At 37.7% G+C, this 55,769-nt stretch overlaps 1 protein-coding gene across 2 annotated transcripts; it reads right to left on the bottom strand.

The window, feature by feature from the left end:
- Window positions 1-10,011: 10,011 nt before the first annotated feature.
- On the bottom strand, window positions 10,012-36,351 carry LOC149841181 (1-phosphatidylinositol-3-phosphate 5-kinase FAB1B-like). 2 transcript variants are annotated; one of them, XM_090003640.1, is made up of 11 exons: window positions 34,435-36,351; window positions 33,461-34,285; window positions 33,155-33,308; window positions 32,738-33,082; window positions 14,936-15,883; window positions 14,524-14,855; window positions 14,298-14,421; window positions 13,437-13,607; window positions 11,764-13,338; window positions 11,171-11,437; window positions 10,012-10,600 (listed from the first exon to the last, which is right to left on the bottom strand). In XM_090003640.1, the coding sequence occupies exons 1-11, from the start codon at window positions 35,046-35,048 to the stop codon at window positions 10,277-10,279; spliced, it is 5,679 nt and encodes a 1,892-aa protein (XP_089859766.1). In that variant the 5' UTR covers window positions 35,049-36,351; the 3' UTR covers window positions 10,012-10,276. The 2 variants fall into 2 exon arrangements, with proteins under 2 accessions (XP_089859766.1, XP_089859765.1); XM_090003639.1 differs by having other exon boundaries at window positions 33,461-34,291; window positions 34,435-36,328.
- Window positions 36,352-55,769: the final 19,418 nt, after the last annotated feature.

A 55,769-nucleotide genomic window follows, 5' to 3' on the forward strand; every position in this document is an offset into this window, starting at 1 on the left:
TGATGTCTTCTTCTAAGCACAATGATTTTGAAAATGAAACATATGATGAACCAATTTCTATGGTATGACTCTTCTGCTTACATGCATATTCACTAAATTGCGTGGGACAAGGTTGCAGGCGAAAAGATGGAAGGGGGATTGGGGATTAAATCCTTGCGTGATCACAACTTATCTTATTTGGCCAAGCAGGGTTGGGTGGTACTACAGGAAGAACCTTCACCATTCCAATAAATTCTTATCCTATATTCAGGTTATGAAATTGTGCCAAATGGTGGTCTGAGAACATGTTTTAAGGATTTTCCATAATCAAGACCACCCAATCATGTGGAGATGGCACAATCAGGGTAATTGGTCTCCTCCCCCGCTTCAGTGGTGCAAGGTCAATATTTATAGCTGGTTCAGAACACAATGGCAGATTGGATATTCGATTCATGATCATCAAAAGGTCATTTTTTAGGGGCAGATGCTAGATAATGGTAGGCGTGGATCAAGGTGGTGGATCATACATCAGACTCTCAGAGCATTGTTATTGATTCTTCTCGAAAGGATGTGGTGCACCTTATCAATAAAAGGTTGGACAATGCTCTCAGAGTCCTTTCGAGAAGGATGTGGTCCTAAAGATGAAGCAATGTATGAGTTAATTTATCGATTGTTTCGGTTTAACAATGTCAGGGTATGTTTTACTCATAAAGATATGAACAGGTTGGCCCAACTCCTTGATAGATTGGCTATTTGGAACTCTGACCCTCATTGGTCAAACATGCGTCCTGAGTGGACTCCTCATATGTAAGTTGTTGATATCTGATTAATAAACAGGTAGGGGTCTCACCTAACCCCAACTTTCTCTCTTTCAAAAAAAAGAAGAAAGAAACTATTTATTTAAAATATTATATGCTAACAAAATAGATGCTTAATAACTATTCTAAATAATGTCAAAATTTATATCCATGCCCACCAAACATTTAAAGTTGAAACAAAAAACCAATAATATATCATATTCAAAATGCATCAAATTCAATGGGTTCTCGAGTATTATTTTGGGATTCACTTCGATCTTACAATTTTCAAGATAAAAGGGCAGTAGAAAATTTATGAAAAAATAGATTAAAAGTTAGATTACTAAAATGCAATGCATATTAATTATAAGTTTATCAACATCTTTAAATGTTTAGTTGAATAATATTTTACCAATTAGAAGCTTTAAGATGGATTGGGTATGAAGTAGGTTGGGTTCAAATATATAATCGGTTCACGTACAAAGTGGGTTCAGGTACATAATCAGGCCGGTTCAGTTTAAAAATATAGAGAACCATTTGGGTTCAAATATATAATTGGGTCGAGCCCCTTTGGGTTCGAGTTTTCATTTATAATACCCAAGACCTGAATTGTTTTCACTATAGGTCTATATTTTGGACTTGACCCAAACCCACAGGTCCACCAATATAGGATTCAAGTCGGGTATAATTGGTTTGGGACATCGGATCAAGTCAGGTATACCAAACCCAGTTACACCCCTAGCCACATTATATATTGCAGAAAAATTGGCTATTTTATCCACATATATTTCTTTAGTTATTTGGTTGCCAAAAGTATCTCAAACAATTTCTTGCCCCGTCTCTCCCGCGGCAAATTGTAGTGTATTTGTTTTCATAATTAGCCTCAACCTTTTGACAAATGCTCTAAATGCCCTAACTGCACACAATTGAACATGGCTGCAACACAACTCTTGACTTGATCTTTGCATATTTTGTAAGGTCAAAATTCCTTGACTTGATGTTTGGTTGCATCTCATGTGATGGGAGAATCAAATGTGATTCGTAGTCATATGATTTCAAATCACATATTCCACCATGTGATTTGGAATCACTAGATTCACTTAAGGGCATGTTTGGTAACCCTTCATGAGATTCAGAATCTCATGCAAATGAGGGAATCAATTTCATTTGTAGAACTAACCAAACATCAAAAAATGAAAACAAAAAGCTAAATATGATTTGAGATAACATTTAATTGGATCTCATACGATCTCAAATCACAAGGTGGAATGTGCAATTTGAAATCACATGGCTCCAAGTCACATCACATTTCATTGCTCATTTGCATGAGATCCAAGTCACATGTTTAGTTAGCTGCATAATTGAGATTCATTCTCTCGTTTACATGAGATTCTGAATCACATTTGTATGCAACCAAACATGTGTAGTACAAAACCTCACTTTGAGGTTTTATTTCTTGGTTGTCACTCATCATGCTTGTTGGGTATTTTATATGACCTTGCATAACTTTTTAATGAAATTCATTTAAATATGGCTATGATTATGCATGTTAGATATTTTATAATGCTTTTCATAACTTGTAATAAAATCTATGAATATTCAAATATGACCATGATTATGTTCATGTACTCTTGTTCTAGTATTACATGCAACTATAACTTATGTAAGATCTTATCATGGTTTTATCAATTTTGGTTGTAGGATGAGCTCATCTAAAAACTTCTATAAATTGTATCAATTTGAACATGAACTTTGGATGCACTACCTTTGATGTTTCATAAATCAGGTTATGGGTATATGCCTGAGTGAGTTGGGGTGATATAGTGTATCTTATTATTTTTCTTTAGTAGGGCTCCTTGAAGATGAGGCCTTCAAGAGATAGGCCTACTCACAGTGCTAGTATGGGAAAATCACTCGATAATTGACAGAGACCGTAGAGCATGCACCTGACATTGTCTCTCTTCTAATTATTAAATGACAATGATTGATAACCACACTCTTTAGTAGCCATCGATATATGATTGGCTACGTGAACTTTGGTATTATATAATCATTGTATCATATATTGGTACCATATATCTATGTACTAAGTAAACAAAGTTTTTCTGATGCTCATAATGATAATTAACATGAACACATTATATTAATGCGAAACATTAATACATCTACTGATTAGATAAGCTTATAATGATCTATTTAGATAAGCTTAGATATTTTAATTTATTATTTATGATCAAATATACTAATTTAGAATATTAATTTGATTATAAATATTTCATTTGCATATTTAATTTGACATGTCATATGAATCATGTATAAAAGTGTATAACTTATCTTGTTATTATAATTATTTAAAAAAAAAATAAGATGTGATTGTTTCTCGTGAAACAAAGTAATGCAATTCTATATTTAATTGCAAATACTCAATTAATAATATTTTTTATAGTATTTAAATTTCATAAAGTTCATATGTTATTTTTTAAATCCCGACCTACTATGTTTTCCAACAATGCGTGAATGTGTTTCTATAATTTTGTTGTATTGTTTTTTTTTTTTTTTAACCATTTAAAAATAGAATTCACCTTATATACAGCCTCATTGCATTGCATGCCGGTTCATCTTGACATTTCTTTTTTTAAAAGGCAAGCTGGGGTTGGACAGACTGATGTGGGTGGTAAGAGGGATTTGAACCAGTTTGATACAGGACCCAGCTTACCACACCACATGGTATACCACCTAGTTGGTTCATCTTGACATTTCTTGAGATCTAGAGAAATGCTCAAATAAATGGACACTGGAATGTTTCCAACGACTTAACATGTCAGAAGTAAATAGGTTGGCATGAGTAAGCTGGGGTTAGGCGGGCCCTCTACCAGAAGTTAACAGCCGCCGCATGTGACCAGAGGGATTCGATCCTGCGCCTTCAGCTTGACACAAAACACGGCTTACCACGTGGGATACCAATGGCGTTATGTACTTTTAACGAAAAAAAAAAAGCTTAAGCAGCTTAGAGGCAAACCTTCTCTTAAATCGGTGTTATTCATTCTTAATCTAACCTTTTCAGTCTGCATGCAAGGTATTCATGAGAGATGTACACGTTTTTCATTTTAGCTGACAAATGTACCTGATTTTATATATTTTAATTAAAACAAAGAAAATATTTATTAAATCTTATCAAACATTATTTACATTCCATAAGTGACAATTTAAGCCCTTGATCTTTTCAATTATTGCTTAAAATTAGACTCTCTCACATCTATATCTTATTCTCTGTCTTGTTTATTATATTTTCAGTGTTTTTAATTAGATGCATTTAACACCTCTTTTGCTATCTTTTTGCTTTATGTTGTCCATTCAAATTAATTCTTTTAGGGGTGTTCTTTCTTTTCCCTTTTTGTCATCTAACTTGTGTTTGTTATTGTCTATATGAGAAAGGAAAACCATATCTTTTTTACTTCTAAACTCCAACTTAACCACCCCAACAAGAGGCTTCACATTAACATAGGCCCAACTGGTGGGCTGAGCTGGCTGGAGCGTTAGGCGCTGACATGGCTGCTGCTGGCGCGTGTAGGTGCGTGCATTTTTTTTTTGAAAGGCAAGCTGGGGTTAGGCAGACCCCACCAGTTATTATTCAAGGTTTGAACCTGCAACGTCCCACCACAAGGAGACATGCACTGACAGCTCCTAGTCCCACCACAAGGAGACATGCTTTACACAAAGGCTATACGCCATATAGGCATGTTTTTCAAAACATGAAAAATTGACAACTCACAATGCATTTAAAACTTTACAATACAAAGTATTGTGTATAGTCAATTTTTAGTGCTTTCAAAAATGCATCTAAACACCAAAAATTCATATTCCAAAATATATCACTCACTAAATGAATGATAAAAATCAAATATGTGAAAAACTCGATCATTAGAGAAGGAATGCCATAGATTATAATTGGTTGTAGACTTTGGACTTTCATTTGGTTGGACAGTCTCCCTTTCCTATATATAAAGGGTTAATATTGACTATTAATGAAGGTGCAAAATTAATGAGTAGAAATCACTCTTTTTTTTCATAGATCAAATGTTAATGTTGTGATCTACATGGTTAGTTTAGTAGAAAACTTGTTTTAAATCATGTGATTATCACAACTAATTAGGTTTTTAAAGGGATCCAAAAATCAATGGTCCACAATGTACCAAAATTTTATAATTCAAAAGATTACATTTTTACATTTTTACATCAGAAAAGCACAATCCAAGACGGGATCCTTAGCAAACAAACCATGCTGATCTACGTTGCACCTATGATCTCTAGCTCATTGGATCCATACAGTCATTAGTAGCCAATATTTACCCTATATATAATGAATGCAATTATTAGTCTCAAGGCCATGAAAATTGCCTCAAAACCAGACAGGAATACGACCTGCTATGTCAACATTATGCACAACCTAGTAAAAAGTACTATGTTTTTTTATTTTTTTATTTTACAAATGTTATTTGATGGTTTGTTTAGTAAAAAACATGCTCTGGATCATGTGATTGTGCGTTGCAGGTAGACTTTTCAAGTATTTTAAACAGTCAATAGCTCACAATGCATTCAAATTTCACAACAAAGAAAACTTGTTTGTACATTGAAATGACACTATCCAAGATACAATCTTTAACAAACAAACCACGTCGAATGCATCTACCAAGCGAAATTGACTACACAAAGCCTGAAAACCATGTTTTCTAACTAGATAGTATGGTACGTACAGAGGCCTAGCTGGGGGGGGGGGGGGGGTGGGCAGTTAATTTTTTTTTTTTTTAAAAGCCCAGCCCAGCCCTGACTGCAGCAAATAGTTTGATTTGTCCATATGAAATAGATTTGTCCACTATCACACCATTTTTTTTTTTTGCTACACCCCTGTTTGCCCCCCCCCCCCCCCCGCATGAATCCTAGCTAGCCACTGGGTACGTAGACAGTCAAAAATACTCTCTCTATATGTATATACTCCACAAATATGTTATAAGTAAAACTCAATCCGCATGCAGTTTTTAGGAATTTTGATCGTACAGATGGAATTATCATGGTTCATTTATTTTAAAACAAAATTTGAACTAATATATAATAATAATAATATTAATAATAATAATATTAATAATAATAATAATAATAATAATAATAATAATAATAATAATAATAATAATAATAATAATAATAATAATAATAATAATAATAATAACAAAGGAACCTCACCGAGAACCAGGTCACTTAATGAGCCCGCCTCCTGTGAGGAAAAATTCCAGGTTGAGGACAAGACCACCCAGCCTTATGTGCCCCAACCATGATAAAGCAACTGCAGCTTCAAATAGTTCAGATTGCACCCAAAATACTACAATAGCAAAGGCATTTTTGTGTCCAAAATGGACCATGCCAAACCCAGGATCCGACCTACTTGAAAAGATGTTTGAACAGGTGAGATTCCACTCACTGATACAGCATCTACATCCACACCAGAATTTTACATCTAGTCTTGTATTTCACCAACTCTCTCTCTTTCTCTCTGTACAAACGAGGCGCTTGTCTTTGGTTAAGTAGACCTCCCTATTGCCATCTTAAAATTCTCTTTCAACATTCAATTAACAAATAGATTTATCAAATTTTCCCTTAGGCGCGTTTGCCTGTAATGGAAGACGCTGCCGCGGCACCTTCTTCGCCGGAAAATGAATAGGACCCCCCCCCCCCCCCAACTGTCTTCATGGAAAGGGGGGTCCAGTGTGTAAAATGGGGGTGCAAACATGCCCTAAATGTAGGGATGAAAATGGGTCGGATCCAGTTTGGGCGTTTTGTGATTTTTAGCTCTTCTAGATTCGGATCCTACTCCCCCATGTATTTAGATGTTCCGAATCCGATCTGTTTGCATTCCTAGCTAAAAGTGGTAATAGTATACTGAGTGCCTTCATACGTGGGGGAGCACCTACATGGCTACATCTCATTTTCCTACTTTAAAAGTACACAAACGTTTAAAAATGAGGGCCACTATTGTAATTGTATGATGATACTTGATAATGCAGGCATAATCTACTAGCCAACGCCAACTAAGAAGAGAGACACACCCCTCCACAGTAACAAGATAAGTATTTAATAATGACTTTATCAATGATTCTCGCAACAACTACGGTTAGTTTATTATTATTCACAAGGAATCAGATTACTTATTTTATTCTGTAAATGCTCTTATTCTCATTAAACAATGTCTATGAGAAGTACAGATCTATATCATATGCACACTTCCATTACGAATGTAGCTCTGAAAAAACAACCCATCTGCCAAACCTTCTTTCTACCCCCCACCCACTATTCTTTCCTCCTCCCTCTCACCCTCCTCCCTCCAATTTATTCCCTTTCATGGTCATTTCCATAGAGGCTTCACTAATGGCCTCTAGCTTCTGTAATCCCCGCATTCTACCCATCAACAGTCATGCCAGCAAAATTGTAAATAGAATCTCCATGATTCAAACCAAACATCTCCCAACCACCAGAATTCACTCCCTCAAGCTTAAATCAACCACGAAAAACAAGGTTCATGTCTGCAACTTTTGTCCTAGTTTCTGGTCAATTATAGAATCCGTTCGATCTCCCACCTCAGAAACAATGCATCAGAATTTTCATCTGTTTTTTGAATCTGAAACTGAATGATAAAACGCTTCTTTGGCTAAACTTGACTGGTGCAGATATATGAAGATCATGAGACAGGGATCGTCTGCTACAGAGGTGAGGATGGGGAGGTGATCTGTGAAGGGCTCGACGAAGGGCCTCGGCATCAACCCCCGGCGACAAAAACGTTTATCGAACACAGGTTGGTTATAAAGTCAAGAACTGTTTAGAATTCAAGCTCTGCCACTAAAATGATGGTCTGATAGATGAATGGTACAATGATCATATGTTCACTCTCTGCCTTTGTCCTAACAGCAGGGAAATTCAGATCCTCGAGCTTCTCAGACAAAGCCAGATTCAACTAGTTGAAGGGGTTGATTTCCTCTGTATTGGAAAGTGTACCGCTGTGCATGAGGGGGATCAAGAATGTAATGCTGCTAATAACTTCTGTTAAAGTACTGCCAACAAGAAGCTGACAGCAAGTAGGTCACGCAAAAATTGAAAACTGCTCCGTTTGAATTTACAGGATCAGAAATGTGCAGAGTTTAAAAATCATTTCACCAATTTAGGAATCTATTTTGCAATAAAAAATGCCAGTGAATGCAATCTTATAGCATGATAGACTGCTGAAACTGTTCTAATTTTCAGGATTGGGACTTGATCATGGTTTGAAAATCATGTCACCTTAATATCAGCCTCTCGCTTGCAATAGAAGCTGCCCTTGGATGCAATCTCACATTACGTAAACACATTGCAACCTGTTTGTTTGAATTTGATTTGTTTGTAAGTTTCAATTTGCCGAAATCCTCCCCATGTCCAAAATTTCGATTCTCATCCATAGTTCTTCTTTCTCTGACCTCCCCTATGAGTGAGGCTATTGGAAGGGGACAGGCAGGCACCAGAGAAGCGTCGCTGGGGGCATCATAAGGGAGGTTAGATATGCTCGTGATGTTTCTTCATTTCTTCCCGGGGCTTAGATATGATCTAGTCCAGTTCTTGACTAATTGAGCGAGAACTCGGGCTGCAAATGCAAAGCCAGGGTCAAGTACCCACATAATGGAAGGCTGAGTACCTGATGACTTCTCTATGACCTTTTTCTTTTTTTTACCCAATAAAGAACACTGCTAGAATGCTTCATTTTCCAGACACTATTTTCTGTAGCAGCACCATGCGCCGGTGACAACTAGCTGCATCACCATGAGCCATATGCAAGAACCTCTTCGGAACACCCATATTTGACCGAACGTGGCTATGTTTTTTATTTAACTCAAGGCAATCACTGCCCATGAAGGCCCGAGACACCTGGCTAAGCAGGTCGGCTTAAGGCACTTTTAGTTGAAGAATGTTGCGAGTTCGACACACAGGGTGTGCATCCCTCACTCTAAGGGGGCGTTTGTGTGTCAGAAATTGTGAGGTTTTCACGGGCCCCACCATGACAACGCAAACATAGGATTTTTTTCCTCATGGCAAGAGCTCCAAAATCAACGAGAGCACCCCCCTTTCAGCGGGAGGGGTGACCCAATTTTGCTTCCACGGAATGATAGTTTTCTTCTTGTTCTTTGCTATAACGCCCATTCTGGGAGGGGATTACTCTAACATGTAAGTCACATCTGAAAGGTCAGATGTGCAAAAAAAATAAAAAAAAATTATTTTTTCATTAGGAAGTTCCTTACAGGCGATGGTAGCAAACATCACCCCAATAGTAACAAATAGTGCCTCCACAGGTTGACATCCGACCCCATCTAAGCAATCCGCCAAAAGCAACCAAAACATTCCTTGGTGAATGTGTGTGCATCCAGCATGGTTGATCAATGATCAAGGGCGACCAGACTATTTAAAGAGAAACCTTGAAGTTGGATCAAGGGAGACTTGAGCAGAGCTGCTTTCTAGGTGAGCTCAAAAGAACAGGTGAGCGTGTAGCCGGTGCTGCAACGCATCAAGCTGGGCATTGAGAAAAAGCCATATGAAAAACTGCAGCTTACATTTTCCCAAACAAATCTAGAAAAAATAGTAAGAGGAAGCCTTCAAATTATGACAAGCATACAGTTTGACATAGATCTGCCAAATCGTTCAAGACACCCGGAACTCCAGTCTGTGATGAAGAAATAATTAATAGCAAACCGTAGCAAAGTTCTCTCAGATGAGAAACACAATTTAAATTGATGCTGCAAGAGAAACATTATGACCATGTCGCTTGTTGCTAACATCAGGTTGCAATACAAAAGAAACGTTGTTAACGTTCCTCCAACGTGAAAATGGACAGGTTCATGAATTTCACATCCAACAACCATAGACAAAGTATGACCATCTATATTTTTTATCCAACAAACACCCTAGGGAGTCTTCAATGAAAAACTCAAACTCCTTATACAAGATTCACTATAGAGAGTGAAGCGCATCGCAAAGTTGCTGGCTGTGACAAACGTGCAAAGGCAAGACATACACCATAGCAACCAAGTTCTGCATCTCCAAATAATGAAGGCTGCTGATCTTAAATTTCAAGCCAAGTTAAAAGAAGAAATTAATGTCAAAGGCTCAATTGAACAAATCGGAGTTAAGATAAACGTACATTGCACATACCAAATACATGTGAAAGTGGTGCTGAAATAAGCATATTCTCTAATATACTATAAATAGATGACAACAATATTTGTACAAATCTTGATGGGGCGAACTCCCAATGAGGTCATCTAAAACGAAAATTTCATGGCAAAGAGCCTTCTTCTGCATCTTTAATGAATCACTTGCAGATCTAAAAATACAAGCACCCCTACCATTCAAAATTTTTTTACAGAAAAGAACATATAGAAGGTTTCCAACTTACAATTTACATATACAAGGAGGCAGTGTGGCACCGTATGTCACTCGAGTGAGAGATTCTGCAAGCTTTCTTCACAAAGATTGGATTGAGATACACTGGGGATCATGGAAGGTGGGGACCATTGGTCTGGGACCATCAAAAAGTACGTAGACATGGCTTTCCTAAAACGTTTTTTGTATTGCTTGGGTGAAATCACAGTCGGCAATGAGTCCTTTGTCCCTCGAAAGAAGGCCGACGCCTTTACCCATGACTCCAAGTGTTTATCCCAAGTATACTGCCTCATATAGTCAATGATACCAATAACCAGTTCGTGTTTCTCCTCATCTATTCCCACCAGCAATGAGTAGTCCATTACGTCAATTGACTGAAAGTAAAATTGACATGCACAAAGTAAGTTGTAAGCATAGGACAGTTTTTGTTTATTCAAGGTGACCATTATGTTCCAAATCTCTGAAAAGGCTGAGGATCAGCTAGGTTTCAAGTCAGTCCAAAAGCAATACCAGCTATGACAGAGTAGATTTGACTCAGCATTTGCAGACCTAGTTGATTTCATGGTTCCAGATACCTCGCTAACCAACTTAGTCTTCACTTGAAATGTGAAGTGAGACCATGAATTAATTGTACCCACAAGCTTATCAAGCAGAAATCCTCAAGACGAACCAATATGACACATTTTTTATACTCCACCAGTTGGAAAGAAATCTAGATGTTCCTACATGTACTCCAAAGATTTCCGGATTATGGCAACTTCTTAAGACCAAGATTCATTTATCTCACAGGAGATTGCTTGGAATTCCTTCTAAAAATTTAGAGATAGCATGGTGCTTTCCGACACAGAAAAGCCATGGGATTTGGGTAGGTTGAAAAAGAACTCTTGAACAGATGGTTTCCCAGCTCAAAGAGGAAAAGAAAAAGGAGGATTTTTTATACTTACAGCAAGAAAAGAAGTATCATTCCACACTGCTCTCTCTAGCAGGCGTTTTGCCTTGTTTCCAACAAAAATTGGAGAAGTTGGCATTGATTCAATCAAGTTCTGATCAAAAAGAACCTTATTTGTTCCGCTTGAATCAGAATTATAACGAGCCCTCAAAGCTCCTTTAAGGTCATACAACCTCATAACATTTCGTCTGAACAAAAGATTTTCCATAATCATAAAGTCCATCTTTGTGTCCTTTCCACCTTTCAAGTGCTTTGATGAAACCTTATAGCAACAAAAACAAGAGCACATCATGCAACAAAAATTAGCATCAAAATTATGGCAAAGCAAATCTTATCATGGAAAATGCATCTTAAGAATGAAGTCATCCATGTTTATCAACAAAATTTCACCATGTCTATTTCAACTAATGTCTAAAAAGACTCAATTGGTTGGACTCAAAACAATCTTGGTGCAGTTAATGTATTCAGCATATCATATATATCACGCATGCACTACATTTTTCACAAGGTGGAAAAAGCAGTAGCTATTACAATCAAGAATGTTTAAACAGCAACAAGGAATAAATAGCCAGGAGCAGAAAAAGTTACCTGATAAATCCCTAAAATCTTTGCCAGGCATGTTGGACTGCGAGTGCCAATTGCCTCTGATAGATATTTGAAATATGATGGAGCAAACTTGATAAATGAATCCAGCTCTGTCTTAGTAACTTGCTTAATGATAAACCTATCATCCAATGTCTTTGCAAAGAAAACATTGCTCTTACCACCCTGTGCCCCCCATTTCTTACAGCGACTGATTGATCTTATGAAATCCAGCTCAGATGGACAACAGATCTGCCTCAATGCATCAAAACACTTTGCATAATAACAAGTTACGGCATATTTCACTTTTCCCAGAGGACCTTCATCAGTAAAAGATACCTTCACGTGCATTGCTTTGGTATAGACAACAGGATCTAGAGATAAGGAGTTCTTGCTTCCAGATCCAGTTGATACACCATCATCTGAAGATGCAAAGCTTCTAAAGGATTCAGTTGAGACTTCATCAAGTGACTGAAGAGGAAGTAAAGAGGCAGCCTCAGAAAAAGGCAATGAAAATAAAGAATCACCACCTTCTCTCATTCTTTCCCTATCATCCAATAGCAGACTATGATAATCAGGAGTGACAAGAGCATGTGCAACTGCACTTGTTGGCTCATCATCATAAACTGGCACAACAGTGTCATTGACACCAACTGGAAGAAGCAGCCTAGCACCACCTTGACGGTCCAACTCCCGGAAAGATGAAAGATATGTTGGGTTGTACTCTCCAAGTACATCAAATCTTACAGCATTGCAACATGATCCATTTCCATAAGCTTGGTAATTTAAAAACGGTGACTCAAACCAGCTCCCAAAATCCTCACCATCTTCAGTGCCCACTTTGGGTGATTCGGTTGGAATGAAATGGGTGGCATCTGCTTCAACCTTCTCTCTTGAAGCTGCTAAATGTTCCCCTGAATCAGCTTCTGCAGTGGCAGCATTGCCTGATGAATCCACCATGACAGAATCAGGTATCACAGGTTCCAGTTCCTGTGGCACTAAAATGGCAAGATGGTTTTCACCAGTCCATGCAGCATCTAATGTATCTGACAGACTTGCCACAATTGGGAATTGTCCCTCTGAAAGAGCCCTTCGAACCATGATACCATCTTTCCGAGGATTAGTTTGGTCTTTAATATTCGTCTCATCAATTGACGCCTCATCCCCTTCTTGTTCTTGAATACTTGAGACAAGAGAATTGGAGAGTTCACTGAGGCTGCCATGACTATTGACCGTATGTAAGCTACCTTTACATGTCTCATCTACCTTTGTGTCCAGTATCAAAGACTCTATGCCTGTGAGGCTTCCATTTTGCTTTAATGCAGATTTTTTCTCAACTATCTTATCAATGAAACTGGGTTTTTCCTTTATTATGGTTGCAAAATTACTGAGGTGTTCAGTTAGATCATTTGCAGAAAAAGCAGCTGAAATCTTCTTGAATGAAGAGTCCAAGCAAAGTAACCGATTGTCCCACACATACGAATGGAAAAGTAACTGCCTTCTTAATCGATTGATCTCAAGAATATCAGCTGCTGGTTGACCTTTATGCAACTCCTTTGACAGTGCTTTCTGAAGTGAATCCTGTGCCAAGTTAATCAAGGACAACACAACACACAGATCAGCATCACACAAACATTTCCAGACCCCTAAAATAAGACGAGAAAGGCTTGTTTTTCCACCTCAAATTCACCCCTTTCTTTTTGCAGCAATTCCTCCAACTTTGCTATGTGCCGTCTCAATTCAACAACTCTTGTGCCACTCTGGCATGATCCAATGCTTGAAATTTTATCAGAGAGCAGCCGAAGAGAATTGAGAACTTCAGCAAAGAAAAGCTCTGCCTTGCTGACAATCTGTTAGTGGAAAATAGTTTCAGTTCCCAATATACCAAAAAAAAAAGCTTGACAAAAGTTATACTGTTTTAAGTTAAGAGAGTAATAAGCACCAAACAACTTGTGAGGCTCCTCCTGTTAAAAATACTACAATCAATATGAACCAACTGGATTTTCCCAAAGCAGCTGAGAGCATACCCAACCAGAAAAATGAAAATAGAAAACTAAGATCTTTACCTTTCCTATTATTTCTGCAAGAGTTTGGCCCTTTCAATAAAAGAGATTAAATATCATCCCTATGCTACATGGAAGAATTCAGACAAATATCATTCTAGGAACAAAGAAGGGAGTCAAGGGACAGACTGGGGATGATTTATCTTGAATCAGAGCATTAAGTATTGTTGTTTATAGCATCATTTTCTAAAAAAATGACTATTTCATCTGCTGTTAATGCTGAGGGACTTGTCACCATATAGCTCTTTACTATTACTAGTAACAGTAGTAATTTTCTCCATTTCAAAGAAAATAAAAAACCAGTGGACAAAATCATTTCCCCAGAGACATTGCATATTGCATGACATCCACCAAATATATTCAGTCTTATCCCAAATTTGTTTCCCTTGAAGGCAGGCCAGCGTTAGCATGTCAATCCAGTTCCCAAAACCAATAGTGGGTGTGGGTATATCTACCAAATGTATGTACACAGCCTACCTCATTCGCTTCTTGTTGCATCCATTCCTGCTGCTGGTAGTCAAAATCAAGTTCGGAAGGTGGCAAATACACAGAATGAACATCAATTGATGCATATCGGAAGCAAGCAACCATTCTCCCAAACCTGCTTAAGGTAGATAACATAAAAAAAAATTGAAACATATAACCAGATTTTGTCCACAAGACATCAACAATGTACAGTATGGAAGCATAAAAGGACCAATACCCATAGAACCTAAGGCAGTCACGATGTAGAGAATGCCCACAGCTAGCCACCCTACTTGCAGCAGCATGATTAGAAAAACTAAGCTCCAAAAATTTCCCGAAAGATAAACCCCAAGCGGCATCAGACATCACTACTCTTCTGGTAGCAGGAGGAAACCCATTATTCCGTGGGCACTTCAGGCATCGGTGCCACATCCAGATCTTTCCTTCACGTTCTCCAGGTAGCATAAACTCAGGGAGCTTCTTAACAGATATTGTGAGACTCCCTTGCCGATGAGTATAACAATGCACATGGGCTTCAGTTGGCATCTCACAAGAAGGACACTGGTAACCCTGCCATAAGCAACATGTTTAAAATGTATTGACCAAGGTATCTGAATGCAAACATGTGTATGTACGTGAGAGAGAGAAACCTGGTCAAACAAGTCATCACGTAAGAAACGACCCAATGGCTTATCAAAACTCCCATAATATTTAATGCGAAGAAGATGAGCACGATCACATACAGTCCCTTTCCACACACAACGAGTAGATAGAGACACTAGAATGCTCTGATGGTCAGAAGGAGGAGGAAACTCTTCCTTCAAGGGAGCACGCCAATCACGGCAACGATTCTCTTGATGGATTGGGCCTCCATCAGAATGCTGCAGTTGATTTTCAATAACCTCCTGCCCATACATATCAGCTTCGGTAGCTTGAATATGCCTCCAATCAAACACATCCACACATTCACAATAGCTTCTTGGAGGCTCACGTTGAGCTACATCTTGAACATTCATTGCAAGAGATTCAGGATTAAATGCCTCTTCATGGTTTGAATTACTCTTATCTTTTTCAGATATATAATATGGAGTAAACTCATGGTAAGACTTAGAAAACTGCTCTGGAAAAAAAGTTGCTGATGAAGGATGCTGGGACAAGCCCTCAACATTTTGAATCTGATTTTGATTGGACAAAACGGATGGGTTTGTATAGAAAGTAGCAGTTCCAGTGTAAGGAAAAACAGCACCATTATATGGATAGGTTGATCCTGAAATCATCGGATTGCTACTAGAATTGCTGCCCAGAAAAGATGGCTGAGGGGCTTGGTACCTGATCGATCTGATCTCATTCTCTGGAGGAAGTTTGCTTGCAGCAGGAACCGTGAAGCCAGGCACCAAAGAAATGGACCTTTCTGCACTTGATGGTTTATCAGGCAATGCAACAGTAATTGGAGACTTCAGGGGTAGTTCTGGAAGAGAGGCACCTTCATCTGCAAGAAAAGAAGTTTCCAGAGCCAAATGGTAAGCAGCAAAAACCCCATACTGCACCACATGTTTTACTTTCTTTAACTCGTCACCATTGGCACCCCTCAGCAGAACCTGTAACAGCACAGAAACACAAAAGCAAATATGTGAATCACCTGCTTTACACTCATTATTTCCAAAATAGAACTCTAAAACACATTAAAAATAAAAATCATTCATCAACAATCTTTAAAGCTGGCAACATGGACTTATGCATTACACCCCCATGAAAAAGTATCCCACAATGATCGTTAGTTTTTTACAATAAGGTTTGGGCATTTTGTTTCGTGAATACAACTGTTAACTTCTGATGATGTTTTAACATGTCTTGTCAACTAATCTAGTTTAAAGCAAATAGCAGAGTTCTCCTCCCCACACTCTGGATATGAGCAGATTATCCCGCCTTTTATCCCTTTTCAAGATAAAAGAAAGAAACAAAGAGCAAGGCTGGCCAGGACTGAACAAGAGAAAGCAAGCATTACTACTTAAGAGACATACTTTCTGCTTGTGCAGCTTTCTACATGATTGATGTGATAATCCCCAATGGTGAAAAGTTTATCAACTTTTCTTTTTTATAACAGAGCTGGGGGAATTAACGCCTCGTCCTTTTAAAAAAGTTACTCAACTTCTGTTGCTTCTTGCTCTTCCACGAAATCAAAGAGCTTCTAAGCAAAACAGAGAACCCTATAATGGAAAGTCTATCTCTAGGGAATCCTCCAAAATCAGCATCACAAAAAGCTTTCAACTCTGCCATGTCTTCGGTGAGGTTCAAAGCATTCATATCCTTTCCTATCATCTCCATCCAAGTCTTCTTAGGCCTACCCCGACCTCTTTTAACTAATATATTTTCCCATTTCTCCATCCTTCTAACTGGAGCATCATTAGGCCTTCGCCGAATATGTCCAAACCACTGTAAACGATTCTCTCTCATCTTATTTTCAATGGATGCAACGCCTACCTTCTTACATATCTCCTTGTTTCGAATCTTATCTTTTATTGTATTCCCACACATCCATCTAAGCATACGCATCTTAGCTACACTCATTTTTTGAATATGATGTCTCTTGGCAGCCCAGCATTGCGTACCATATAGTAAAGCGGGCCTAATTGTTATCCTATAAAACTTTTCCTTCAACCGCAATGGCATTCTACAAACGCACAACACTCCAGTTGCACTTTTCCATTTCATCCACCTAACCTTTATCCTATGATTTACATCTCCATCAATTTCTCCATACTTTTGAATGATAGATCCCAAATATTTGAAACAGTCATCCACCGGTATTTCTTGCTCACCAAGCTTCACTACACTACCATCACTACTTCGTTGCTTACTAAACTGACATTCCATATATTTTGTCTTACTCTTACTCAACTTAAAACCTCTTGCTTTCAATGTCTGTCTCCATAATTCTAATTTAGCATTAACCCCAGCTCTAGACTCATCAATCAAAACAATATCATCGGCAAACAACATACACCACGACACATTTTCTTGAATTGATCTCGTAAGCTCATCCATCACAATAGCAAATAGGAAAGGGCTTAATGCAGATCCTTGATGTAATCCAACCGTTATAGGAAAATTGGTTGTCACCCCTCCATAAGTGCGGATATTGGTTACTATTCCTTCGTACATATCTTTAATTATACTAATATACTTGAGAGAAACACCTTTCTTTATTATTGTCAACCAGAGAACATCCTTAGGTGCTCTATCGTATGCCTTCTCCAAATCAATAAAAACCATATGCAAATCTTTGTTCCTCTCTCTATATCTCTCAATAAGTTGTCTAAGAAGATGTATAGCTTCCATAGTTGATCTTCCAAGCATAAAACCAAATTGATTATCCGATATCATGACAACCTATACTCAATCACCTTCTCCCAAAGTTTCATAGTATGACTCACGAGTTTTATACCACGATAGTTTGTGCAATCTTGTATATCACTCTTATTCTTATATAGAGGCACCAAAGTACTTTTCCTCCACTCATTAGGCATCTTATTTGTCAGCCAAATCCTGTTAAAAAGATTTGTCAACCATTCTCAACCTTTCTCACCCAAGCATTTCCAAGCCATCTGGGTCAACTGCCCTTCTTGATTTCATTTTCTTCAAAGTCTCTGCAATTTCTTTCTTTTGAATCTTGAGCATGAAGTCACGATTCATCTCATGAAAAGGAATAGAGAAATCTCCAAGATCCTGAGCATGACTTCCATTAAATAGCTTATCAAAATAATCTTTCCATTTCTCTTTAATCTCCTCATCTTTGACTAAAACCCTTTGCGTTTCATCTTTGATACATCTAACCATACCCAAATCCCTCGATTTCCTATCTCTCATCTTCGCAAGCCTATAAATATCCTTCTCGCCCTCTTTGGTATCCAACTTGTCATAAACCTCCTTATATACCTTATCCCTTGCATTTTAAACTACTTTTTTAGCTTCCTTCTTTGCTATCATATACTTCTCCAAATTCTCATTATCACGACTCTTAGATTTCTATAACACTCTTTTAACCTTAATAGCTAATTTGACATCCTCGTTCCACCATGATGTATCCTTAACCTAGCGGTGCACCGACTTTAGACTCACCTAATATCTCCTTAGCCACCTTTCTCATGCCACCCGCTATCTTATTCCACATTGATTCTGAATCCTCCCTGAGACACCAATCAACTTCCTTAACTATCTGCTCTACAAACATTCCTTGTTTAGCTCCTTTCAGTGCCCACCACTTAATTCTAGGATCTATCCTATGTCTATCCCTTTTGCGGCATTTTCTAATTCTAAGATCTAAAATTAAGACTCTATGTTGTGTAGCTACACTTTCTCCCAATATAACCTTACAATCGATGCAACAACCCCTATCTCTTTTTCTAAGTAGGAAAAAATCCATCTGACTTGTATTAACCCCACTTTTGACTCCCTCTTCCTAAACCAAGTGTTTGCTAAGATCATATCATGGGACAAACCAAAATTTAAAATCTTTTCTCCACTTTCGTTTCTTTCTCCTATACCATAGCCTTCATGGATACTCTCAAATCCATCCCTTAACAAAGGCAGAATCAACAGTTTTCTCGATCTGGACACTGTTCATCATAAAATCCAGAAAATCTGTGAAAAATCAGAAATATCTCCTAAATTTTGATTCATATATCTCGTAAAATCATAAACTAGTAAATGCCCAAGTCACAGTCCTCAAACCTCAACTGATCGTACAACCTGAGTCTTCAAAGCTTACATCAGCAGGGACTGTGCACAAGTTCCAGCAGCGTGCTCTCCTTCCTCAACCCAGCACACTCAAAACCCCTCCTTTTTAGCTTGAATCCATGGCTTTGATACCATGTTAGAATTTGTAAAAGTAGAAGAGATATGTTAGAGTTTACAAAGAGCACAAAAAAAGGAGCAGCTGAATATATTTCTCTATATCAAAATACCTAATGAGAGGGCTTGTCTCTATAAATAAAAAGGGTCGACCCCGTTAGAGTATAGTAAATAATGACACAAAAAGACAAAAATACCCCGAGCATAGGGAATGTACAATCAGACCTAATAAAGATGTATTACACAAAAAAATGTAAAACATTATATTACATATATACATAGATTTCAATAGGCTCCTCATAGAATTCACCTTCATTCATGCTCAACCCATGGTGAATGAGACTTGTGAGGGCCAAGGGTTTGCAATCTTTCATACATGTCTCTGCAAATAAATCTCTGGTGTATTTATAATGAGTCAAAACAAGTTCGTAATATCTTTTATCCACTACCACACCTAAGAAATATTCGAGTTTTCCCAGAACCTCCGTCTGAAACTTCTTACTAGAGAGAGAGAGAGAGAGAGAGAGAGAGAGAGAGATTTAATCTCCCCATTTCTTTGTGATGATGATTTCATACAAATATATAAGTGATGCCATGTTGTCTCATCCTTTATGTACAAATAGGAAATGGTCCAGTGCCAACCTTTTGAAGTCATGCTTTTATATTCGTCTAAGAAATTCTCAACCCAACATTTAGATATCTGCTTCAACTCATATATGGATCGTTTCAATTTGCAAATATACTCTTGGGTGCTTTTCATGATATCCTGGAGACTGCCCCATGTAAAACTTTTCCTTTGAGGTCTCCGAAGCATTTTTGACATCAAGCTGATTTAAAGACCACTTATGATCAAATGCAAGAGATAGAATGATTCAAATGGGCCCTATCTTCATTGTAGAACTGAAATTCTTCTCATAGTCTAAGTCATATTCTAGAGTGAACCTCTTCACTACGAGTCTGACCTTATGCTGCCATTTGAATTTTACTTGATTTTGTAAACCAACCATATTCTTATCTCTAGGCCTTTTTACCAATTCTCAAGTCTAGCACTCATGGAGTGCTTTTAGCTTCTCGTTCATGGCTTCAATCCATCAATTGCTCTTCTATGCCTTTGCAGAAAATCCTCATAATGCCTTTTAATTTCAGATATTTGATCATCTAGGCAGAAGTTCTCATAGCTCACCCACCTGTATATGGGGTGTCCAATCCTGGTAGAACTCCTCACAGTTTGAGTCCTATCAACTTCTTCCACTTGCTGCCCATGAAGATCACTTGCACTTATTCTAACAGATATGTTTCCATATCGTGAGCTTCCCTGAGTCTAAACTTCACGTGTCCTGTTATCTGATTCATGCCTTCTTGGGAACCATCTCCACATTATCTCCTGCATCTTTTGGGGTATGATCTGCAGTTAGCTGTTTCTAAGTGTAATATGCACTTGGAACATTGAAGAATAATTTTGCACTCATCCAAGGCTAATAGAGTCCAACTTCTTATGGAATGCTTTCCTGTGAGACGCTTCTAGGGACATGCTGAAAAGAACTCATCAAATGCAACAATTTTGGATATCCTAATGCATTTATTTGCAAAACCATAACAGCAATAACCATCATAATTATCAGCATACCCAATGAATCCGCATACTATTGACTTGTCACCAAACTTGTTCCTCAAACTCTTATCAACATGGACATAACGTATGCACCTATATGCTCTTAAAATATCATATATGTGCTTCCCAATGCAATGTGAAACATAGAGATTTAAAATCTAGAATTTGCATGTAAGCCTATTTATGCCATATACAGTAGTGTGAAAGACTTCAGTCCAAAGAGCAATGGAATCTCACTGGCATGAATCATAGATAAGGCACTCTCCACAATGTTCAATGCTTCTTTTCTGCAACTCCATTGTGATAAAGTGTGTGTGGGTAAGATAATATATGATTGACACCATTTTCTTGTAGAAATTCAGTTAATTCTTTTGATGTATACTCCCCACCACCATCACTCCAAAAATTTAGAATGGGAGTAGAGAATTAAGTCTAACAAGTGCTTATAATTTATGAAAGATGTCAAAAACTTTGGATTTATTTTTCCTAAAATAAATCATGCATAACAAGAAAAATCATTATTTGACTATCATAAGTCAATTAAAAGTTGGATTGGAAAGAACAAGTTTTTAAATGGCCATGAAGTGCTATTATCCCATGAAACAAAGGGTAATACATGACTCTTGCAAGCAAACAACTAGAACACATTTACTTATTACATACAAGGCTTAGACTTGATTTAGATATCAATCCATCAGAAAGAATATTATCAACAAAATTGCAACTACAATGCTACGCCACAGTGTCATACAGTAGCCTTATCAAACTGGGAAATACTAGACTTTGAGACCATGAACATAAGACTTCAACTTTGAAGCAAGAATAGGATTTATAAATGATGATACAGAAGCCTTCTTGATGATGTACACATTTTTTGCCTCTCCCCTTCAGCCTACATTTTGTTCGTGAGAAGATCCTTCACATATAGAGAAGAGGGAATAAGTATGACCTAGGAATTTGTATCATCAACTAGTCAACTAACAAAAATCAACTTTTTCTCAATATTCAAAACACACAGAACATCAGACGAGGGAAAAATGAACCTGATAAGAATCAGAAATATGAAATAAAACATGCCTAATCAGCCCTTTGCTTCTGAGGATTAGGAGCCATTGTACTTTACAAGGAAAGGAAGATGACATATTGAATGAACTGCCTTCCTCGACCGGGCAAGCGGCGTGAAACCAAAAAGCACTCGCTATTTTTTTTGTTTGGGGGGATGGCCTTGAAAATACATGACATCCCATACTCTTCATTTGTGCTAAGAAAGATTATATGTATAAGGGCTAGGTTTCATCCGGCTCAACAGCTAGTCTTTACAGGAGTTTTGGTTCATCCATAGTTCTGTACCCTAGCTCGTTCTTCATTGGATTCCGTCTCATGGTTTCTTTCCACTCATCAGATGATATGGACAAAGTCTCATTCCCCATACTTCCAAGTCTTGTTGTTGCTCTTTTCTCTATGTTGTTCGGAAGGTAAAATCACTAGTAGTCGCTTTTTGTTCGACGCAGACTTGAACTTGAACAAAAGAAATTCAAGTCAAAAAGTAGTAGAGTGATAGATTTGGTTATTTACAGGCAAAAAAGTAGTTCAGTTTGTTTTATTTATCAGAATTGAAGTAACAAGAATGAAGTCTTCTTTGCTAACATAAACATAATTTCTAATTGTAGTAAATAAGAAGAATTTCTAGTAAGAATAAGAAGTTTCAGAGGATTTTTTCTCAAGATCCATTTGCCTTTCTCATTCTGGTTCTTGTACTAATGATGTTAAAGTTTCTGTGCATTTTCTAGTTAGAAAGAGTAGTGCTATAGTACTTATGGTACCAGTTCCAAAGCCGCCTACCTTTAAAATGAAGCAACTGGTACCATAGAGAAGTGGTCATAAACTGGAGAATCTTTAACAACTTAAAAGATCATTTGATGTAGTTGAAGTAATGAAAATTGGGGTTGTTCAATCAAGAAACAGAAACTCCATAGAATTCATAACAGTCTCAATGAGAGAGAGAGAGAGAGAGAGAGAGAGAGAGAGAGAGAGAGAGAGAGAGAGAGAGAGAGAGAGAGACTAGCCCTTTTTTGCGAATCTATGCCCTAAGCCGAATAGCTTACCTCCGGCACTTGGCTTTCTCTGACGCATATTAGCTTAGCTGTACTCAATAGGCCATATTTTGTTTATGTAGCTTGAAAGCAACCAATTTCAATAATGTCTAACTGCTTCGATTTGCGAGTGCTTTGTACCTTCATGCAACCAACACACATGTCACAGTTGTAGGCTTGACACATACATGGTATGCATAACGTTTGCATCCTTTGTCTTACTGTGGCTACTGGCATAGAATTAGCCGATGCTTATTCCTCAAATACCCTCATTTCTTCTTCTCTGGGAAAAGAAGTTCACGGCCCGTAGGTCTTTGCAAACAGCATAGCAATCAAAACTGTGAAGAAATAATACCAATCAGCCTGAATAAGTTGATATTTCCTTGAAGCCTTAAGTAGCAAGAGTAGCTACCCATTCAAGATTACCTCTTACAGTAGTAGGTAGTCATAACTACTTCGAAGGCAAGTTTGTAATCCAGTTCCTTGTACAAGAGATTGACTATTGGGTAAAGGTGTGCAGTGATTAAAGGAGAGAAAACATATATTGAACCAATAAAACTCAGCATGATTTGGGTTGAGTCACAACTTGACTCTGAGTCAAGTTGTGACTCATAGAATTGTACCAGGTTTTGCAGGCTCTCGAGTCATTTCTCTAAGTTAACCCAATAAATGAATGAGGCAAGTCAAGTTGATTGAGTCAATGTGTTGACTTATTGAATTTCAAAACGTTGTTTGCATATTGCTGATCATGTGCATTCCAACATTGAGGGGCTTCAGCTGTAAATTCAAAAGGTGGATTTGTCTACTTTGTTACCATTATTGATGATTGAACAAGATTTAAAAGATTTATTTCATGAAAAAAGATGATGAGTCATCTGATATCTTCACGCAATTCTATACCATAATTAAAACACATTTTTAATTCATCTGAAAATCTTGCACTCAAATATAAGGCAAGAGTAAATTAATACTCAGTTACAATAGCTTTTAGTTGAAAAAGGAATAGTACATCAAAAATCTTATCAAGCACTCCAAATCATAATAGAGTAGCTAAGCACAACAACAGGCATATTTTGATTTCTGGTAGTATTCTTATGATATTAAGCAATATATGTAACAATTTTTTTAATTAATTACAAGTCTTTTTGTGGCCAAATTATTCTTCGGTGTCTTTGGTTATACCCGTTACATGACATTGCCCCAACGTGAGTGGAATAAATTGTCACCCAAGACTATCAACTGTTGATTTGTTGGATACTCAAAGGGTAAAAAAGGATAGCATTGTTATGATTCAATGTCCAAGAGGTTATGGACTTCTAGACATGTGACCTTTTTGGAACATCTCCACTATTTTGCTATTTGTATCAAGGAGAAAACTAATAGGTCAAAATCTCTTTTCTTGTCTATTTTTTTCTTTTGAAGAGAAAAATACCAAGGAGAGTGGACCACTTTAGACATACACTCAAAGGTGTCCAGATTCTGATTGTCTTTCCTTCTTTGATATATTCATACATGGTGCAAATCTTCCCGCTAGTACTCAGTCAGGTTTCACCTCTATTGATAATGAATAGTCACCACAAGGAATATCAGTACCGCAAGCTTAGTTCCCATCTTTCTGTTTCTCGTTTTGTTAATTATGAGTCTTTCTCAGCTCAATATCAAGCATTCCTTGCTCTAGTCCATTCTTATGTTGAATCTCTTAAGATTACTCTATCTTTTTTTTTGTATATATATATATAATATTCATTGTAAAGTCAATTAAAGTTGACTTTACACTAGTTTTTGGGAACTCGGCCCAACAGCTAGATTTGTGTTGGGAAGCTAGATTTCTAGTCCAATGGCTAGAGAGGACTTTCTCTCTCCTCTCTTTACTCTATCTCTTCCTCTTTTTTCTCTCTATATATGGGGTGTGTGTGCCTATTGTGGGTGAGAGAGTGATGGGTAGTTTAGGCTCATGAGTGAAAGTGTATTTGTGTAGTGAGGTATTTTATATAATGTTTTTCTTTTGGCTTATGTATTTCAATGTTCATTATTAATGGAGATACATATTCATAAAGTATTGTGTTTGTTGTATTTATTTTTCATTCATATGTAATGCATGTTGGTATTTGGGTTTGAGTTTTGATTGCCTTGGATTCTGCACCACTTCGTGACATGGTATCAGAGTGAAGGCATCATGGTCATGAAGTCTTGTTCGTGATCGTGCCTCAAAGGAAAAATTCCAACTTATTAAATGGCTTGGATTCAAGGCTCTCTCATTCCGATATGTGCATTGTGACATTATGGCATATGTGTTTAAAATGAAATTATTTTAAAAGGAATATGTTTTTTCATAAATCCATTGAAAGTAGAACTTGTAAAAATTATAGTATCTTGACATATGGATTTTGCGTAAACATTGATTATAGATAAGTGTATTTTGCAAAAGTATGTGGTTTCTTAAAATCTTATATGTTTTTCATGTTTTGCAAAATACTAAATTTTATGATATGTCCTCGCTTGTACAATGCTTAATGAGTGTACTCACATGACCTGTGATTTTTTTTAATATTATGATGTTTTGATGAATTTTAGCTTGTGATATGCATGATATTTTCAATATATTCTTGCACTCCTTAATATTGCATGCTCTCCATCATCGTGTGAATGTGTTTACATGATTTTTTGAGTTCAAAGTATGGTTCTTGATATATTGTGTGAATTTTGTATATGTTTTAAACTCTTGAATGATATGAGTGTACTCACATGAATTGTCTTGTGATTTTTTTAATATTATGATGTTTTGATGAATTTTAGCTTGTGATATGCATGATATTTTGAATATATTCTTGTACTCCTTAATATTGCATGCTCTCCATCATCGTGTGAATGTGTTTACATAATTTTTTGAGTTCAAAGTATAATTCTTGATATATTGTGTGAATTTTCTATATGTTTAAAACTCTTGAATGACTTACTCATTGAGTCATAGAGGTATATCATAAAGTTTAAAAAATTTTCTCAAGCATGGGAGTACCTTGAGAAGATGTACACTTCTAGGGATTTGTCCCATAAGTATTACCTCCAAAAGAGGGCGCTAACTCTTCTTCAAGGAGAGATGACTATAAGAGAGTACTTTGCCGAACTCTCTTCCATATGGGATGCACTTGCTATGCTCGAACCCAAGTGGAGTGGTGAAGCCATAGAGCTTCGTCATAGACAATTAGAAGAAGATCGAATTTTTAACTTTTTGAATGGGCTAAGGCCCGATTTTGAAAAAATTAGATCTTCTCTCCTATCTTCCTTCACCTCTCTTTCTCTTGAAGATGTCATTACCAAATTAAGTGGAGAAGAAACTTGTATGAACATTAGCAAGCAAAATCCAAGTGTTCTAGCAATGCCCACAAATCAAGAAGAATGTGATGGAGCAAATGTCGTTTCTAGGCCCGACAAAAACTTGAGGACATATAAACCTCCTCATTTTAAAAACCAAAATCAAGGATCCAATGGTGGTTAAGGCAGAAGAAGGGACTATAGCAAAATTGTGTGCCACTTTTGCAAGGAACCGGGTCATATCAAACCAGTTTGTCCTAAATGAAAGAAATTACTAGCAATGACAACCACATCTCAACCACAAAAAGATGAATCTACAAGTAGAGCTCTCTCTAAATCAAATTATGGAAGCCCTTCAACCTCTTCTTAAGGGAGCTATTTCTGGCACCGTCGTATCCACTCCTTCCCTTCCAGGTAAAACCTCTTGGCTTTTAGATTCGGGTGCATCATTTCATATGTCTTCAAACATTTCTTTTCTTTCCGAACAACAACAACAACAACAACTACGCCTTCATCCCAAAACAATTGGGGTCAGCGATATGAACCAAAAAAGAAATTCATTTTGGGTCTTCCACATGAATCCTTTTCCTCCAATCATTTCTATCCAACGCCATGTCCTCGGTGAGGTTCAAAGCATTCATATCCTTTCCTATCATCTCCATCCAAGTCTTCCTAGGCCTACCCCGACCTCTTTTAACTAATATATTTTTCCATTTCTCCAACCTTCTAACTGGAGCATCATTAGGCCTTCGCCGAATATGTCCAAACCACCGTAAACGATTCTCTCGCATCTTATTTTCAATGGGTGCAACACCTACCTTCTTACGTATCTCTTCGTTCCGAATCTTATCTTTTATTGTATTTTCACACATCCATCTAAGCATCCGCATCTCAGCTACACTCATTTTTTGAATATGATGTCTCTTGGCAGCCCAACATTCCGTACCATATAGTAAAGCGGGTCTAATAGTCGTCCTATAAAACTTTCCCTTCAACCGCAATGGCATTCTACGATCGCACAGCACTCCAGTAGCACTTTTCCATTTCATCCACCCAACCTTTATCCTATGATTTACATCTCCATCAATTTCTCCATACATTTGAATGATGGATCCCAAATATTTGAAATAATCATTCACCGGTATATCTTGCTCACCAAGCTTCACTACACTCCCATCACTACTTCGTTGCTTACTAAACCGACATTCCATATATTCAGTCTTACTCTTACTCAACTTAAAACCTCTAGCTTCCAATGTCTGTCTCCATAATTCTAACTTAGCATTAACCCCAGCTCTAGACTCATCAATCAAAACAATATCATCAGCAAACAACATACACCACGGTACATTTTCTTGAATTGATATCGTAAGCTCATCCATCACTATCGCAAATAGGAAAGGGCTTAAAGCAGATCCTTGATGTAACCCAACCGTTATCGGAAAATTGGTTGTCACCCCTCCACAAGTGCGGACATTGGTTACTACTCCTTCATACATATCTTTAATTATACTAATGTACTTGAGAGAAACACCTTTCTTCATCATTGTCCACCAGAGAACGTCCCTAGGTACTCTATCGTATGCCTTCTCTAAATCAATAAAAACCATATGCAAATCTTTGTTCCTCTCTCTATATCTTTCAATAAGTTGTCTAAGAAGATGTATAGCTTCCATAGTTGATCTTCCAGGCATAAAACCAAATTGATTCTCCGATATCATGACAACCTTCCTCAACCTAGACTCAATCACCCTCTCCCAAAGTTTCATAGTATGACTCATGAGTTTTATACCACGATAGTTTGTGCAATCTTGTATATCACCCTTATTCTTATATAAAGGCACCAAAGTACTCTTCCTCCACTCATTAGGCATCTTATTTGTTCGCCAAATCAAGTTAAAAAGATTTGTCAACCATTCTAAACCTTTCTCTCCCAAGCATTTCCAAGCCTCGATAGGTATACCATCTGGGCCAACTACCCTTCTTGATTTCATTTTCTTCAAAGCCTCTGCAATTTCTTTCTTTTGAATCTTGCGCATGAAGTCACGATTTATCTCATGAAAAGTAATGGAGAAGTCTCCAAGATCTTGAGCATGACTATCATTAAATAGCTTATCAAAATAATCTTTCCATCTCTCCTTAATCTCCTCATCTTTGACTAAAACCCTTTGCGTTTCATCTTTGATACATCTAACCATACCCAAATCCTTCGATTTCCTATCTCTCATCTATGCAAGCCTATAAATATCCTTCTCGCCTTCTTTGGTATCCAACTTGTCATAAACCTCCTTATATACCTTAGCCCTCGCGTTTCGAACAACTTTTTTACCTTCCTTCCGAATATAAGAATTTGTCACCATCTTTTGTCTCAACCACAGATGGTACTTCTCTTGAAATTAAGGGAATTGAAAATTTTGAAAACCAAAACTTCTTTATTCCTAAAATTAAATTTATACCAAAATTGAATTTAAACTTACATTTCGTTTCTCAACTCTCGGACCTTGGGTGTGACATTCAATTCTCATCTAATAAATGTTTAATACAGGATCACCGGTCCGGGAGGTTGATTGGGGAAGGCTCTAGGAAGGAAGACTTGTACTATATGGACTCTCTCCAAATCCCTAAAACCACCTTTTGTAATGTGGCCCAACAAAAAGACATAAATGTTTGGCATAAAAGACTTGGTCATCTCAACATTACCAAGTTGTCCTATTTGCATTTTGTCAAGAATCTTTGTAAAAGTACTTTCTTTTGTAAAGATTGCATTCTTGAAAAAATGAGAAGTATGCCTTTTGAACAAAGATCTATGTTTACCACTAAACCTTTTGAAATTATTCATTCGGATGTTTGAGGACTGACACCTGTCATATCTAAGGGAGGTTTCCCCTATTATGTGATTTTTGTGGATGATTTTTCACGATATTATTAGATATATTTTCTCAAACATAAGCATCAAGTTTTTTTTTCATGTTTTAAATCATATCATATGATGATAAAAAATCAGTTTAATAGTAACTTAAAGATATTTAGGACCGATTTCGGAGGTGAATATCTCTCTAATGAGTTTAAGAAATATCTTGAAGATTATGGTATTGTCCATCAAAGATCGTGTCATAAGACCCCACAACAAAATAGTTTGACCGAAAGGAAGCATAGGCATATCATTGAAACCACTAGAACCCTTCTTATTTCTCAAAGTATTTCAAAAAAAATTTGGGCCGAGGCTGCTCTTGCTTCCGTTTATCTTATTAACCGTCTTCCATCCAAAAATCTAGATAAAGTCTCTCCTTTTGAGATTCTATATGAATAAGAGCCCGATTATAATAGGTTGAGAGTTTTTGGTTGTAAGTGCTTTATCCTTACAGATAAAAATGATAAACTCTCACCTAAAGCCATTCCTTATGCTTTTTTTAGCTATTCCGAAACCCAAAAAGGATTTTGATGTTATGATACTAAGAATGGTAAGTTATATGTCTCAGAGAATGTAACATTTTTGAAAAATGATAGTGGTTTTGAGAAAAATGAGTCATTTAAAAAATGATAACTATTCATTTCTTTTTTATCTATTATCTAAGGATGATAATATCTCTAGTGATGATGAATCAACATATAACAGTGACAATGAAGTGATTGTGATCAACAATAATTCTAATCCTACTGCCTCTCAAGAAGAAAATATAACTAGAGATCCTATCACCTATTCTTATAGAGACAGAAGCACCTTTAGAAGTGCTATCGAGCAATATAGTGAACCTAGCGAATCTATCTCCACTCATGATTCAAATCCTAGAAGAACCGAAAGAACTAGAAGAACTCCCTCCAGATTCGTGTCCTTTGATTCTTTCTCTCCTAAATATCAGGCTTGCTTAAGTGTCATTCACTCATATTTTGAACAAATTTTTTTTTAAGATGTCAAATGATGTACTGAATGGAGAGAAGCCATGGAGAGTGAACTCAAAGCTCTTAGGAAAGCCAACACTTGAGAATTTTAAACGCTTCCCAGTGGAAAGAAAACCGTAGGATGAAGATGGGTGTTCAAATCAAAACCAAGAGCGATGGATCTCTTGAGATTATAAAGCTCGTCCAGTAGCTAAAGGGTATATTCAAGAATACGAGATTGACCATGAAGAGACACTTGTTTCAGTAGCTCGTATGATTACTGTCAGATGTCTCATCAGCATTGCGTCCATTAGAAAATAAAATATTTATCAAATGGATGTCAAAAATGCCTTTTTAAATGAAGACCTTAATGAAGAAGTCTACAGTATGAAAATTTCTAAAAATAAAGTTCTTCGCCTTCGTAAAGCTCTTTATGGCTTGAAACAAGCTCCCAAAGCTTGGCACGATAAGCTTAACAATGTAATGACCAAAAATAGTTTTTCTTCATGTTATACTGACACTGCATTGTTTGTTAAGAAATCTGATGCAGGAATTGTTATATGTTGATGACATGTTGATAACAAGAGATGATACTAAAGGAATCAAAAGTATTAAATTTATCTTTAAAAATATCACGAATGTTTTATAGGCTCTCATGAGATTGTGTGACATCAATGTTTTGACTTAAAGTTGCTATATTTAAAACCATCTTATTATGCAAAATTATTTTGTAAAGGATTAATGATTGATTGAGTATGATCTTCGATGGTTTAAATTTATATTAAATGAGCTTACAAGCTTTCAAATGAGTATAAACATGGGCTCAAGCTTCACTCATTTAACCATATGAGTTTGCACCAGAGCTCATCCTGTTTATTAAATGAATGAGCTAGAACCAAGCCCGAGAAGCTCCTTATTCCTACTTCAGCCTACTCAAAATTGGAAAAAAATTAAGGTCCTGTCACAGCCTACTCAAAATCAACTGTGCATATGTCTCAATTGCAGTCCAGGATGCTGTATCCATTCATCCAACAGAAAAAACTTGCTACGTCAAAATTTTAACACACACACACACACATATATATATATATATTGTTAAAATGTATTTTATCTATGTATATATACACACATCATATATATGTATGTACATATACCATGTATAAGTATGTATTAGGTATATATATGTATTTATGTACATTATAAAATGTATTTAGGATAAATATGTATTTTCTTTCTTTTCTTTTTTGTTATTTGTTTTTTGTATTTTTGATGCCCTTTATAGGGCATTTTTGTCATTTAGTTGGGCTAGCCAACTAGCCATTAGTGTTAAATAATGGCTAGTTATCAGAGTTACCAGTTGGGGAAGCGGGAGCGGGAGGCGATTCGGGAAGCGGAAGCGAGATGCGAGGCACTTCCAAAATTTTAGGAAGCGGGAAGCGCGGGACGACTTAGAAGCAAACCAGGAATCATCTTGGAGGCAAACCGGAAGTGACCTAGGAAGCAAGGGGAAGCGAAAAAAGAGAAAAATAAAATAAAAACACAAAAAAAATGAAAAAATAAAGGGAAGCAAGAGGAAAGAGTGTGGGAAGCGAGCTTCCCCAAAATGGGAAGTGTGTTTTCCTTAAACTGGGAAGCCTGCTTCCCATAAATTGGGAAGTGCGCTTTCCAATTTTTTTTGGCGCTTCTCAGCACATTTCAAAAGCACCATGTTTTGCGCTTCCCCATGTACGGGGCTTCCGGTAACCCTGGTTAGGATGCTCTAACGGCTAGCTCTCCTCCCTCTCTTGTATATATATGGGACTAGTCCCTTGTAAATATATGCATTCTTTGTGCATTTGAACACTAATAAATAATTTATTTTTTAAGTGTGTTCTTGTGCTCACTTTGGCCCTTAGTGGCATGTATTGTGTGCCCTAGTGGCTTGTATTTATGTCCTTTGTGGGGTGTGTGGTATGTATATATATATATATATACACCCAAGCAAGGGAACATCTCTACATATTATCCTTATACAGAAAGTTTACAAGATATGGATAATGAATAAGAGCAGGCTCAAGGACCACATGTTCAAATTCTCTCTCCAGTCACGTAGGGCTCAGGTTATCAACAGGCTGTTTTTTCATCAAATCCTTACTCTCAATATCCACAGGCAAGGACCAAATAAGACAATCTTGCTGGACAAGGTTATCCGCCAGACCAGAAATGCTGAAGCAATGATTTTAGACTCCTATGTTTTTATAACAAATGAAAAGAAACAGAAAATCTAGATATCCTAGAACAATTATTGCACGGAAACATGTATGTACATCAGTATTTGAAACTGATAGGAGTCACTATTCTAAACTTCCAAGACAAGATACTTACAGTTATGTAACAGTAAGACTGGTAAGTAATATGAACCCCACACTGACCAAATGAAACAGAAAAGAAAGCGAAATGCAAAATGTGCCTATTTAAAGTTAAGATAAACATATCCAGAAGATTTTAAGTTAGTCTCATACATATGCCCTCCACATATTATTCTTAATTTAGAAAGTCCATCAACACAGACCTATCTGTTAGCTTTTTCCATGGCAGACAGCAGAAGAAAAAAGTCCCAATTTAATAATGGATATGCATCAAGTAATTCAACTAATCAACACATATAATAAGCTTCAATGCAAAAATCTACAACAGAGAACCAGGGTAAACAGGAAGAAAATTACTGTGCAGCCCAATGGTTTTGGGCAGCCTTCAAAAAACATGAGGGTCTTCACCACTTTTTTACCAGTCTGCCCAGCACTTCCATGCTCCTCAAGAAGCTTGTCCACATGAAATGATTCACATGTCCCCAGCTTCGGCTGTAACAAATTATCAATAGAAGGAACAATTTGTGCACCAGTACAGCGAGCAATACGCTCTAAGAGAGACTTTTTGACATTGAGCACTAGCGATATATCTTTTGCCAACAAATAATCTTGTGCAAAGCGAGAAACTGACTTCTCTACTAAGAGGATGTCAGGCTGATGAGAATCTATCTTAGCTACTGCCATCTTTAAATGATCCATTTCCTGTACAAAAGAAAAGATATACGACTACTTAGAACAAAATTCCAGGGCAAGAGAATTTAGCAGTCAGCATACCTGCTGCAATAAAGTATCAAAGCTCGACAACAGATTTGCTACTCGCTGGTATTCTAGTGCCCCTCCAAGGAGAAGTATACGAGGGTTTCTTATTCTTGATGTCATGCGCCGGTGTGCCACATTCTTCTTGCAAACATTTCCTTTAACCACCATACTAAAAAGAAAAAAATGAAATAGGTGAAGCATAAGGCTTCTTGATGGAGTATGAACCATTTAGCCTGCTGAAAATATACTATGATGCATCCAAAAGGAAAAAGAGTATAAAGCTAGAAAACAAGAAAAACATTAAGATTTGACGAATCATACCTCTCACTGCGACGACCGCTGGCTAGGCACTTTACCTTCACATAACCACCAGGATCCATCCCACCTCCCTTACTTGTGTCAGGCTTCAGTAAGCTCGCTGCTTCCCATGACAAAGATGTAACAATCTCCAACCAACTCTCTTTGTCATTTTCTTCACCAATTGGCAGATTGTCCACTTGTAAAAGCTGAGCCACCAATGCCCTAAAATGTCCATCAACAACGTTTTTCATAGCCTTTTTGTGCTCTTCGCTTGAGCGATCTCTAGTCCGGTGCTCAGAATTCCCTAATCCACTTGAAGAGCGTAAATTTCCCCACTCGGTTGCTACATCATCATCACCATCATCATCATCATCATCATCATCAAATATGAAAGCTTCTCTTTCATCCTCTTCATCTTCTGGATCAGGAGGGAACCACAACAAACCATTGTTCTCAAAATCAACAGGCTCATCATCAGGACCCTCAACTCTAAATATTGAAGAAGCAGCATCACATTCATTATCATGCCCCTCCCCCTCCTCTTTATGCTGCTCAACTCTTTCAGAAACTGGTGAGGTTGCATTTGGAGCGTTGAGAGATCTTGAGCCATCATCATTGATGCTCAGAATTTGGTCTGTCCGATCAATTCCATCATCCCCTGTGAACTGTTGCCTTCTAGAATTGACACTGACATAATCAGCAGGAAGTCCTTTTTGAGATGTATAACAATGGTCGATGTCATCAAATACAACTGGGACAAAGTACTCATCCGACTGCTGAAAATGCTTCCTTTCAGAGCCCATGTTATATTTGGCATACTCATAGTCGTCGTCGTCATCATAACTCCTGCAACTGTTAAAAAGTTAAAATTTTCTGAGAGAATGAGAGAAGCCACAGGATCTCAAAGATAACAGCACCAAAACCAAGAATGCAAGAAAATGCATTGGCATTTCAAATATTCCACCAACAAATTAACAAGGAAAAAGTGTGTACACCTGTTCATAAAGAATTCAGACAGAGCTGGAGATGGATCTCCTATGTCCAAAACAGAATCACCATTCATTATTGAGGGGACCATATCTTGCTTGTCAGGAAGAAATTCTGTTCTAGCAGATTGATGAGGACTACGATCAGGGACATGAGTGACACACTGATACGGGCACATCGAATAAGGCATTGAATTGACAGTGCTACCGCTATGACCGCTAAACTTGCTACTTGACAAACTCGCAGTTGATGGAGAAGGACTAAGACCGGGGCTGGATATCTGAAGGATCCCATTATCAGCAGATGCCATCTCCTTCTCCCATTGCTCAAAACAATAATTACAGACTCGAATCTTTTCACCTTCTTCTCGGCTATGCTTTGGGTCATCTGGTGATGCAGGTATGGAGTTTGCTGTGCACTTTGCACAGAAAACTCGCCCACAGCTACGACAATGGTGCCTTCGGTTGAAGATAGTGAACTGGGAATCACATTCATAACAAACCCTACAGCTATGGTCAGGCATCCAAAAGTCCCTCGACACATTCGGCGGCTCGGTCCTCCGAGGGATCCACGACTTCACTACATCAAATAACTCAGAGAACCTTTTATCGGGGGTTTCCATTTACAGGGAACCCTTCCAAACCCACTCATTCTGAACCAGTCATTGGACACCAATAAATTGCTTTTCCTTTAAAACACCAACTCCCAGATTTTATTGATCCGCAAATTCGGATATTACAAATCAAGGGCTACAATCCACTTCATTCGACCAGGTATTTCACACCTTGAACCTTAACCTACACACAAGACCTCAACGCACACAATAGCACCTAATCACAACTTTAACTGAAGCCCCAAAACATCACCCCTTGGTAGCAGTAATTTTCATGACCAGCAGCAACTACATCAATCCTTTCAACATTAAGCTTATGGCCCCGTGCTTCCGAAACGCAAAAACCTCGGACTCAACAACAACCCGCAATCTCATAATCAACAATGCGGAGCGCTTGAAGCACCAAAACTCCAAAAACATACAATCCTTAACACAAAACTTACACAAGAAAGCACATTCACCCAAATACAGAATTCAAGGTCCTAGTAACTCTCCAACAAACTCGATTCCAAGCACAATAATTAAACAATTCAAGTTCCACTACGCCAACGAGATCTATAGTGGATGAACAACATCCGTTTCTCATTAGCCACCCTTCCATGAATCGAATAATTACCCAAAACCAAACTCCTTCCGTGGTTCAATCGAAAAAATCCGCGCTCGCCACACCGATCACCTGTCCCTCAACCCAAAAAGGGTCCGTGCAGAATTTTTACCTATGTACAATCCATCCTCCTCATTTCCCAAATTCCACCAACAAAAAACCACAGCCAATTTCCCCAATCCTCACAATAAACCACAGCAAAGAAGCAGAAAACTCATAAAATCCTCATGCAATCAAAGAACCCAATTTCCCACGACTCCACGAACAAAACTAAAACCGAAAACCAACATATTCAGTGAAAAAAGAAACCCAAACCTTCTATTCCCAAAACGACCATCAAAGAACACGCTGCTTCACCGTAATTCCCAACAAATCGGAGCGAATTCTCCCAAGAAAGTTCACGTCGGCATTAAGATCCGAAACAAGAAACCCGCGAGGAAAAATCCAATATAAGGGAGAATTTGGGGCGAGAAAAACGTGAAGCCTTATTAATACATCAGGGTTTCTCGAGAAGAGGGAGAAGGGACCAAATTTGCGTCTGCAATTCCGGCCGCGGGCATTGCTCTCCGTTGGATTGCAACCATAATTTTCCGAGGAAACGGAATCCACATGAACCGGTGGAGCAAGGAACGGCTGCCCCGACGGAAATCCCAAGAAAATCGACGGAATTCCTCTCGCCCTCCAGTTTTCTCTCAGATCGTCTTCGTCGTGTGGTTTTCATAAGCGCAAAGAATTAAAAAAAAAACAGAAAATAGTAGCTCGTTAGTGGTATGAAATTACCGTATTGCACTTACATTTTTAGTCAAGGACGGTAACGCCCTTTACTTGGGTCTCGGCTTTAAACATGAACCAAGGCTTTGTTTCATTCAATAGGTCCATGCCGTTTGGGTCTTGTTCATGTGGTTGGGCTAGGACCTTTTCGAAGTTGGCACATCTTTAGTTAAGTCGAACACTTTCAATGAACGTTTGGGTCTTGTTCATTAGTGTGTCGAAGCATGCTGAATGTTAAACCATGAATAGTCAAAATGCAACCAAAGTATGTTGACTGGGTGCATTCGTGCATGGTACAACCGATGTGGATACTAAACAAGGAACATATCAGAAGAGCATCTTTATTTTTCTCATGCAGATTTGGTTATCGAGTGGAGTGGCTCGTGAGATGAGAGTAGTAAACTAAATTGGCATGAGTTGGCTCGAGGCACATAGATCGAGCTAAGGTTTTGTTGAGAGCCTACTCAACGGTTGGTTTAGAAATTCGACTCTTGACCTTGATTAATACTTCGAGGATATATATGTAATTTTAAGTACGATAGTGAACAATGCGCTCAAGGAAGCCAGAAAAAAAAAATAATAATAACCGAAAATAGAAAAAACGTGAATAAAAAGCTCAGAAGCACAAACAAAAAGCAATATACGTGAAACAGAAAAAGAAAAAGCTATTTGTCAAATGTACGGTGGAGATTTTGCTTCCGAGATCCTACGGTTGACGCTGATTTCCAGAATATCCGACAGCGGGTGTACCGGAGATGGGGAAGAAAGAATCCATGGATAAATATTGAAAATACCCTTACTATTTCCTCAAAAGGACTAGAAGAAGAAGTCAATTATGATCCTCCGTAAAAAGGGTAACTACGTATTTTCGAAAAGAGAGACCACGGAGATCAGACGGATGTAAATCTCAGTCGGGTTTGACCAAAGACCGCGCCCGCGAGTATCCCGCGCCTTCTAAGTTCCAACGTGAACGTCCTTGTTTAACTCGGGTTAAGATTTTGACCCGATGTGAAGCCTATACCTTATAAGGGGGAACTGTGAACGCGGGTGGTTGAGAAGCCAACACGTGTCCATGCGAAAGATTTGCAGCCGTCCATTTGGACATGCCAATCTTGGATACCTTTGTTCTTTTATTACATCAATTGTTAACGATGGAAACACGTTGTTTCTATCCTTCATTTTGTTGTTACCATGCATCATCATCAAGCCTTATCACCATCGTCATCATCATTTTGTTGTGTCCATGCATCTTCATCAACATGCAAATTTGTGCATCATCATCCTCATCATCATCATTTTGTTGTGTCCATGTGCAGAAATTTGCATTACAATAAATAAAAAATAAAATAAATTTAATAGAAAAAACATCACCTATGCCTCAGACTGCAAAGGAGTGAATAGGTATAAAATGGGAAAAAATGGCAAATTTTTTGGTATACTGGGATTTTTATTTTTGTCTTGTTGATGTAAAAATAGGGATGTCAACAGAATATTGCATGTAATCCAACATCCCACCTGGGGTTCCAAATCCAATTAGGCTGATTCCATAACTAAATTCATATCCGAATTAATAATCAGATCTGAATTTGCTATTGAGTTTTGATTAAGTCCGAATCCGAATCTGATTATGTGTAAACATCGGATTTTAAGCTAGTCGGATCCAAATGGTTTTGTCTGATCCTATCCATCTCTAAATCCAATTAGATCGGACTCGGTAAAGACTCAATCTCAACCCATTTAGATCCCTAGTAGAAGGTAACGGTAAAAAACAATTCAACCAATTGGGCAAAAACAAGTATTCACAAAGCAACTGATAAAAATAGGAAGATCAATTTTATGTGATATTTACCGTTTTAAATGACCGTGAAGATATCTTATTTTTCTTTTTCCAATATTTTGTCAATATGGTGAGTAGGGGATGATTCAGCTGATGTCAAATACCAGCTTCACTATTTTTTTACTTTGAGCAAAAAATTTTGTTTCAAAGAAGGTATTGAGAAAATTTTGGAGTATTTAAAATAAAAAAAAAACATATTAAACCTTTCAGAAAAATGTAAAACATGAGATTAAACTTAGGGTATGTTTGGTTGTGTTTTTAAAAAGTGAAAATAAATCACATATGATTTAGAATCATATGATTCAAAATCATACATTTAATGTGAGATTTCAAATCTCACAGGTTGGAGAGAGACCAAATCAAATATGATTCGGTTTCTCACACCATCTACTTTTTTTTGTTTGTTTAACTATTACGAACCCTTTTTCGACTCCAGGTCTGATCTGCCCCAGTACTGGATCCACCTGTATTTATTTTCTGAATCATACTTTATTCAATTGCATCAGATTTTTTACCATGTGTAGAGTTAGATCAAACCCAACATAGATCTACCGCGAATTCAGTTGATTCAGTTTGATTCACGTTCCTTAGGACATTTTTGTCTGTCACCAAGAGCCAAAGGACAATATCATTGGCTTGGTAGCTATGTGGCTGAATTTTTTCTCAGGCATGCATCCAAGTTTGGTTTTCAAAAAATTCATCCCTACAGTTTGACATACCTAAAAATCTACAAAAATTCATCTTAATTAGTCCTACCTATCCTAAATTGAACCCAATTTACGAAATGAAAAAATCAAATCTTGATCTATAGATATTATTGTTTTACCGAAACTTATCATATCCAACATTTTGATCTTCATAACCTAATATTTTTTAAACTTTAACAATTTTTGTAGGTTTGATCCTAGATCCATAAATCTTACATATGTTAGCTTTTAAACCCAATTTACAGATCCAAAAAATTCATCTAGATTATTGAGATTTAGTTTGATCTTTAAAACCTATCATAACCTAGAAACCAATTGAACATGTAACGTCGTGACCCAGCCCAAAATTAAATTAATTCTGGCCTTGTAAAAGCCCTGAAAAAATCATGAACAAAAGACCAAACCCAAAGTCAACCTTAAACCCCAGTTTCTAGAAACTCTAGAAGGCCCTGAGATGATGCAGACCCAAGACATGATTGACAAACTCCACACAAAGTTTCTAGCTTGCATCAATCAAATTGACAAGAAGAAGATAGGGTGACAATAGACATTCATTGTCTGTTGAAATCGTTAAATGACTTGCTATGGTGGCTGAGTTTGCTCAGTATCATAGCCCTCTTAAGAGCTTCATAAAAAAATGAATGAACGCGCTTGAAAGGCCCTTGAGTTGTTGCAAGCGTGAATCAATGATAAATTCATAATCGTAGAATTAGAGATTCAGTGAGACGCTAGATGGGAACTTCAATGGGTGCAGATGTGCACTGAGACTTTTCAGCAAACCTTGATACAGAAAATCCTGGAGGATGTCAGGTTGAAATTGATGACATTGTACGATGAGCTCAAGCAAAGGTTCTGATGTTGCTCCCAACCTCCTTGCCACCCAAGGAGGTTGACCATACTCTTTTTATTTGAATCATCAACAAACTGCATCTTTCCACTGCCAGCTTCTCTGCATCACTGTTCAATTGATCTGCATCCTTTGGAGATTGTGTTTCCTTCATGGCTCTTAGAAGTAAAGCGAAATTAAAAGAAATGAAAATAGACCATACTCGAAGCTGAGCTATGCACTAGGTCTGAAGGAGAGCAACAAAGTCCAGCCACTGCGTATATGTGGAGGTTGAGGATGAATGGTTGCAACAGTGCTCAGAGTTCTTGCCTTGAGAGAAAGATGTGTTTGAGATGGGTAGATTGTTAGAGACACTTTTCTACCCCAGGTCCGACTAAGCGAATTTGCGCATCTAGAGTCCCGACCAATTGAGACTATGCAGGGGGAGTCCCTCATTTCCCAAGACTCTCTAGAGAAAACCCGCCCAGCCTAAATAGATGCATCGTGTTTAGTTTATTCTTAATGAAGTTTATTAAGAAAATTTTCTAATATTTGTTCATAGTTTTTGTTATTGTTTTCTAACGAAACATATTTTTTCCTCACCTCTCTTTCATGCTTGTCATCGTCTCGATCTGGCCTTCGTGGGAGTTCGGGTTTTAACAAATAGGTATATATAGTTCCTTATTTTCTTAATGGGATTAATTGAGTTCAACATCTAAATTTCATTCTTCGTGTGTAATTGTACCTCGAGGGAAAGACTCTGCTCCCTCAATCATTTGTCCATCTCTGTTCATTAGGGATGACAGTGGATCGGGGGAAAATGGGGCCCCTCCTCGCCTCGCCCGGTTTGGACCAGGGATGAAGAACATGAATCAGTCAGGGATAGAAGCGGGGATGAAGGTTAAAATCAAAATCCATAGAGGCGGGGATGGACTTACGCTTTCCCCCCACCCCGTCCCATCCCCAATCCTTCTAAGGGATGCAATGAACCGAGGGGAAACATGGCCCCGCCCTGCCTCACCCCCATTTGGACTGGGGATGGAGGACATGAAACGGGGACGAAGGCGTGGGTGGAGGTTAAAATCCAAACCCATGCGATGGATGGAGGTCCAGATTTTGAGACGGAACGGGGGTGGAGACCTTGTTCCCCGCCCCCACCCGGGTCCATTGCCACCCATACTGCTCATCGTCAGCTTGTCGAGAATGTATTTCTCCCTTCTAGCCATGCCTTTGCCTTTCACCTCATTTCCCGCACCCACCAGATGAGACATTCATCTCCTTCTCCTTGTCAGATTGCCTCTTGATCATGTCTCAGCCTTGTGACATGCTTAGCGCTCTCAGCCTTCCTGCCTGCTTCCTCTGGTCGTGTCCCTAGCCCTGGGTCACGCCCCTGTCTTTCACCCCTGCTTCCGCCCACACCTGCCACTACCGTTTCTTGCTTGGTGAGACACATCCAACGTCTCACTGATGACCCCTATTGTAGTGTGTCCGCCTGACCGGACACACCTCTTCCCTGTATGCTGCCCGCCAGGCAGGTGGACTGCAACATGCCCTCGCTGAGGACACACCTCCTCTCTGTCACTGGCTGCAGCTGCACACCAGCCTACTGTTGCACCCTGCTTGCTGTCATGCCACCTTCGCACTCGCGTGTTTCCCTGGGCCACTCCCCTTCAGATAGCCAGATCTGCCAGAGCCGACCTCACAGGGATCGGATATTGACATTAACAGTCAAATGAGATTTCACAGGGATCCAAATCTCATGAGGGCCAACCAAACATACCCTAAGTATTAAAAAAGTTCACAATTTTTTAATATCACAAACATTTTGTAATTGTGACTATGACACCAACAACACTCTAAGCACTTCGTAATTGTGTCAATCACCAGCTACCTTAGTTTTCATAACCAAAAATGATTACAAAAGTGACCAAAAGTTGGTCGTGAGAAAGTGAAATTGATCAAACTTATTAAAATATATTTAACGGTGCAAATAAATTAGGTAGACCAAATAAAATTAAAAGAAAAACTTAGTCCACATAGATGAAACAAAAAGCATACAAGATATAAGGAATCAACTTGCGTCCTCTTTGTTTCTAGATTTTTTGAATTTTGACACTTTATATATAGGTCTTTAATTTTGTCTGACTATGTACTGTCATTGAAGAAAGCAGCTTCATGTATCATATATTGGTCATTTTGCTATCATAACTTACAAACCATTAATTATAGCCTCAATACTTTAGAAATAGACAATCGTTAGTGAACATATAATCTTGGGTTTGCTTGTCTGTACTCTAAGCTTTTATCTACTAAGAACTATGCCTAAGAAAAAACTAACAAATGTAATTTTGGATATTGCTATATCTTTCCTAATTAAGTTGATAATATAGTGTACCTTGATATGGTGATTTCATTTGTAATGATTGTTTATTATTAATATAGAAAATTCGATTATATATTAAGAGTCATGTTCTTATAAACATTTATTTTTTATAGGTTTTGGAGGACTTCGATGTTGCTACAAATTCATGGGAGAACATTGATCTTTTCATCTTATAGATCTTGAAAGAAAAACTATATGGTTTCTATTTTATTGGAATTATTCTTTTTGTGAAGATTATGTATGAATGGATTTGGTAAAATTGTTATAAATAAGTAGAATTTAAAACAATATAGAATTTGACTGGTTACTGTCTTTAGAACATATCATCATTTAATGTGAATTGTTTGTTTAATTTCTCATTATATAATTTGTGTAACTTCCATGCTTGATGAATGGTTCATTGTGGACCTACATTATTGTTTGTTTGGTAGGTTGAAAATGGTCATGTGGACATGATGATGATGACTAAACGTATTAGTTCATCATAATGATGATGACTAAATATGAGTTTATTATAATTATGCATGTCTCAACCTTTTTCGTTTCCAATGTAACTTTACTGTATGCAGGTGTGACTCTTCTATTTACTAAATCACCCAAACCTGATATGAGGTGGTGACTGTATTCAAGGTTGAGGAAGCATTTAATGGTAATTGCCTTCTTTTGCATTTCATTTTCTCTTTAATCTTCTCTACAATGAGATAGTCCTGATATTTTTACTAACAAATTTTGTGAATTTCTGTGAGACTTAAAATATTAAGAGCATTTTTTTGGATAATCAGGGAGAACACTGCCGATTGTCTTGTCTTGATCTAAGAAACGGCTCCCCATGCGAGGTCAACATGATCGATTAGCTGATGAATATGCATATGTAAAACATGTCTGCAAACTCTGCAGAACACGCCTCACATAATAACTAGTGCATGGCTCCAGCTGCAAGTTTTCATTTGTTAGGACCTTCTTCACATAAAACATGGAACTGCTTAATACCATTAAATTGTGCTTACATGAACGTCAGACGCACATGCTAGGCAATCCTCTTGACTCTTGGTGTTGGGTCATACAATTGTATAACCTATGAAATTGTTGTTGATCCAAGTATGTACTAGTTGTCATTGAATTTTTTAATAGACATCAGGCTCGTGTAATATTTAACTCCTTTTTATTTACTTCAAAAGTCTTTATATGTGTGTGCTCTAAAACTTCATCCAGCTTGTAGACTTTCATTTTTTATCCTTGTGAGGACCTTCAATTTCTGTATTGGATCATGCCTTTATGTGCATCACCAAAGCTACTAACTTTTTGGAAGAGAGAAAAGAGTGATTGATATTCCTATTGATTATCCATCATGTAGCAAGCAACATGATATACATGATACAGTTCAGGTAAAAGCATCTTGCAGTAGGAATGAGAGAGAGAGAGAGAGAGAGAGAGAGAGAGAGAGAGAGAGAGAGAGAGAGAGCCTTGGTGGGCCTACAATTCATGTGTGCATGATGTAATTTGGTTCATTTGAAAAATTAAAATTAACATACAATGTTTATTTGTCTAGATGACAGGTGCATTGTAAAGTTTGTACAAAACTGTTTATGTTATTAAAATTTGATTATGAATAATTTAAATTATCCTAGTTTACGTGGAATGTCACAATCAATATAAAATGCATATTTGGTATATTTTATTACATGTGCAAGATTTATAATGGCATTGAAAATATACAGTAAAACAATTAAAAAAATTACTAAAACTATAGTGACATTTTATATTGTCACAAATAACCTATAGTGGCAATTAACGTATGCCACCATAGTCTATTGAATGTGAGGTGGTGCTTTATATTTAGCGGCATCTAAGTATGTCACTAAATATGCAACAGCAATTTTCTAGTGCCACTATTGATTTGGATGGACCAACCATATTTCAACCTTTAATGGCATTACCAAATTGAGGTTGTGGTGAAAAGCAACAGTTTTGATCAGTGTTGTGAGAGGCGTACACCTCAATACCTGAAGCGTATGCCTCAGAGGCGAAGCGCACGCTCAAGGTATTGAGGCGTTGCAGTGAAGCGTTTCAGGCTTGAAACGCACGCTTCACTCATGTGAAGCGCACGCTTCAAGTTGAAACGCGCCTCGCTTCTAAGGCGTACGCATCAGGTTGGTGCTAGTTATTTGATGATCATTCTGCTAGTGAACAACTCCATTAACAGAAGGCCTCGCGAACAACGACCATAACGGATCATACACTCCATACGCTCCGTTGAGCTCTCGCCACGAGACGTCGGCGCCAATGACGAAGATCTCGCACCTGAAACGGGCGCCCATGGATTCGATGAGGAGCAACTTATACATGCTGGAGGCAGAGTCGTGAACAATTTGGCAGAATTTCGGATGGGCCAGTCCAGATTTCGGAAGCCTTATGCTCCTTCGCGTGGCTGAGTTGATGATCTGATAAATTCGGGGACTTGATGGGGTTACGAGGGAGGGGTCGCTCCCCAAACAGCAGATGTCGTCGCACCAGGATAAGATGGAGGGGCAATCATCGTAAATCTCGCTTGATGGTGGCGTCGGAACGGGCTGCTAGAGTGTTTCCTTCTCCACACGGAAGAGGGGATTGTTGGTATCGAAGAAACGAAGTTCCTGGTCCATTTCAATGACAAAAGGGGGCTCCTGATTCTGCTTAGCCCGAAGGAGGTGGGTCTCCACGAAGTCTTTGGAGTCGATTAGGGAGCACCAACCTCTGTAAACCAGCCTGAATCTGAGGAGGGAACTCACGGGAAGCCTCGAGAGGATGGCTGTGGTGATGTCGTTTGGGATGATAAGTAAAGGGGAAGAAGAAGGGTCCTCTCGCTCTATTGTGATTTGCGACCCCCTCCTCCTCCCTGTCAAGTTCCTCTTTCATTCTTGTGTGCGGCTATTTCTGGTGCGTTGCTCTCTTTTTCGTAGCTTTAATTCGGGCGGTTATTCATATTTAAATTCGGGGGTTTTCCTGATAATGACGTATTATGATGTGTTTCAAATATGTACCACAGAGAGTGGCCGCATCTTCTTCATATTTTTTTAATAGCTTCCGTGTCAAGATTTTCTAGTGCAAGATTTTTTGTGTCATTGCTGTGAGCAACAGAGAATTCAGTATCTGATGCAGGTAGCAGTAACTGAGTATACGTAGCGAATGACAAAATTCTTGTGATTCTAATTTTTTGTTTTTCAAAATTGAGATGCTTTTTGTTCATTTCGTTCAACCCTGGACAAGCCATCAAACGTACCCTAATTGATCTTGTGAGGACACAATTTATTTTATATTGTGGTTTATTAGTAGTTTTTTATTTTAAATTTTTATTATTTTATTAATATTATATATTTTTATTAATATTATATATTTTATTATTTTGATCATAAAGCTTACGCTTCAACGCCTCGAGGCTTACGCTTCATAACAGGCTCAACGCCTCCCCTCATCGCATTTAACAACCTTGGTTTTGATTATTCCTGTATCCATTCAAATTGTCGTCATATACCTATAGTGGACAGAGCTACAACAACAAATGCTTGACAACACTCCATAATTAGAGGAGATTTTTTTCTTAAGTGTCTTCTCCTTTTTTTGTCTTTTTCCACCGCCATCTCTGTCGTATTCCTCTTCCTTTTCTCCATTTTAGGATAAAAGCATCATTTAAAAAATAAGTGGCTTCTCAACGCCCAAGAAGGTCGACTTTCACATTTTTTGATAAAGAAACTCATTATATGAGGGTACATCAGGGGCCTAGCTAGGATTCATGTGAAGGCACAATTTTTTTTTGAGATAAAATTAAAAATGGCTACAATTATTAATAAAACTCTATTTCATATGGACAAATCAAACTATTTGCTGTAGTTGGGTTAGGACTGGGCTACAAAAATGGATAAAAATCTATTTTATATGGAATCAGGGCTGAGCTACGACTGAGCTTTTATTTTTTTTTAACTGGGCCGGGAGGCAAGACGGGGCTACAGCCCAGATCTGCCCCCCCCCCCAGCTCCGCCTATGGGTACATGGTATCATCCTTAAACTGCAGCTAACTCATATCTGCAACTTTAAAGTCACCCAACGAAATCCTCCAAAACCCCATTTTCGGTTTATTTTGTTGTATTATTACATATATTCTTTCCCAATTGAACTTATGACTAAGGTTGAGCCAAGTCGTACCTCTTTATGAAATGTGTTAAAATGACCACGATTTATATGTACTATCCCTAACCAACAACACTATTTTCTGTCAACATGTTGGTCTCATAGTAGCGACCCACCAAGACCCCTTCCTCTTTTTCTCTTCTACCTTTACTTTTCCTTTCATCTTCTTTATTTGCATAATCAACCATATCTTGGAATGCAACTAAACCCTCGAGATTTAACTGCCAAAGTGTACCATCCATCTTTCTCTTCGGGAATTGGAAAAGATAAAGAGATGTCCTTAAATTCAAAGCCTTCTCTACCGCTAAGGATTTGGCTGGATCCCAAGAAAGATCAGCAAATGTGCAACCTTCTTCTCTCTGTAACACACACACGCGCAAGAAAGAGAAGTAAAGAAAAAGGGTCTTTCTATAAAGCTTAATTCAATGTTGCAAAAATGAAGTTCCTCTATTAAAATATGAATCAGATCTAACTTGATGTGATCCAATTTGACATGACAACATACAAGATCCGTTGCCGGAGACAGTGGGTGGTCACTGTTGAAACAAGAAACCTGTTCAGTTTTTCAGCTTTTGTCACCAGCGACCGTGTGGGGGTAATCGTAGTCGGTAGCATTTCTACTGGCCGCCGGTGTTGATAACTGCAGGTCGACCAGGGAGACATTGTGGCTAGGCCACCGGTGATTGCGGTGTCGGGAGAAAGCGCCGTCGCCAACCAAACCGTCGGCGTTGGAACGCTGTTTTCAGCTGGAACAGCCGATGGCGAAGGCAGCCTCGACGCCTATACAAACGCTAAAAAAAAAAACCTTCCTTTTTCCTGTTGAGGGTTTCCCCTCCTCTGCCATTGAACGGTGGCAGGCTACGGGGTTTTTCACCGGCTGCATCACTCTCCTTCGCCGGCGCGACCACCGACGCCGGTGGCTGCCCGACGTCCTGTCTATTTTTTGATTTTTATAAAAAAGAAGAAGAAAGGGGAAAACATACACTTACCTGCAACCATTCAGTTGTTGTTGCCAGGGAATTGATTACCATCGCCGGCGGGGCCAAGCTGATCCCCATCGCTGGCAGCCTAGACAGTCGCCATCCCTGGCGGGCTTATCGGTGCCATCCTCTGAAAGGGGGGCGACGACAGGTGATTTCAGTACAGTCGGGCGGGGTGAGGGTCGCCATCGTCGGTGACTATCAGACACAATGGGAGTCACCATCGCCAGCGGCCTTTCGGCCGGCCGCCGCTGTCGGTGACCGCTGGCTCACCGAGGGGCGACGCGATGGTGGTTTTTGGTTTCTAAGAAACCGTCTGGGTCCGGACCGGGTATTCCGACCCGGTATCGAGGCCCGATCCAGACCCATTTTGGGTGGATCGGGTCTTTGGATATCCCGGTTTTGTCCGGGTCTAGGTCGGATTCAGAAAGCCCAAATCCTGTATGGACCAGGTCAGACCCGGGTCCAGTCCAGATCAGGTTTGACCCAGGTTCTGTTTGGATCGGGTCAGACCCAGATCTTGTGTGGATCGGGTCAGACCTAGATCCTTTTCAGACCCGGTCTGACCCAGATCCTGTTGGGACCGGGTCAGACCCGAGTTCTGTTATGAATCAGATTTAAATTTGAATTGAATTGGATAGGATTCGTAACATGGTCTAGAAACTATTTACACTTGAACCGGATTAGTGATCGATATAGCCCTTTCCGAGATCGGTTTAGAGCCATTTTTTACTGGTTCCTTAAAATTTTTATCGATTTTGAGATATAGAGACCCTATTTTCATGATTTCATAAAAAGATAGGGTTTTTCTCATTTGGTTATAGGGTTTTATGAGTTTTTGTTCATATTTTCACTGGTTTATTAGGTCTAGAACCAGTTCAGACCCTTAGATGAATGATTCAGAGCTGTTTTAGACCGGTTCAGGATATTTTTAGACTGGTTTAAGGTATTTTTAGATCGATTCCAATTTGAGGACCCCGAGTTTTACCCATATGAGCTTGTTTTTGTTATTTTTCATGCCTTATAAGTATTCATTGTTAAAAAAATATGACTTATGCATGCTAATTCATGTATTTTATATTGGTTAAGTTATACATAATGTTTTTAAGCATGAATTATGACTAAATTCATGATATTTTATCATCAAAATTAGTTTATGCATATAAGTTGAGGCATGAACTAGTATTTTGACGAAATAATGTATATTTTGTCATGAATATATATGCATTAACATGTGTGCATGGGCATGGTCCATAATACAAATATGTTTTCTGTAAAAGATCTTGATTGATCATTTCATGCATTCATAAAAGTGATCTGAGTTGTGTTGATTAAGGATTCTTTAGACCCTATTAAGATTCGTTATTATTATTGTACGTGACTTTATGAAACAACGATTCTACCTAAAGGTAGGTTGTTGTATTTTAAATTCACATAGGGTGTAATAGTAGATATATATTCTAGCCTATGAAGTATGTTCATACTCAAAGGTACAGTGCTGAATTGCCTTTGGTTACATAATCTGCTAGTTTCACTAATTAAAGCCAATTCCTTGTGAATTGAAAAGATTGAGCAATTGTGCGTATTGTCATTTCTACCAAAGTGGAACGGTAATAGCTTAACTACACTTGTCTTAGAGAAGACAAATAATAAATGGTCTCACTTTTTACCTTTTCATCACAAGTCACGTCTGAGCAATAATAAATTCTTCTCTTTCATTTTTTGTTGTATTCGGTTCTTTCCTTATCAACGGTTCTAGTAACATTTTCTTTTTAGACGTATCTAATTTTTTATATTGGAAAGAAATAATATTATTCACTCTAGGTTACATGGACCTTGATTTGGCCCTTAAAACTGACAAACCTCCCACTCTTACAGAGCAGAGCACAACCGAACAGAAGGTTGTCTCTGAGAAGTGGGAGCACTCGAACAGACTTAGCCTAGTGCTTTTGCAATATCAAGTGACTAAGAATATTCAAGGCGCCATTCCTCACTACAAAACAATGAATGAATTTCTGGGAGCCATTGAGTTTCAATTTGTCAGTTCTAATAAGGCAATGGCCAATACATTAATATCTAAACTGGTATCTATGAAATATACTAGTGACCGTCACATTCGACAACACATTTTAGAAATGAAGAACATTGCATCTCAACTGAATGACATGAAGTTTGCTATTTCTGATTCTTTTTTGATCCATCTAATTTTGACTTCATTGCCTACTGAATATGGACTCTTCAAAATCTCTTATAACATACATAACGATGAGTGATCTTTTAATGACGTCTTGTCCAAGTGTGTTGAAGAAGAGAAAAGACTGAAGGGTGAGAGAGTGCCAAGTGCACATATGACCTCTCATAAGGAAAAACAAAGGCCGAAGCCAAACAAAAGTTCCTTTAAAAGGAAGAACAAGAAGAAAGCCTTTGGGGAGAGTTCTAACTCTTAGGCGAAAACCAAATCCCAAGCAAAAGACTTTTTTATAAAGTGTTTTTTCTGCAAGAAGAAGGGACATAAGAAGGTCGACTTCTTGAAGCATAAGAAATGACTCAAAAATAAAGATAATACGTCATTCGTTTATTATGAGTGCAATTTGATTCATGTTCCATTGCATAGTTGGTAGATTGATTCTGGTGCTACGGTACACATTGTCAACTCTTTGCAGGTATTTTTAAAGAAAAGAGAACCAACAGAGTATGAAAAAAACATCTACTCAAGAAATAAGATGTGTTCGCATGTCAAGAACGTTAGGACCTATAGAATTGTATTGAAATCGCGATTCATTTTGGATTTCGTTGATACATTTTATGTTTCATCATATAGTCAGAACCTGATTTTAATTTTTAAACTTGATAAGTTTGGTTTTAGTTTTAAATTTAAAAACTACAAGCTTGTTATTATCAAAAGTTTTATTAATGTAGGTTTTGCATATGTGTGTGATAGTTTATATCGGTTAAAAACCGAATTCCAAATTCAGGAATCTCATTCTTTTGATAAAACAATGATTGTCAATAAACGTGGTCTAAAGAAAGATCAATCCTATTTGCTTTGGCATTGAAGGTTAGAATACATCTTGAAAGAGAGAGTCCAAAAAATTGTGAAAGAATGAATCCTTGGATCCATTGATTTCATGGATATAGAGCCATGTGTTGACTGTATAAAGGTTAAGCAATCTAACACGTATAAGAAAGATGTCAAACCCAACAATGAAAAGTTGGAGATAGTGCATATGGATGTTTGCAACCCTTTTTCACCGTGTTATATAGGTGAAAAGTATTTTGTCACATTTATATATGATTACTCACGGTATACGTATCTCTACTTAATTATTATTTAAAAAATCAAAAGTCTTTCAGGTTTTTAAGGACTTTAAGAAAGAAGTAGAAAAATAAACCGGTGAAGTTATTAAAGTTGTTAGGTCTAATAGAGGTGGCAAATATTATGGTAATTTTATTGAGATGGGACAAAAGGAAGGGCCATTAACATAGTTTCTAACAAAGGAAGACATTGTACCTCATTATACCATGTCTGGTAGTGCTTACTAGAATGATATAACTGAAAGAAGAAACTGTACGCTTAAAAAAATGGTCTAAGCAATGTTGAATCACCCAAACCTTTCCATGACCTTGTGGGGTGAAGCTCTTAGGACAGTAGTGCATATTTTGAATAAGGTTCCTACGAAGGCTGTTGAGAATACTCCTTATGAGTTATGGACAAGTAAAAAACCTTCTCTATCATATATGGGTATATGGAGATATCCAGCTGAACCTAAATTGTATAACCCACATATAAAAGCTTTTGATTCAAGGACGACTAGTGAGTTTTTTATTAGTTATCTAGAAAGGTCAAAGGACTTTAGGTTTTATTGTCCATCTCATGCATAATAGTGAAAACAAATAAAGCAAGATTTTAAAAAATGGTTCTATTGGGATAAATGCATATTAAAATATTGATTTTGACAAAATGCAAGATTTAGTTTTCATACCTGCGAAGGATAAAGACCTAGTTTTTCCTGTCATTGTTTATTCAGATAATGTTAGGGAAAGTTCGGTCAATAAACATCAATCACAAATAGAGTCAGTTGTTAATGAGAATATACAACAATAACAAGATACAAAAGTTTATTTTGAACCACCTGTATCACCTGTATGGAGGTCCATGAGGACCAGAAAATCTGCTATCCATTCGGACTATGTGGTATATTTACAAGAGTTTAATAATTTCATAGATATTGATGATGATCCCTTCGCATTTGCAGAAGCCATTGAAAAGATCAACACATTGGATCAATGCCATGAAAGAAGAGTTTGACTCTATGACAAAGAACCAAGTGTGAGATAATGTACCTCGACCTGATGGAGTTAGACCTGTTGGTTATAAGTGGGTCTATAAAACCAAAACAAACTCTAAAGATCAGGTGGAGAGGTACATGGCTAGGCTTGTTGCAAAAGATTTTACACAGATAGAGGGTATTGATTATAATGATTCTTTTTTTTTCTGTCTCAACTAAGGAATCGTTAAGGATAATTATGACCCTCATAGCTCATTTTGATTTACAGCTACATCAAATGAATGTGAAAACTGCCTTCCTGAATAAAGATATTGAAGAGAAGGTATACATGCAACAACCTCCTGGTTCAATGTAGATGACTCGAATTATTTAGTTTGCAAATTGAAGAAGTCAATTTATGAACTTAAACAGGCCTCCCGCCAATGATATAAAAAGTTCAATTTGGTAATTATGAACTTTGGATTCACTGAAAACATTATTAATCAGTGCATTTACATTAAGACTAATGGGAATAAGTTTATAATTTTGATTTTATATGTTGATGATATTTTTCTTGCAACTAATGATTTGAGTCTAGTACACGAGATAAAAGATTTTCTTTCCTCTCATTTCGATATAAAGGATATGGGTGAGGCTACATATGTCCTTAAAATCAAGATCCGTCGTGATAGAACTAAGAGTATCCTTGGCCTCTCTCAGAAATCCTATATCTTTAAGGTTCTTAAAAGATATTTGATGAAGAACTGTTCTCCTAGTTCGACACCTATAGTGAAAGAGGATAAATTGAGCTTAAAGGACTATCCTTAGGATGATAATCAAAAGGCTCAAATAGCAATTATCCTATATACTTTAGCAGTTGGGAGTTTGCAGTATGCGCAAACCTGCACACGACTTGATATAGAATTTACTGTGGGAATGCTTAGTAGATATCAGTCAAATCTAGACATTGCGCACTGAAAGATCATGCGCTATTTACAAAGAACGAATGACTACATGTTGATGTACAAAAAGTTAACCATCTCGAGGTCATTGAATACTCTGATGCGAACTTATAAGGATGTCGCGACAATAGAAAATCCACTACTGAATACATCATCCTATTAGCAGGTGGTGTCGTCTCATGAAGAAGTGAAAATCAGTCTACAACTGCTACTCATACTATAGTGGCAGAATTTATTGCTCTATACGAGACTTCGTCTCAAGCCATTTGGATAAGAAACTTCATTATGAGTCTTGGTATTGTGGACACTATTGAAAGACCACTGAAGATCTTTTATGATAATGAAGCAGCTATGTCCTTTTCAAATAACAACAAGAGTCCAACCTAGTGTTGACATATGAAATTAAAATATGTTATTATTAAAGAAAGAACTGAGATTCATATGATATGTATTGATACAATTGATACGAAAGAAATGACTATGAATCCTCTTACTAAAGGGCTAGCATCGGGATTATATTCCCAACATATAAAGGGGATGGGTCTTTTTTATTCCTTCTGATGTATGACAATACATTATGTGATCACATTTGTGTAAATCAATTGATTATCTATGGCTTTGTATATTATTGATTTTACATAAATGATCTCTCATTTGGTTAGAGAGAATAGCAGAATAATAATATTAAAGAACCAATAAAATGTGTTAGAGACCAACCTATTCATAAAGATGATCTTAACATGCTAAAGCACTGAAAGTGAATTGTATTATAGTACATGAAAATATGACATTTCATAAAGAAGTGTTCATCTCCATGATTCATATGATTCATTATTGTGATAAAGGATAGCATGTGAACCCTCATAAAAATTGAATCAAGATACCAATAAAACCTTGATATAATATTTTTCTATGTCAATGGGTCAAGTGGGAGAATGTTAGAATATGGATCGGAACCAACCTGATGTGACTCGATTTGACATGAGTACATCATGGGGTGGTGCATAACTCATGGGACTTACAGGGCAGTTGTTGCAACTGCCCATGCATGTTAAGTGGTAACCACCCACTCCTCTCACTGTCGGCCTCTCTTAGAAGGCTATAAGAAGGGCCTGGTGAGAACAACCATAAGGTCCTCTTCTTTCATATACAGGGTTCAGGGCTCTACTCACCATCGACCTAAGGCCTGGGCTCATCGTGGGTGACGATAAACTGAGAAGAACATCGAGCACCCGCATGTCACATTCATGGCATCTACTGGTACATATTTTGCGAATACGCCAACGTCCTCTTCTTTCATATACAGGGTTTTGATTTTGCGAATACGCCAACATCCTCTTCCGCAGAAAATTCAAACAAAGCAATTTCACTGCCAACAAGAAGCCAACACCAACCCTTGGTATTCCGGTGTAATAAGTGGATCAATCATCTTACTCAAGCCACCTACAAGGTAAGACTCTCAGGATTCCCAATGATCCTGGCGAACAAATACAATGCTGGAGTGCTACTTCATGATGCAGGCTCAACAACAAGGTAAGACTCTCAGGATTCTCGATGATTCTGGCAAACAAATACAATGATGGAGTGCTACTTCATAATGCAGGATCAACACTCAATTTATAGTTCATATACTTCCCTTGCCCACACTTGGGCGACCTTTAGTATACAACAAAGACTAATTTTCTTTTCAACTTTTCAAAATCATAATTCCATGAAAAGTTATATCAAGAACATTTACTATAATAGTAGCAAACATCTAAAATTTTCTTCCTTGCTTTTACTTGTATTCATAAAAAAAAAAGATATTAGAGAATTTAATAACAATTAAGAAATGATACCTATAAATTTAATCCAAATCAAGGAATGGTCAAAGGGCAATTAAGCAGCAGAACATACTGGATAACTGCTTGCTCCCATAGTCTTTGCCTGGACGAGAAAACTCCAAAAATGAGACTCACCTAAGGCACTGTTTTGGAGCCGATACTGGGGAGGAGATTAGAGGGGTGATGGGAGTGGAGAAGAAAATGGGAGATAAGGCTGGAGTTGTCAACAATATCCTTGTGAGGATGTAGTTGAAAATGACTGATCACCATTCTATTCTCCCAAAACAGGGTTCCCAAGCACTTGTGGGGGTAAGTGGTATTTATTAAATCCAATTTCCTCTCTCATCTACGTCTCCCAAACAGAGCCTAATTGAAACTGAATGTGTAAGTTATATTTGCTTCAACAAACACTTTAAACAATACCAGGAAGTTTACATGAAGACTGTAACATTCATTAGATCTAGAGTCTTGTGGCTGCAAGGCTATGGGGATTCACTTGGTTGGGGAGTCAAGGGGAATAAAGATTAATTGGTGGAGTTGCAAACCATAGATGAGTAACATAAACTTGGTTTAAATATTACAAATGTAGATCAATCTTGGTCTGTGTTAAAAGGCATAAAGTATCAGTAATCCCTTCACATAAATCTGTATGGAAAAGCCACATCGAGCATGTTTGGGACACAAAAACATACCGATGGTTCAGCTTGAATGAAAAGAAAACTGCCACACTTGGTTCGAGCCACAATAAATGAAGTTAATCAACAAAAAACAAAACACATCAATGGTTTATGTTCAAAATTCCACTTCAAATTTGAGAGGACATATGCCCAAAACACTCGGTCACGCTCAAATTCTAGTGTTCCCTGGACTTGGATGAAACCTTTTGAAATTGAAGTCTATCAGCAAGGTTAGATTGACCCAAATATTCATGTCAAAATGTGTGAGATAATTGATTTCTTGTAGTTTACAAGATTGAAATACAGGTTCTATATTACAAATATGGGGAGATAAGAACAGCTTATAGGCATCCATAGGCACACATTTTAGCAGAATACGTTGTTCAATTTGTATCTGAACATGCAAAACCTGATTTCTGCATAGGGAAACAACACGCAAGCATCGTTCATGGGTATCAGACTTCTTCAATGGTTGACATGCTAATGCAGTATGCGTTCCCAAACTGCATTCACTTCGTGTGATGGACAAAACCGCCCACCAATAAAGCCATCCCTATCCTTCAATGGGCCGCTGCAGCCCCGGTAAATTTATGTTTAATCAGTGAAAATTAAGGAACTCCCAATTAAATTTTTTTTGGCATTGCCGTGAATCATTCTTAATTGTTTTTCAGGACTTTGTAAACGAATAAGAGGGGAAAGGTGAAAACCTTTGGTATGAAGGCCTAATT

Source organism: Nuphar pumila, chromosome 4, assembly GCF_984573655.1.
Source record: "Nuphar pumila chromosome 4, dmNupPumi1.hap1.1, whole genome shotgun sequence".
Lineage (NCBI taxonomy): Eukaryota > Viridiplantae > Streptophyta > Magnoliopsida > Nymphaeales > Nymphaeaceae > Nuphar > Nuphar pumila.

Coding starts and splice junctions, on each gene's coding strand:
- LOC149841181 (XM_090003639.1), bottom strand. CDS start 35,048: ATGGAAACCCCCGATAAAAGGTTCTCTGAGTTATTTGATGTAGTGAAG. Junction 33,309..33,460: donor AGCGGTCGTCGCAGTGAGAG/GTATGATTCGTC, acceptor TTTTCTTTTTAG/TATGGTGGTTAAAGGAAATG. Junction 14,856..14,935: donor GTGATGACTTGTTTGACCAG/GTTTCTCTCTCT, acceptor TGCTTATGGCAG/GGTTACCAGTGTCCTTCTTG.